We start from the raw sequence: 60,948 nt of genomic DNA, 5'->3' as shown, positions 1-60,948 counted from the left end.
GGTTCACTGCAGCCTGGACCTCCCGAGCTCAAACAATTCTCCCACCTGAGCCTCCTGAGTAGCTGGGACTACAGACGTGTGCCACCATGCCAGATAATTTAAAGTTTTGTGTGTGTGTGTGTGTGTTGGAATCACGCTCTGTCACCCAGGCTGGAGTGCAATAGCACAATCTCAGCTCACTGCAACCTCCCCCTCCCGGTTCAAGTGATTCTCCTGCTTCAGCCTCCCCAGTAGCTGGGACTACAGGTGTGCACCACCATGCCTGGCTACTTTCTGTATTTTTAGTAGCAATGGGGTTTTGCCATGTTGGCCAGGCTGGTCTTGAACTCCTGACTTCAGGTGATCCACCCATCTCGGCCTCCCAAAGTGCTGGGATTACAGGCGTGAGTCACTGTGCCTGGCCTAAAGAATTTTTTTATAGAGATGGGGAATCACTTTGTTGCCTAGCCTGGTCTCGAATTCCTGACCTCAAGTGATCCTCTGGCTTCAGGCACCAAAAGTGCTGGGATTACAGGCGTGAGCCACTGCACTCAGTCACGAAAGAGACTTAAAGTTGGAAATGTTATTGGAAGCCAAATGGTGAATGACCTAGAAGGTTAGAGTTAAATGCTTAGTTTTTTTTTTTTTTTTTTTCGTTTTCTCAATATGAAAAATGTATTGTCTCACAGTCCAAAAGCTAGAGGTAATGACAGGGTTCTTTTTTTTTTTTTTTTTTTTTTTTTGAGACAGGGTCTCACTCTGTCACCCAGGCTGGAGTGTAGTGGTCCAATCTCGGCTCACTGCAACCCCCACCTCCTGGGCTCAAGCAATCCTCCCACCTCAGCCTCCTGAGTAGCTGGGACTACAGTTGCACATCACCATGCACAGCTAAGTTTTGGATTTTTTTTTTATAGAGATGGGGTTTTGCCACGTTGCCCAAGCTGTTCTCAAACTCCTGAGCTCAGGTCTCCTACCTGCCTCGCCTCCCAAAGTGCTGGGATCACAGGTGGGGAGCCAGGTTTGTTCCTTCTGAGAGCTCTGTTCCAGACCCCTCTCCTTGGTTTGCAGTTGGCTGTCTTCTCATGTGTCTCTTCACATCATCTCTCTATGTGTGTGTCTGTGTCCAAATTTCCCCTTTTTATAAGGACAACAGTCATATTGGACTATGGCTCACCCAAATGACCTAATTTCAACTTGATTATCGCTGTAAAAAACCGTCTCCAAATAAGGTCACATCTGAGATACTAAGGGTGAGGTTTCCAACATAACTGTTTTGCTGATGGACAGGTGCAGTGGCTCATGCCTGTAATCCCAGCACTTTGGGGGGCCGAGGTGGGAGGATCACTTGAGGCCTGGAGTTCGAGACCAGCATGGCCAACATGGCAAAACCTGACTCTACTAAAAATACAAAAATTAGCCGGGCATGGTAGTGCACACCTGTAGTCTCAGCTATCGGGAGGCTGAGGCACAAGAGTTGTTTGAACCTGGGAGGTGGAGGTTGTGGTGAGCTGAGATCACACCACTACATTCCAGCCTGGGCAACAGAGTGACTCTGTCTCAAAACAAAACAAGATAAAACAGAGATATCTAAATTATCTTTGTATTTCACATGCCTTAAACCATTTTTATTTAATTTTTTTTTTTTTTTTTTTTTTTTTTTAATGAGACGAAGTCTTGCTTTTGTTGTCCAGGCTGGAGTGCAGTGGCAGTCTTGGCTCACTGCAAACTCCGCCTCCTGGGTTCAAGCAATTCTTGTGCCTCAGCTCCCAAGTAACTGGGATTGCAGGCGCCCGCCACCAGGCCTGGCTAAATTTTGTAATTTTAGTAGAGACAGGGTTTCGCCATGTTGGCCACGCTGGTCTTGAACTCCTGACTTCAGGTGATCCACCCACCTCGGTCTCCCAAAGTGCTAGGATTACAGGCATGAGCCATTGCGCCTGGCCTAATGGTTTTTCTGTTTTTTTTTTTTTAATTTTTGAGACAGGGTCTCTCTCTGTTGCCTACGCTGGAGTGCAGTGGTGCCAACACAGCTCACTGCAGTCTTGACTTCCTGGGCTCAAGCAGTTCTCCTGCCTCAGCCTCCTGAGTAGCTGAGACTACAGGCACATGCCAACATAACCAGCTATTATTTATTTATTTATTTATTTATTTATTTATTTATTTTGAGACAGAGTCTGCTCTGTCGCCCAGGCTGGAGTGCAGTGGTGCAATCTCTGCTCACTGTAAGCTTCGCCTCCCAGGTTCACACCATTCTCCTGCCTCAGCCTCCCGAGTAGCTGGGACTATAGGCGCCCGCCACCACGCCCGGCTAATTTTTTTGTGTTTTTAGTAGAGACGGGGTTTCACTGTGTTAGCCAGGATGGTCTCGATCTCCTGACCTCATGATCCGCCCGCCTCAGCCTCCCAAAGTGCTGGGATTACAGGTGTGAGCCATCGCGCCTGGCCTATTTTTTTTTATTTTTTATTTTTTAATTTTTGTAGAGATGAAGTCTGACCATGTTTCCCAGGCTGGTCTGGAACTTCTGGGTTCAAGTGATCCTTCCACCTTGGCCTCCCAAAGTGCTGGGATCATAGGCGTGAGCCACCACACCCTGCCTTAATGGTTTTTAAGTGTACAGTCCAGTGACATTAAATATATTTAAAATGTTGTAAACCATCACTACCATCCATCTCCGCAACTCTTTTCATCTCGTAAAACAAAAAACATACACCTATTAAACAATAACTTCCAATCCCCTCTTCACCCACTCCCTGGAGACCGCTATTTTACCTTCTGTCTCTATGATTTTGACTATGCTAAGTACCTTGTATAAGTGGAATCATACAGTATTTTTTGTGTGTAACTGGCTTATTTCATCTAGCATAATATCACTAAGGGTCATCCATATCGTAATGTCTGAAAATTGTTTTGTTTTTTAAGGCTGAATAATATTCATTGTATGTATATGCCACATTTGGCTTATCCATTTATTCATTAATGAATACTGATTGTTTCCATATCGTGTGTGTGTGTGGTTTTTTTTTTGGAGACAGAGTCTCACTCTGTTGCCCAGGCTGGAGAGCAGTGGTGTGATCTCCATTCACTGCAACCGCCACCTCCTGGGTTCAGGTGATTGTCCTGCCTCAGCTCCCCGAGTAGCTAGGATTACAGGCATGTGCCACCATGCTGGGCTAATTTTTGTTGTTGTTGTTGTTGTTTTGGTAGAGACAGGATTTCACCATGTTGGCCAGGCTGGTCTCGAAATCCTGATCTCAAGTGATCCACCGGCTTCGGCCTCCCAAAGTGCTGGGATGACTGGTGTGAGCCACTGCGCCCAGACTGTTTCCATTTTTTGCTACCATGAATAAGACTGCTGTGAACATGGGTGTACAAATATTTTTTCAAGACCTTGCTTTCAATTATTTTGTGTATACAGTCATCCCTGAGTATCCACAGGGGATTGGTTCTAGGATACATTGAGGATACCATAATCCACAGATGCTCAAGTCATTTATTTAAAATGAGGTGGTATTTGCATATAATCTATGCATATCCTCTTGTATACTTTATTTTATTTATTTATTTGTGAGATAGAGTCTCGCTCTGTCACCCAGGGTGGAGCGCAGTGGCGCGATATTGGCTCACTGCAAGCTCCGCCTCCTGGGTTCACGTCTTTCTCCTGCCTCAGCCTCCCGAATAGCTGGGACTACAGGCGCCCACCACCACACCTGGCTAATTTTTTGTGTTTTTCGTAGAGACGGGGTTTCACCATGTTAGCCAGGATGGTCTTGATCTCCTGACCTCGTGATCCGCCTGCCTCAGCCTCCCAAAGTGCTAGGATTACAGGTGTGAGCTACTGCGCCTGGCCCTCTTATATACGTTAAATCATCTCTAGATTACTTGTAATACCCAATACAATGTAAATGTTGTGTAAATAGTTGTTATACTGTATTGTTTAGGGAATAATGATAGAAGAAAAGGTATGTACATCTTCAGAACAGACACAATCATCATAGGCCTAACTACAATGTCTATGTGTAGTTGGTTGAATCAACATGCAGAACCCATGGATACAGGCCGGGCGTGGTGGTTCACACCTGTAATCCCAGCACTTTGGGAGGCCAAAGTGGGTGGATCACCTGAGCTCAGGAGTCGAGACAGCCTGTCCAACATGTGAAACCCTGTCTCTACTAAAAATACGAAAATCAGCTGGGCATGGTGGTGCACTTCTGTAATCCTAGCTACTTAGGAGGCTGAGGCACAAGAATTTCTTTCTTTTTTTTTTGAGAAGGAGTCTTGCTCTGTCCCCCACGCTGGAATGCAGTGGTGCAATCTCAGCTCACTGCAAGCTCCGCCTCCCAGGTTCTCGCCATTCTCCTGCCTCAGCCTCCCAAGTAGCTGGGACTACAGGTGCCCGCCACCACGCCTGGCTAATTTTTTGTATTTTTAGTAGAGACGGGGTTTCACCGTGTTAGCCAGGATGGTCTGGATCTCCTGACCTCATGATCCGCCCGCCTCAGCCTCCCAAAGTTCTGGGATTACGGGCGTGAGCCACCGTGCTTGGCCGAGGCACAAGAATTACTTGAACCTGGGAGGCAGAGGTTGCAGTGAGCTGAGATGGTGCAACTGCACTCCAGCCTGGACAACAGAGACTCCATCTCAACAAAACAAAACAAAACAAAACAAAACAAAACAAAAAAACATGGATACAGAGGGCCAGCTATGTACAAAGATATGGAATTGCTACATTGTATAATTCTATTTTTAATTTTTTGAGGAATTGCCACACTGTTTTCCATAGTAGCTGCATCATTTTAAATTGCCAGCAACAGTGCACAAGAGTTCCACTTTCTCCATATCCTTTCCAACACTTGTGATTTCTGGGATCTTAGTTACTTTATTTTTAATAGTAACTAAAGGACACTTTTACATGTATAGAATTCTCAGTTGACAGGTTTCCCCCCACCCACCCAGCATGCTACATCTATCACCACACCCCCTTCTGGACTCCACAGTTTCTGCTGAGAAATCAATGACAATCTTATTGAGAAATCCTTGTACATGACAAGCAACATTTTTTGCTTTTTTTTTTTTTTTTTTTTTGAGACAGAGTCTCACTCTGTTGCCCATGCTGGAGTGCAGTGGTGCAATCTCTGCTCACTGCAATCTCCATCTCCTGGGTTCAAGCGATTATCCTGCCTCAGCCTCCCAAGTAGCTAGGATTACAGGTGCTCGCCACCACACTTGGCTAATTTTTTGTATTTTTAGTAGAGACGGGGTTTTGCCATGTTGGCCAGGCTGGTCTAGAACTCCTGATCTCTGGTGATCCACATCCCTTGACCTCCGAAAGTGCTGGGATTACAGGTGTGAGCAACTGTACCCAGCTAACTTTTTTTTTTTTTTTTTTTTTTTGGCTGCTGCTTTCAAGATTTTTTGTCACTTGTCAGTTTGATGATAATGTGTCTTGGTGTGGATCTGTTTTTGGTTAATTCTATTGGAGTTCATTGAGGTGCTTTGATTTGTAGTTTCATGTCTTTCTCCAATTTGGGGTAGTTTTTGACCATTTTTGCAAATAATCTCTGTCCCTCCCTCTTTCTCTTCTCCTTTGCTGAACTGCATAATGTGTATCTTGGTCCTCTTGATGGTGTCTCCTAGTCCCTTTGGATGCAGTCACCTTTGTTTTCTCTTTTCTTTTTTCCCTTTGAGACAGAGTCTTGCTCTGTCGCCCAGGCTGGAGTACAGTGCCACGATCTCAGCTCACTGCAGCCTCTGCCTTCTGGGTTTGAGCGATTCTCTTGCCTCAGCCTCCAGAGTGGCTGGAATTACAGGCGCCTGCCACCACGCCCAGCTAATTTTTGTATTTTTAGTAGAGATGGGGTTTCACCATGTTGGCCAGGTCTCGAACTGCTGACCTCAGATGATCTTCCAGCCTCAGTCTCCCAAAGAGCTGGTGTTACAGGTGTGAGCCTGTAACATGCCCGGCCTGTTTGTTCTTTTCTGTTTGCTCCTCAGACGAAGTAATTTCAAATGTACTTTCTTCAAGTTTGTTAATTCTCTCTTCTGCCTGCTTGATCCTTCCATTGACTCTACTGAATTTTTCAGTTTATTGTATTTTTCATCTCTAGAATTTTTGTTTTGGTCCTTTTTATAATTTCTATCTCTTTATTGATATTCTCATTTTATACATATATAATTTTGCTGATTTCCTTTACTTCTTTGTCCATGTTTTTCTTTAACTATTCAAGCATATTTAAGATGGTTTTGTTTTAAGCTCTTTGTCTAGTAAGTCTGGTACCTGTGTCTCTTCAGGAATAATTTCTTTATTTTCTTTTTTTGAGATGGAGTCTCACTCTGTTACTCAGGCTGGATGGAGTGCAGTGGTGCGATCTCAACTCACTGCAACCTCCGCCTCCCGGGTTCAAGTGATTCTCCTGCCTCAGCTTCTTGAGTAGCTGGGATTACAGGTGCCCACCACGATGCCCAGCTCATTTTTGTATTTTTAGTAGAGATGGAGTTTCACCATGTTGGCCAGGCTGGTCTCAAAACTCCTGACCTCAAGTGATTTGCCCGCCTCGGCCTCCCAAAGTGTTGGGATTACAGGCATGAGCCAGTGCGCCCGGCCTCTTCAGATATAATTTCTGCCACTTCATTTTCTTCCTTGAAAGAGTCCATGTTACCTTTTTTTAAATATGCTTTGTGATTTTTGTTGTTGTTGGAAAGTAGGCGTTTGAAAAGGCAGCCACTTCTTTGCATATTGGGTCTGTGCCAAGGAAACTCCTTCACTAATTAGCAGGACATTTTTTGTGTCTTGGGATCCACCTGAGGAGAAAGCGAAATGTCTTGGTCCATTTTGTGCTGCTATTACAGAATATTACAGACTGGGTACTTTATAGAGAACAGAAATGTATTTCTCACAGTTCTGGAGACTTCAAAGTCCAAGAGGAAGGTGCCCGCATCTGGTGTGATAAGGGCTTTCTTGCTGTGTCCTCACATGGCAGAAGGCAGAGGGTACAAAGGGATGAAATGTCTGTCCTCACATGGCAGCAGGTCCTTTATACAGTGGTATTAACCCATTAAAGAGGGCAGAGCCCTCATGACCTCCCATTAGGCCCCACCTCCCAATCCTATGGCAATGGGGATTACATTTCAACATAAATTTTTGGAGGAGAGAAAAACATTCAAACCATAGCACTCTCCCCTTGCTCCCCGAAATCCGTATCCTTCTCACATCCAAAATACCTTCATTAAATTCCATCCCAATAATCCCAAGAAGTCTTAACTTTTTTCAGCATCACCCTTAAAAGTCTAAATTCAAAGTCTTATCTAAATCATGCCGGGTGAGGTGGCTCATGCCTGTAACTTTGGGAGCATTTTGGGAGGCTGAGGCGGGCAGATCATTTGAGGTCAGGAGTTTGAGAAAACCTTGCCAACATGGAGAAACCCTATCTCTACTAAAAATACAAAAATTAGCCGGATGTGGTGGTGCATGCTACTCCTAGCTACTTGGGAGGCTAAGGGAAGGGAATTGCTTGAACCCAGGAGGTGAAGGTTGCAGTAGTGAGCTGAGATCACACCAGTGCACTCCAGCCTGGGCAACAGAGCAAGACTTCACCTTAAAAAACAAAACAAGGCTGGGTGAGGTGGCTCACACCTGTAATCCCAGCACTTTGGGAGGCCGAGGCGGGTGGATCATGAGGTCCGGAAATCGAGACCATCCTGGCTAACATGGTAAAACCCCACCTCTACTTAAAAAAATACAAAAACTTAGCCAGGCGACGTGGCGGGCGCCTGTAGTCCCAGCTACTCGGGAGGCTGAGGCAGGAGAATGGCGTGAACCCAGGAGGCAGAGCTTGCAGTGAGCCCAGATCGTGCCACTGCACTCCAGCCTGGGAGACTGAGCAAGACTCTGTCTCAAACAAAACAAAACAAAACAAAACAAAAACCTTGTCTGGGAAATCTGCTGGTCCCCTTGTTAATTTTTTCTTTTTCTTTTTCTTTTTTTTTTTTTTAGATGGAGTCTCACTTTGTCACCCTGGCTGGAGTGCAATGGTGTGATCTCAGCTCACTGCAACCTCCATCTCCTATGTTCCAGTCATTCTCATGCCTCAGCCTCCTGAGTAGCTGGGACTACAGGCTATACCACTGCACCCGGCTAATTTTGGTATTTTTGAAGAGACAGGGTTTCACTATGCTAACCAGGCTGGTCTCGAACTCCTGACCTCAGGTGAGCCACCTGCCTCATCCTCCAAGTGCTGGAATTACAGGCATGAGCCACCACACCCGGCCCCAGACAAGGCTTTTATTTTGGGGCTAGCGCCCCAGTACAAGGATGCTCCAGCTGACTCTCTGAAAAAAGTCAGTATTTTTTTATTAGGCAAAGTGTGGGAATTGGCATCAGGGGTAAGGTTTGCAGGCTGAGCTGGTAGCACATGATGGGCGAGGCATGCAAGCCAAGCATGTCTGGTTGCAATCTTGGGTAAGGGCCATTTGGTGGCCTGGCCGGCGACAAAAGGGCTGTAAATCAATTACTCAGCATTTCTTTCTGAGGTGGAACTCTCCGCAGCCTTGGTTTGATATTTAGATCTTCTATGGCCAGTTCCTAGAATTTTTTTTTTTTTTTTTTTTTTTTTGAGACAGTCCCACTCTGTCCCCTAGGCTGGAGAGCAGTGGCACGATCTTGGCTCACTGCAACCTCCACTTCCCGAATTCAAGCAATTCTCGTGACTCAGCCTCCAGAGTAGCTGGGACTACAAACGCGTGCCACCACGCTCAGCTAATTTTTTGTATTTTTAGTAGAGACAGGATTTTGCCATGTTGCCCAGGCTGGTCTCGAACTCCTGAATTCAGGTGACAGGTGATCCACCCACCTTGGCCTCCCAAAGTGCTGGAATTACAGGCGTGAGCCACACACCTGGCCTATTTCCTGGAATTCTTTAAGTGAAAAGCATGGTTAAACATTATGGCATCAGTGAGGTAGTGGTGTGGGGTTTTTTGTTGTTTTTTAATTTTTGTGGGTACATAGGTGTATTATTTATGGGTTACATGAGATGCTTTGATAGTCATGCAATGTGTAATAATCACATCATAGAAAATGGGGTATCCATCCCTTCAAGCACTTATCCTTTGTGTTACAAGCAATGTAGGGTGGGTGCGGTGGCTCATACCTGTAATCCCAGCACTTTGGCAGGCCGAGGCAGGTGAATCACCTTAGGTCAGGAGTTCAAGACCAGCCTGGCCAACATGGTGAAACCCCATCTCTACTTAAAAAAAAAAAAAAAAAAAGCCGGGTATGATGGCGCATGTCTGTAATCCCAGCTACTCTGGAGCTGAGGCGGAAGAGTTGCTTAGAACCTGGGAGCAGAGGTTGCAGTGAGCTGAGATGGTACCACTACAGTCCAGCCTGGGTGACAGAGCGAGACTTGGTCTCAAAAACAAAAACAAATAAACAAAAAAATCTCATTATACTTTAAGTTATTCTTACTTTTAAATTTTTAAATTTTAATTATTTTGAGACACAGCCTCGCTTTGTCACCCAGGCTGGAGTGCAGTTGCGCTATTTCAATTCACTGCAACCTCTGCCACCCGGGTTCAAGTGATTCTCGTGCCTCAGCCTTCTGAGTAGCTGGGACTACAGGTGCCCACCACCACAACTGGATAATTTTTGTATTTTTAGCAGAGATGGGGTTTCACCATGTTCGCCTGGCTGGTCTCGAACTCCTGACCTCAGGTGATCCACCCAGCTCGTCCTCCCAAAGTTCTGGGATTACAGGCATCAGCAACCATGCCTGGCCATTTTTTTTTTTTAATTTTTGTGGGTAGATAGTAGGTGTATATATTTACGGGATACTTTGATACAGGCATGCAATGCATAGTAATCACAGAGTAAAGGGGGTATCCATCCCCTCAAGCATTTATTCTTTGTGTTACAAACAATGCAATTAGGCTCTTTATTTTTAAATTGAGGCTGGGCACAGTAGCTCACGCATGTAATCCCAGCACTTTGGGTGGCCAAGGCAAGCGTATTGCTTGTGCTCAGGAGTTTGAGACCAGCTTGGGCAATGAGATAAAACCCCGTCTCTACTAAAAATACAAAAAATTAGCCTGGTGTGGTGGCGCACACCTGTGGTCCCAGCTACTCAGGAGGCTGAGGTGGGAGGATTGTTTGAGCCCAGGTGGAGGCTGCCATGAGCTGAGACTTTGCCACTGCACTCCAACCTGGGTGACAGAATGAGATCGTCTCAAAAAACAAACAAAAACAAAGTACAATAAATCATTGTTGATTGTAGTCACCCTGTTGTGCTATCAAATACTAGATCTTATTCCTTCTAATTATATTGTTGTATCCATTAGCCATCCCTCCCAACCCCCACTACCCTTCCTAGCCTCTGATAACCATTCTTCAAATCTCTACCTCCATGAATTCAGTTGTTTTAATTTTTTTTTTTTTTTTTTTGAGACGGAGTCTCACTGTGCTACCCAGGCTGGAGTACAGTGGCACGATCTTGGCTCACTGAAACCTCCGCCTCCCTGATTCAAGCAATTCTCCTGCCTCAACCTCCCAAGTAGCTGGGATTACAGGCACCTGCCACCACGCCTGGCTAATTTTTGCATTTTTAGTAGAGATGGGGTTTCGCCATGTTGGCCACGCTGGTCTTGAATTCCTGACCTCGTGATCCACCCCCCTTGGCCTCCCAAAGTGCTGGGATTACAGGCGTGAGCCACTGAGCCTGGTCAATTTTTATTTCTGAAACATTTACTATTAATGTGGTAGGAAAATTACACGGACTATAAGTGCATTTCTTTTTTTTTTTTTTTTTTTTGAGACGGAGTCTCGCTCTGTCACCCAGGCTGGAGTGCAGTGGCCCCATCTCAGCTCACTGCAAGCTCCGCCTCCCGGGTTCGCGCAATTCTCCTGCCTCAGCCTCCCGAGCAGCTGGGACTACAGGCGCCCGCCACGTTGCCCGGCTTATTTTTTTGTATTTTTAGTAGAGACGGGGTTTCACCATGTTAGCCAGGATGGTCTCGATCTCCTGACCTCGTGATCCGCCCGTCTCGGCCTCCCAAAGTGCTGGGATTACAGGCTTGAGCCACCGCGCCCGGCCTATAAGTGCATTTTTTATAAAATTAAGTCTTCCAGAACCTGGTTTAACAAAAAACTGAGGCTAAATTCAGGTCTCAAATATAGAAACTTAAACTTTTCTTGAAATCCAATTAAAAATGTAGATCTAAATAAAGTCAGTTTTTTAAGAAAAAAATCACACATTTTAGCTTCAGTCAGATTTCACTTTATTTGTATCCATGACAATATTAACTCTTCAGATTTATAAGATGACAAAACTTGATAATTACCTGGAAACAATTTATTATTAACTAGGTTAACCCTAAATCCATCAAGAAAAACCACCTAGCATATTCAGTGTTAAAAAGAGACATTATGACCAGCCTGACCAATATGGCAAAACCCTATCTCTACTAAAAATACAGATATTAGCAGGGTATAGTGGCGCATGCCTGTAGTCCCAGCTACTCAGGAGGCTGAGGCACCAGAATCGCTTGAATCTGGGAGGGAGAGGTTGCAATGAGCTGAGATCGTGCCACTGCACTCCTGGGTGATACAGCGAGACTGTCTCCAAAAAAAAAAAAAAAAAGAGAGACAATAATGAGACAGATCGGCACACAGCACACATATGCCCTGAGAAATAAATCAACAGCTCCCAGTAAAATTCCCAATACCCTAGAGAGATTTACAAGTACAATCTGGTACTTCCGTTTTTTTGAGATGGAGTCTCGCCCTGTTGGCCAGGCTGGAGTGCAATGTGCGATCTTGGCTCACTGCAACCTCTGCCTCCCGGGTTCAAGCGATTCCCCTGCCTCAGCCTCCTGAGTAGCTGGGATCACAGGCATGCACCACCACACTCGGCTAATTTTTTTATATCCTTAGTGGCGAAGGGGTTTCACTATGTTGGCCAGGCTGGTCTTGAACTCCTGACCTCATGATCCACCCGCCTCCACCTCCCAAAGTGCTGGGGATTACAGGTGTGGGCCACCACACCTGACCCTAATCTGGTACTTTCAATGTTGCCTATAAACAGATTTCAGCTGAATCTCAGATGGTAAGGTTAAGATACACGGAACTGCAATCAATTGCCTGAGGAGTGGGATGGATGGATGGGCAGGAGGGTTGGCAGAGAAGTAATCCCATTAGCATTGAAAATGAAAGACTACCAATTTGGAAAATCGAATGTCTACGATCATTTTCTTCCCTAAAACAGGGAAGATAGTGAATGTGGAAAACCCAATTTTCGGCAATATTCGCAGGACCTAAGGCAACAACCACATGCCTGGGGCAACTACACTTTCCAAATCCTGAATTCCTGAATATTAAAAAGGTTTTCACATGGTAATAATCTTATTTTTTTTTTTTTTTGAGATGAAGTTTCCCTCTTGTTGCCAAGGCTGGAGTGCAATAGTGCAATCTCAGCTCACTGCAACCTCCGCCTCCCAGGTTCAAGTGATCCTCCTGCCTCTGCCTCCCGAATAGCTGCGATTACAGGCATGCACCATCACGCCCGGCTAATTTTGTATTTTTTTTTAGTAGAGATAGGGTTTCTCCATGTTGGTCAGGCTGGTCTCAAACTCCTGACCTCAGGTGATCCTCCTGCCTTGGCCTCCCAAAGTGCTGGGATTATAAGCAGAAGCCACCGGGCCAGGCTAATTGTGTCCTTTTTAAAGGAGCAAACAATTTGACTGTTGTGCAAATGAGGCTCACCTGGTCTCAATATGAATCACCTGCCCTGGGCTGCTGTCTCAGGGCAGGAAAGTGGGGTGGTCAGGAAGGCAGCCAACATTGTTTCTGCTGCCACTGTCACTAAGCCTGGAGTGCCTGTTTTCAACTGCAGTGATCTGGTCCCTAACATTTAGCCTAAACAGTGAGCTGGTAAACAAAGCCCCTGCCAGCAGAGAAAAGGGGCTCTAGAGCTGTTGAAGGATTGGCCAGGCCGGTTCTTTTCTTATCTCTGTTGTTCTCGAGGAAATTCCTCTAAGGTGAGCCAAGGTCAGTGACTCATTTTAACTTAGAGTAACTCTCTGGGGCTCTAACCAGATTCCCAACAGTGCTCTGAGCCCCTGTTTAGTAAGTTCCCAGGGAAGCAGATGAAACTAATTAGGACATGGCCCACCAAAGAAGACACAAGCATTTTCCCCGCTGTGTATAGAGACCTCCCCACAACTGGGGCAAAGGCCGTGGAGGAAATCTTTCAAGCACAGAGGGGTCCACGGTCACTGTCCCCACCTTCAGCTCTCTGCCCTGACAACCTCAGCCTGTCTTCACCATGTTTCTTCTCCCCAAGGCACAAATATTTCTTTTTAGCTTATTTTTGTGATTACCCAACTAACCACGAAGCCAGGCCTGCCGGGATAGAGGGTATAATCAAATAAACAATCCTCTCAACATCCAGGAAACAGCTGCTGGGCGTTCTGACTTCATGAAACGCCAGGGCCAGCTGTGCTCTTCTACGCTGGGTCCTCTTCGTCCATTGCCACGTCGCTGTTGGTCTTCTTCTTCTGCTCAGCCTCTGGCCCTGCAGGCAGAATGCTGGTGACGGTGTGGAGAAGAGCTTCAATCTGCTCCTCCGTGAGCCGCTCTTCACTCTCTTCCACCATCTGCAGAAGGAAAGAAAATCCTCCAGGGTTACAAATGAAACTCACAGTCCTGGGCAGCCCTGCCCACTGTGCTCACAGTCTCAGCCCGGCCTCCTGGCACCCAGATCTCACGGCCTGGGTCCTCGTGAGTCTTCTCTATCTTCCAGATGGAAGGGTGCAGCCAACTCACATCCTGGACTGAGCCAATGCGACTGATCAAAATGGGTCAGTAAAAACTGAGTTGTAGGATAGCATTTTTTTTTAAAGAAAAGGAAAACCCCCGGCCTGGGCAGCATAGAGGAACCCCATCTCTTAAAAAAAAAAAATATTAATAATAAGCCAGGCATGGTGGTGTGCGCCAGTAGTCCCAGCTACTCGGGGGTCTGAAGTGGGAGGATCACTTGAGCCCAGGTTGAGCCAAGCACTCCAACCTGGGTGACAAAGCAAGATCAACTCTCAAAAAAAAAAAAAAAAAAGGAAAACGCTAACAGTTATACAAGCACCGACACGCACAGAGAGAAGTCAACAGGTTGCATATGCATCTCTGAGAAGTTATATGGCACTTTATGTACTTTTATATTTCACAAGCACATCTGTAATTTGTTTTTTTTTTTTTTTTTTTGGGATGGAGTCTTGCTCTGTGCCAGGTTGGAGTGCAGTGGCACGATCTTGGCTCACTGCAACCTCCGCCTCTCAGGTTCCAGCAATTCTCCAGCCTCAGTCTCCCGAGTCGCTGGGACTACAGGCGCGAGCCACCACGCCCAGTTAACTGTTTGTATTTTTAGTAGAGACGGGGTTTCACCATGTTGGCCAGGATGGTCTCAATATCTTGACCTCGTGATCCACCCACCTTGGCCTCCCAAAACGCTGGGATTACAGTGTGAGCCACCGTGCCCGGCACACAGCTGTAATTTAATGAACATCAACATAGTTGATGATGCCCACTATGTGCCAAATGGTTTGGAGCCTTCTTTTTTTTTTTTTTTTTTTTTTTGAGACGGAGTCTCGCTTTATCGCCCAGGCTAGAGTGCAGTGGCCGGATCTCAGCTCACTGCTCCCGGGTTCACACCATTCTCCTGCCTCAGCCTCCGGAGTAGCTGGGACTACAGGCGTCCGCCGCCAAGCCCGGCTAGTTTTTTGTATTTTTTTAGTAGAGACGGGGTTTCACCATGTTAGCCAGGATGGTCTCGATCTCCTGACCTCGTGATCCGCCCGTCTCGGCCTCCCAAAGTGCTGGGATTACAGGCTTAAGCCACTGTGCCCGGCTGGAGCCTTCTTCTAATCCTCACTCCCACTAGCAACAGCCCTGTGGGGAGGCCTCTCGTGTGCCTGGAGGTGCATCTTGCACTTCCCGTCCAGCATTTCCTTTCATCCTCTCAGCAATGCTGCCAAGAGGTAGAACTGGAATCCCTAGCCAGGCCTGCCTAGTCTAAAACCCACAGTTCCCCACACTCCACACCACACTGCCCATCAAAGGTCCACGCAAAACCTGGTTTCTGATGTGGTCCCAGAAATCTGAATCTAGAGATGATACCCACAGCCTGAGCCCCTAATTCTAAGCAGAATTAGGTCGTCAGCTGCCTTTTTAAAAGCAGCATGCAGGCAGTCAAGTTACTTAACCCTGTTTGCTTGGTGGCATCAACCATCGATCACAAACACCTTTCTCAGCTCAAGGTGGCCAGGTCCTATTCCACAGCATTCCCCACAGCAATCTCTGAAATTCGGCAAATGGAACCACAGGGAGTTCCAGAAAGAAATCCTGGCAGACTGAAGTAAAACAAGGTAATAGGACAGGCCTGCAATCCTGGAGAGGATCCCAGTCTGACCACCTCACTTTACAGACAACAGCACAGTTCAGGAAGTCATGTGACATGCCCAAGGTCACACCACGAACTCCTGGCAAAACCCTGGTCTCTCCACTCACTTCAGCCCAAAAGTGTTTCTGCAACTAGATAATAATTCTGGTGTCCCAGGATGGGGCGGGGGGATCCTGAGCAAATCAATGGGAGCTACTTCCTATGACGCTGTGAAATAAAATGACCATTTTCTAAAGATTCCATGGCTCAGGAAAATGTAAATTCTCTTCGGAGAAAAAAACAATCTTCAACCCCCACCCCCCCTTTTTTTTTTGAGACAGAGTTTAACTCTTGTTGCCCAGGCTGGAGTGCAATGGGGTGATCTCGGCTCCCTAGTAGCTGGAATTACAGGCATGCACCACCACGCCCGGATAGTTTTGTATTTTTAGTAGAGACAGGGTTTCTCCATGTTGGTTAGTCTGGTCTTGAACTCCTGACCTCAGGCGATCCACTAGCCTCGGCCTCCCAAAGTGCTGGGATTATAGGAGTTAGACACCATGCCCAGCCAAAAACCCATGTTTAAAATTAGACATGCAAAGTTACAGTCTATAAAAAGCAGTAATCTAACATGTACTGCCCCCAAAGAATAAAGCAGAGAAAGGAGGAAAATAGCCAAGATTTGGTTATTTAATCCAGAGAAAAGATGATCTCCGTTTGAGGAAAGAATGTGCAGAAAAAAACTTTGCTAAATTCACTAACGGCCGAACCTTTTATCAACATCCAATCCTCAGGGTTAATTATAGTCAGGACCTTTTGTTTTTCAACCTAAGGTTCCCAGTCACAGGAAGAAACCCTACACTGCATTAAACTAAATGAAATATAAACAAAAAGAAACTTTCAGAAATAAAACACTTACTAGCACCTCTTGGATCACTGGCGTAAACGACAATGCCTACATTATCCCTCACCCCTGCCTTTTCTTTTCCCAAAGAGAGTGGGTCTTACTCTGTCACCCAGGTGGAGCATACTGGCGCAGTCCTCACTTACTGCAGCCTCAAACTCCTGGGCTCAAGCAATCCTCCTGCCTCAGCCTCCTGAGTAGCTGGGACAATAGCTATGTGGCACCATGTCCAGCTAATTATTTTTTATTATTTTTTGTAGAGATGGGCTTGCCCAGGCTGGTCTTGAACTCCTGGGCTCAAGCGATCCTCCCACATTAGCCTGCCAAAGTGCTGGGATTATAGGCATGAATCGCTGTGCCTGACCCTTCACCTTTTCTTTCCAACACAGGAGAAACATTCCAAGAGTAAAGTTCAAAGCACCATCTCAAGGTTCTCAGATACCAACCATTTCAGGTAGTTCAGAACATAAGGACAAATAAATGTAAAAGTCCGAAGTATCGACAGCTGGGTTAACACAAATGACAAATTTTCATTATCTCAGTCCCAGGAGCATCAAACTGGGTTGCTGATCTCCAAAAATGGCAACTCGAAGTTGCCAAACCTAATGTCCTACTTTCCTCAAAATGAGTCAAAGATCTCAAAGAGCAACAACGTACACTATTAAATATTTGATCCAGAACAGTTTACTAAACCTGGCTTTTTAAATTTCAATTTTCTCTCATGTAAAATGAAAGTAACACCTACAGCAAGGACAAAAGGAGAACATATGTAACAGTGTTTTACAAGCAGTAACACTCTATATGAGTCAAGACTTCATAATCACGAAATTAGTAACAGGCCTAGATGGTAGTGCTGTTCAGGACAGTGGCCTGTGAGGTCACAGGATTCACTGACCTCAGCCCGGAAGGCTCACAAATCATTCCAAATCAATACACAACTGGGCACGACAAGTCCTAAGCCGGGTGGCCAGCTCATTTCCTCACTGAGCCTCTGAGTCAGCAGGCAGTCATCAGAGGGCCACGGCAAATCACGGCTCAGGCGTAACTGAAGAGGTGAGGTTTCAGCCTCCAAAAGACACCTGGCTCCCAAGTGAATGGTAATAAATGTTGGACACTGGGACTGTTTTCTGGACCCAGGGAGAAAAAATGGCTCTAGTGTTGATATAGGGAACTTCTCACTCAAGTCCTTTGCGCTTTCCACTGTAAGTGAAACCTTTATTTCTTTTTGTTTTCTTGAGATGGAGTTTCGCTCGTCACCCAGGCTGGAGTGCAGTAGCGCAATCTCAGCTCACTACAACTGCCACCTCCCAGGTTCAAGCGATTCTCCTGCCTCAGCCTCCCGAGTAGCTGGGATTACAGGCTCATGCCACCACACCCAGTTAATTTTTGTATATTTAGTAGAGACGGGGCCATGTTGGCCAAGCTGGTCACAAACTCCTGACCTCAGGTGATCCACCCACCTCGGCCTCCCAAAGTACTGGGATTACAGGTGTGAGCCACTGTGCCTGGCCCTACAATTTTTTTTTTTTTTTTTTTAAGACAGGGTCTTGCTCAGTCACCCAGGCTGGAGTACAGTGGCACTATCATACCTAATTGCAGCCTTGAAATTCTGGGTTCAAGCAATCCTCTCACCTTAGTCTCCTGAATAGCTGGGACCACAGGTGTGCGCCACCACACCTGGCTAATTTTTTTTAACTTTTCGTAGAGATGGGGCCTTACTATGTTGCCCAGGCTGGTTTTGAATTCCTGGTCTCAAGCAATCCTCCCATCTTGGCCTCCCAAAGTGCTGGGATTCTGTAATCCCACCATGAGCCACCATGAACGTGAGCCACCATGTTCAGTCAAAGCTTTCATTTCTTATTCACTCTCTGGTGAGAAGAGATACTGCTACAAACCTTGGTAAACAATTTGCTACCTTTTGTAGCCAAATTCCAGAGTGGGAAGAATCTGGGGGTAAAATGGTTCAACTGCTGAGAAACAGCAGTTTCTACCAAGGCCTACATACTTTGTAGAAAGGAGAAGGAAACCATCTTAGGAGATGTCACACACATCTTTCGTCTTATCAAGCACGAGTACCTAGCTTGGAGGAGCAAAGTAAAGCTTCTGAATCAGAAGGTCTCAATCAGCCACTCACCAGCCCTTTGGGCTAAAATAGAGAGGACACTTGCCCCCTTCCAAGACTGTGGGGAGGGCATTCAAAGTGACAGACAATCACAGGCGCCAGGACCAAGGTCTGGCACACCCCACGCACTCTCTTTTTTTTGAGATGGAGTCTCACTCTGTCACCCAGGCTGGAGTACAGTGGTGCGATCTCAGCTCACTGCAACCTTGGCCTCCTGGGTTCAAGTGATTCTGCCTCAGTCTCCCGAGTAGCTGGGATTACAGGTGTGTGCCACCATGCCCAGCTAATTTTTGTACTTTTAGTAGAGATGGGGTTTCACCACTTGAGCCAGGCTGGTTTTGAACTCCTGACCTCAGGTGACCCGCCCACCTTGGCCTCCCAAAGTGCTGGCATTACAGGCATGAGCCACTGCACCCAGCCCACCCCAGGCATTCTCAATAGCAGCGAATTTTCCCCCAAGTAATGATAGCACTTTCCACAGGCTCTGGCTGAGGTCACGCTAATCCTCATCTCTTCTCTCTGCCTGTCATTAAGCCATGGGTAACATATGTTGCTGATTAAAGCTGGAGGAGACATGACATGTGATCTTTAACCCAGAGGGACAGGGATTCGTTTCTTGCTGTTCTGTTTGTTTTTTCTCTCCTCTAAGTTCTAAGTTGAAACTCCAACACAGCGTAAAGCATGAAAATAATCAGGACACATGAGAAAGGGGTTTCTATTTAGGCTACAGGCAGGTTCCCAGAGAAAGGCACCCTTCATGGAAGGAACTGTTCTAATTTAATTTTGGGTACATTCTGAAGGACAAAAACAACCCTAGAAAGACAATGAACAGCTTCTTTTTTTTTTTTTTTTAACTGGCAGTTAGATGGCCTGCTTGACACTTGTCACGTACCGATGCTCTCTGCCCTGTAGTAAGAAGGCAGTGGCCACAACGTGCCCAGTGGTGGCCTGGGTATCTCCCTGGATCATTTCCCAGACCTAATACCCCATCGCAGGCCCTCTACTCTGGCTGCCTCCTCCTGTTCCAAAGCCTATGCTCTCAGTGCAAAGCAGACTCCACAAGTGATGAGGCTGCACTAAATAAATGGTTTCATGCAGGGAAACGGGATCACATTCATCGTTTTAGATGTGATCTCTGACGGTGATGTAGGAGATGGACTTGGGGAGCCAGGGAGAATGGGGAGAGGACAACCGCAAGAGCCGTGTAGAGAAATAATGCGGAAATCAACGCAGTACAGGAGGGAGAGAAGCAAGAACAGAAGACAAAAGCAACAGAACTTGGGGACTCCGTGACTATGAGATGAAAGGAAGAGAATGGCTTGCAGGTTTCCAGCATGGGAGGCTAGGCCAGGAGATGAGCAAGGAAGGGAGCCGGTGGGACAGCGCACACATGCTTCCCTCACCCAGAAGGAGAGGAAGCAAGAGTGGGGTGAAGGGTGGGCGAGGGGGCAGAGAATGTTCACCAGAGACATGCTGAGTTTCATGTTTTTATGCAACATCTGGTTGGCAACAACCCCTACAGGGAAGCAATGGCCAGAATGGCCTGGACATCAGGGGAGACAGAGAGCCGCCAAGTCATCAGCCGAAATCCTAGGGGAGGAATGAAATCTCCTCCAGTGTTTTACGGTCCCTAAGTCCACATTAACTAGGATCAAACTGGCAAGGTCTCCTTTTCCTTAAAAAATGGGGTGGTTGGGCAGCCTCTTCAAAAAAAAACAACAGTTCCTAGCTTGTCCACCACAGCCTTTCTACATCTCAGACCCACGGCAGCCTCCCCGGCGCAGGCGCCCTTCGCTCACCAGCTGGATCTCCACGGCGGTCACAGGCCGGTGGTTCAGCAGCTGGAGCTTCTCAGCTCTGTGGAGGGAAAGTACAGCGTTGAGAACTCGCATAGCCCTAAGTCCTGAGTCCTGACTGAGCTGCTCAGAGAATACTCTGTCAGATAAAAAATGGGAGAACCACTGGAGTGTGGCTCTCAGTTCCTTCAACTGTAAACCGAGAGAATGGGAACAGGAGCGTGTGTGTGAGTGACTCCCAGCTCAGGGTACGAATGGGTATCAGAGGTGTGATTGTAGGAAACAAAGCAGCAGTGCATGTACCATTTTAAAAACAGGAGGGTCATTTTCTTTTTCCTTTTTTTTTTTTGAGACGGAGTTTCGCTCTTATTGCCCAGGCTGGTTTGCAGTGGCACCATCTTGGATCACTGTAGCCTCCACCTCCAGGGTTCAGGCGATTCTCCTGCCTTAGCCTCCCAAGTAACTGGGATCACAGGTGCCCACAACCATGCCCAGTTAATTTTTTGTATGTTTTTAGTAGAGACGCGGTTTCATCATGTTGGCCAGGCTGGTCTCGAACTCCCGATCTCAAGTGATCCACTCACCTTGACCTCCCAAAGTGGTAGGATTACAGGCATGAGCCACTGCGCCCGGCCCAGGATGGTAATTTCTATCTGGAAAATGTGAAGAAAATAATGCTTTCTTCATCCAAATTACAGAAAGTACCAACTAACAAAATCACCTTGGGCCAGGTGTGGTGGCTCATGCCTATAATCCCAGCACTTTGGGAGGCCAAGTGGGAGGATCCCTTGAGGCCAGGCATTCCCGATCAGCCTGGGCAACATTAAAAGACCTTACCAAAAAATTAAAATGAATTAGCTGGGCATGGTGGGTTGTGCCTGTCGTCCCAGCTACCTGCAGTCCCAGCTACGGAAGGCAGAGGACAAGGGGGTGAGGCAGGAGGATCGCTTTAGCCTGTACTCCAGCCTGGGTCCCAGAGCCACACCCTATCTCTAAAACTAAAAAATTAAAACACACAAAATCATCTTGTGTGGTCATCTCTTAGAAATGGGTGAATTCCTTTTCGAGATTAATACTTCCCAGATTTGACCTATTATCTTAGTAAACAGGGACTAAAAGAGGTGGGAGTTGGCCGGGTGCGGTGGCTCAAGCCTATAATCCCAGCACTTTGGGAGGCCGAGATGGGTGGATCACGAGTTCAGGAGATGGAGACCATCCTGGCTAACACGGTGAAACCCTGTCTCTACCAAAAAATACAAAAAACTAGCCGGGTGAGGTGGCGGGCGCCTGTAGTCCCAGCTACTCAGGAGGCTGAAGCAGGAGAATGGCGTGAACCCGGAAAGCGGAGCTTGCAGTGAGCTGAGATCGCGCCACCGCACTCCAGCCTGGGTGACAGAGCGAGACTCCGTCTCAAAAAAAAAAAAAAAGAGGTGGGAGTTAATACACAGAAATACAAGGTACAATCCCTCTGCCCTGAAAGCACTTAACCCAGCTGGAGAAAGAAGGCAAATACATGCAAATTTTCACAACAAAAGATCTGAGTGACAGTTAGATATAGTGATCATCTGCCTCAAAGAAAGACACAGCTCATTGCTGAAAGCGGGGCTGAATCGTGTGGACGCTGAAAGACTACAGAACTTCGAGGAGATCAAACAACTGCAGTGACCACCCCCGTGCAGGTGACAACTTCTACATTTCTCTCTCAATTTGACTCTGGGGCTGCAGATCCATCTTTCCAATCAGCTCAGTAAGTATTTATTGCGTTAAAGACCTTCTGGAGTGAAAACATGAAGAAGCCACGACTTCTGCAGCCATGTGTTGGGGGAAGCAGAACAATTACCCACTCTCCCTGAGCCTCAGTTTCCTCATCTGTGAAATAGGAACTATAACAGTACTTACTATCTTATGAGAGGATGAAGAGGGATAAAAATCTTCCCAGAGGCTGCCGCTACCATTTATTGCTTGTTTTCCATGTGGAAGTACATTGAATCCTCAGATTTCACTGACACTGAAATAGTAATTAACTTGTCCACAGTTGCAAAGCTAGTAAATGGCAGAAAAGCTCCTGTTCTTGGCCATCTGCTTCTAGTGTACATGTGATAATGGATGGAAAGTGTCATAATGCAATCTGTCCCACAATAATTTCTCCATAAATGGCAGTCATTGTTAGGGCAGCTCTAGTCAAGTTCTACTTCTTGTAATCCCCCAAACATTTACTCTAGACTCAAGAAGGGAGACTCCACAGAGATGACACTTGCACTAGACCCTGATGGCTTTTCAACACAAAAGGGATGGGAGGGACAGACAGCCAGGGCAGGAACAACACAAGGACATGCCCACAGGAAAGAAAGCTCCCGGAGTTTTAGGAAACAGCTAAAGAGGGGTGGGACATGGGGTGAAAGAGTCATTTGGGATAAGATCAAAAAGGGCTCTATCAACAGGCTGGGTGTGACTTGGTCAGTACAGGAGAGCAACCAAGGAAGAGGGGCATGCTCTGGCTGGTGCTGGCAGCGATTCTGGAAGACCCACAAAAAATGGAGGTAGACAGTGAGGTTATAAAGTTGGCCAGCAGCAACAGGCATGCCATTAAGCACACGTGAAATGCTTCCCGTCACCCTTAGGTAAAGTCAACAGTACTTTACAACTGCCTAGATTGGGTGGGGTGGGGGAGGAGGAGTGAGGGAACAGAGTCAAGGTTAGGTTGTTTAGAAAAAAATACATTATTTAAAATGAAATTTGAGTTTATAGTACCTTTATAACTCTGAAGAGGCTTCTGTCAAAAACTGTGTCTAGTTTGGTCTAGAAATAAAAGAAAAAAACCAGCACTAGCTTTATTTGCAAGGAGTTACATGAAACCATGGAGTGGATATTATGCTCCAGAGACCAACTGTGGAGCGAGTGAACCAGGACAGAACACCATAAAGCGCCTCCATTTAAGGGGCCAGAAGCCAGACGCGGTGGCTCATATCTGTAATCCCAACACTTTGGGAGGCTAAAGTAGGAGGATCACTTGAGGCTACGAGTTCAAAAACAGCCTGGGCAACAAACTGAGACTCTGTCTCTACAAAAAATAAAAATAATTAGCCAAGCATGGTGGCACACACCTGTAGTCCTCCCAGCCACTGGGGAGGCTGAGGCAGGATTGCTTGAGCCCAGGAGTCTGAGGCTGCAGTGAGCTGTGATCACACCACTGCACTCCAGCCTGGGCGACAGAGAGAGAAAGATAGGTAGACTGTGTCAGTGTAGAAGTCACTGGATTTGCCAACCAAGAGGTCATCGGTGGCCTGTGCAGTTCAGTGGAATGACAGCTCTGCTGACAACTGGACTCTCGAGACTGAGGAATGACTGTGGAGGAAACAGCCTCTTGATAACACAGAAGTAAAAAAGCAACTCCAGCCGAAGTAGGGAGGGTCTGGAAGGAAAGTAGAGAATGGCCACCAGCTGGGGAGACAAACATGTGGAGAGGCTGAAATTCCAGGAGGGAAGAGTAAAGACCCTCAGAAACTGCTGCCCAAATCTCCAGCAAAGGGTCTCATGTTCCACCGGGACCATGGTGAGGGGAAAGCAGCAGCCAACCGTAAAGGAGATGAGTTCCCATCTGAGAGGTCTCCACGTGAAGAGGGAGAAGAGGGATTGCAAGGACTAAAAGCTGCAGGGGATCTGGTAATGAGATGACCAGAATTAAGATCAGCAACGACATTCACAACCGCTCCCTGAAAAACCCCAGCTCGAGGTCGAACCACCAAGCAAGTTCCCTGTCCTACATCCAAGGAGCTGAGCACTGCTGTGGTCACAGCAGGCCCCCACACACTGCACACTCCAGTCTGGGGTATTGGGAGAGTTAAGGGGGTTGGGACACAAACATTCCCCGCTGGCTTCAGAACCAAGCCTCTTTCATTGTGTCTACTTTCTCCCCTTGCTTCTCAACTCCCCACACCCTAGCTCTTGCCCCAGTGATCACCAAAACTGTTCTTGCTTCAAGGGCCTGGTGTCCTCCACACATAGTGGCTGCTGCTCGGTCCTACTCCATCCTGTTGGTGACATGTGACACTGCTGATCATTCCCTCCTTGAAACTGCCTGCCCTCGGGGCTTCCATGACACCTTCTTTCTCAATTCTTTTCTGATCCTTCCAACTCTCCCTTCTTCATCTCCTGGATTTTCTCTTCTTCAGCAAGGCTCAGGCACTCTCATGGTACTGACTTTCATCCTCTGACCCTCCTACTGACGTCTTCACCCAGGCCTCACAATCTCAGTACCACTACAGGCTGTAACCAAGAAGTCCGTGCTTTCTGGAGACAGAGAGAGGAGAAGGACCAGAGAGTAGCAGACCAGAGGCGGGGGACGGGCAGTGGGGTGCGCGAGGTAGGGGGAAGTGCACGTGGTTAATGACTATGAAAAAATAGAATCAATAAGATCCAGTATTTGATAGTCCAACAGGGTGACTACAGTCAACAATAATTTAACTGTACATTTAAAAATAACTACAAGAGTATAACTGGATGTGTTATGCTCACAAATATAACAAGAGCTGCAAGTTCCCAGAGGAGGAGCCAGGCCCCGCCGCAGTGAAGAAGCCTGCCGCTCCCTCTACTGGCTGTTGGACAACAACACCGCCTGTAGCGTTTGCTCTTGGCAGAGTCATGGAACCAAGCAATTAATCAAAGGGTTAAAAGGTTTAGAAAGTCTTTTAAAAAGGTTTTTTAAAATCCTCGATTTTAGGATCACTAATGGAAAAAAGGGAATTAAAATTAATCCTTCTTGAATTCTACAGTCTGCTTTAAATTTATATAGATCACGGCCAATCATGAATCGGCTTGCAAGACAATGCCTATATATTTGTAGGTTTTTTGAACAGTATTTGTCCATACTTATAGTAGAAAAGATGTTGGGCTTAGGAAGCAATACATCAGCCCAGACAACGAGCTGAAAAGAGGCCTTAAAAATCAACTGTTAGCACTGCTGCTATAGGAGAAGATGAAGGAAGCCCACGAAAGCTTTTCTCTCTCCACAGATTACAATGAAAAACTTCCAGACAGCTGGGCACGGCGAGTCATGCCTGTAATCGCAGCACTTTGGTAGGCTGAGGTGGCAGATCACCTGAGGTCAGGAGTTGGAGACCAGCCTGGCCAACATGGAGAAACCTTGTCTCTACTAAAAATACAAAAATTAGCCGGGCAGGCGTCCCAGCTACTCAGGAGGCCGAGACAGGAGAATCGCTTGAACCCGGGAGGCGGCAGCTGCAGTGAGCCGAGACTGTGCCACTGCACTCCATCCAGCCTGGGTGACAAGAGTGAGACTCCGTCTCAAAAAAAAAAAAAAAAAAATCCCCAGACAAAAAACACAAAAATACCTGAGGACTCTGAAAAGCAAACAAAAGCAGGTGGTCTGGGAGGGAAACAAAACCTGAGAACCATTTTGGGGTGGAGAATGGATGTGAGTTTCTTGGGGCTTTTTCCCCTCTTTTGCCTCAGGGCCTTAATCCTGGTGCAGCTGTGGTGGCCCCACAGGCAGCTCCAACTCCAGGAGAAATCCAATCTTTCCGGCCAGGAGATTGAGAAAGGCTGGAGACCCAGGAGGAGCTCACAACTCAAGGGCAGCCCCCCAGGCGGGGACCAGCAGCAGGCGTAGCCTGGAAGCCCTCGCTGTCCACAGTGCCCAAGAGTCCTTTTTCCTTTTCCCTTTTCTACTTTCCCTGCTGTGCTCCAAGGACAGCTCTAGTAACAACCATACACAAGCCGGCAGGCAAACCTTTGAGAGACAATCGGAACTTGTGGCTAGAGGACCCAAAGAGGGGTATCATGTGGGCCAGAGAGTAGGGAAGTTCCAGAGAGGAGAGCTAGAGAAGGGGACTCCTCCAAATTTGAATATCAATCAACACAAATTCTAGATTCACCTGAGCTATTTATGTGCAGAACAGCACCAAAACAGCAAGCATGGAACAGACCCAGAACAGCAAAGACCCCAATGAGAAGGGAGCGAATTACGCCACCAGTCTGGCCCCATATGCAAACACCCAGAGTGGCAGGGCAACGGTTTCAAAACCAAATAACACTGAAATCCTTGCCCCGGAAGGCAAGACTGACTTGAAGTCTGAACCTAATTGGATTGACAGCCTCCTAAAACACAAACCAGAGTTTAACAGGACCCAGAGTCTAAACAATATAATACTCAAATGCCCAGGATACAATCTACAATTACCCAGATCAGGAAAATATGACTCATTCTCCAGGGAAAAGATAATCAACAGGTGCCAAGCCCATGATACCCTAGATGTTAAAATTATCAAGATTCTAACTATTATAACAACTGGGGGAAAAGGTAAACATTTCTGAAATGAATGGAATAATACAAGTTCTCAGAAAAGAGCAGAGTTATAACAAATAACCAAATGGAAACTTTAGAACTGAAAAATACCCGAAATGAAAAATTCACTGGTAGGCTTGATAATGGAAGATGCCAGAACAATCTGTGCGTATACAGACAGATCAACAGAAATTATCCCATTAGACTTTGAGGCTGCAGTGAGTCTGATGGCGCCACCGCACTTCAGCTTGGGCAACAGAGTGAAACCCTGTCTCTATTAAAAAAAGAGACAGGAAAGAAAAAGAGAAATTACTCCATTTAAACTACAATTTTTTAAAAAAAGGAACAGAGCCTCAAAGATCTGTACAGCAGTATCAGAGGTTTACCAGTTGTATTTTTGGGAGTTGAAGAAAAGGAGGAGAAAGAGATTGGGATAGAAAAAATATTTCAAAAATAGGTGAAAACTTCACAAATGTAGTAAGAAACATAAATCTACATAATCAAGAAACTCAGCAAAGACAAACTGGGGAAAAAAGCTGAAACATATCATTATCAAATTACTGAAGACCAAAGACTTAAAGAATCTTTTTTAAATTTAATTTTAATTTTTTTTTTTTTTTTTGAGATGGAGTCTCACTCTGTCATCCAGGCTGGAGTGCAGTGGCGCGATCTCAGCTCACTGCAAGCTCCGCCTCCCAGGTTCACGCCATTCTCCTGCTTCAGCCTCCTGAGTAGCTGGGACTACAGGCACCCAGCACCACGCCCGGCTGATTTCTTTTTTTGTATTTTTTTAGTAGAGACGGGGTTTCACTGTGCTAGTCAGGATGGTCTTGATCTCCTGACCTTGTGATCCGCCTGTCTTGGCCTCCCAAAGTGCTGGGATTACAGGCGTGAGACACCGCACCCGGCCTAAAAAATTTTTTTAGGCTAGTGAAGTGAAGCAGTGAGAGTACAGAGGGGATCAAAAAAAAAAATCTTAAAAGCAGCCAGAGGAAAATGACACATTAGGGTTAGGGTGATAGCAGATTAAAAAAATTTTTTTAATTAATTATTTTTCAAAATATAGAGATGGAGTCTCACAATGATGCCCAGGCTGGTCTCAAACTCCTGGCCTCCAGTGATCTTCCTGTCTGAGCCTCCCAAAGTGCTGAGATTACAGGCGTGATCCACTGCATCTAGCCTGATCACAGATTTCTAACCAAAAACTGTGACAGCCAGAAGTCACTGAAATGACATCTTTAAAGTTCTGAAGGAAAAGATCAATCAATCCAGGGAAATTATCCTTCAGGAATGAAAGAAAATAATGACATTCTCAGCTAAATGAAAATAAGAGAATTTGTAGCCAGCAGACCTGTTCTCAGAAAAGTGCCAAAGGAAGTTCTTCCTGGTGAAGTAAATGATAAAAAGGACACAGGGCACTTCAGAAATAGAGAGCAAAAGAAATGATGACATTTTGGGTAGACATAAAAGACATTTTTGTTCTCTTAAGTTCTTTAAAGTATGTAAGAATATAGAAAGTAAATGTACCCTAGAACTTAAAGTATACTAATAATAATAATAAAAAGTAAAAAAAAGAAATGTTAAAACACCACTAATAGTATGTAGATTATATGTTTCAATGTATGCAGTTTATATGTTATAAATATAACCATAACACAAAAAGAAGGTAAAGAGACCTATATACACTAATTGGTAAAACATTAACTCTGGACTATAAATGGTCAGGCATGCATATTATTAACCCTACTAGTAACCCAGTAGGGATCCCTACAGTAACTACTAAAAAATAAACAAAAAGATACAGCCAAAAGGCTACAAATCTTTTTAGCTTTATAGATACAGAAAAAGCAAGTGACAACATTCAACATCCAATCTCAGCAATTTGAACTTCCTAAACCTGGTAAAAGACATCCATCGAAAACCTAAACTAGCATCATACTTAATGGTGAAGGCCGGACTGTATTCCCTTAATATCAGGGACAAGCTGAGGATGTCTGCTCTCACCATTCCTACTCAACATCGTCCTGGAGGCCCGAGCTGGGGCAATGAAATAAGAAAAAGAAGGAAAAGGCATACAGATAAGAAAGAAGTAAAACTCTGTTTGCAAACACCATGACTGTCTGCATAGAAAATCCTAAAGAATACACTAAAAAAGTTCCTGGAACTAATAAGTGGATTTTTCAAGCCTTGAGGGCATAAGATCAATATAAAGTCAGCTGTATTTCTATATCGGCAATCAACGACTGGAAATGAACACCATTTACAATAGCATGCAAAATTATGAAATAGGTATAAATCTAAAAAAATTTGTGCAGAACCTGTATGCTACACTGTTTTCATGGACTAGGTTCAGTATTGGTGGGTTGTTTTTTTTAACCTTTGACTGATCTTAAATTATTATTATGAGGTTTTTTTTTTGTTTTTTTGTTTTTTTTGAGACAGAGTCTCGCTGTGTTACCAGGCTGGAGTGCAGTGGTGCGATCTCAGCTCACTGCAACCTCCATCTCTCGGGTTCAAGTGATTCTCCCGCCTCAGACACCCGAGTAGCTGGGACTACAGGTGCCCCCACCACCACTCCTGGCTAAGTTTTTGTATTTTTAGTAGAGACAGGGTTTCACCATGTTGGCCAGGATGGTCTTGATCTCTTGACCTTGTGATCCACCTGCCCTGGCTTCCCAAAGTGCTGGGATTACAGGCGTGAGACACTGTGCCTGGCCGATCTTAAATTATTAATATTGTCAAAATGTCAATTCTCCCCCAAAACTGACCTATAGATGTAACACAATCCCAATCAGAATCTCAGCAGGATTTGTTCCAGGTATCAACAAGTCAATTCAAAAATGTATACATAGGCCAGGCACGGTAGCTTACGCCTGAAATGCTAGCACTTTGGGTGGCTGAAGCAGGAGGATCACCTGAGGTCAGGAGTTCAAGACCAGCCTGGCCAATACAGTGAAACCCCATCTCTACTAAAAATACAAAATTGGGCCCAGGGGCAGTGGCTCACGTCTGTAACCCCAGCACTTTGGGAGGCCAAGGCGGGCAGATCACAAGGTCAGGAGATCGAGACCATCCTGGCTAACATGGTGAAACCCCGTCTCCACTAAAAATACAAAAAATTAGCCAGGCTTGGTGGTGGGCACCTGTGGTCCCAGCTACTCGGGAGGCTGAGGCAGGAGAATGGCGTGAACCCACGAGGCAGAGCTTGCAGTGAGCCGAGATCCCGCCACAGCACTCCAGCCTGGGCGACAGCGAGACTCCATCTCAAAAAAAAAATAAAAATAAAAATAAAATAAATAAAAACACAAAATTGGCCAGGCACGGTGGCTCATGCCTGTAATCCCAGCACTTTGAGAGGTCGAGGTGGACGGATCATCTGAGGCTGGGAGTTTGAGAAAAGTCTGACCAACATGGAGAAACCACGTCTCCACTAAAAATACAAAATTAGCCAAGCGTGGTAGTGCATGCCTGTAATCCCAGCTACTGTGGAGGCTGAGGCAGGAGGAATCACTTGAACCTGAAGGTGGAGGTTGTGGTGAGCTGAGATCGCGCCATTGCACTCCAGCATGAACTCACAAGAGCGAAACTCCATCTCAAAAAAACAGACAAACCAAAACAAAAAAAACTGGGCTAGTTTTCTTCTCATGTAAACCCTTGGTCTATGACGTTTTCGATTTTAATAGATTGAACTCATTCCAGACCAAGAAAAAGAACTGGACACTACAAGAACTCACAGAATACGATCAAGCCACTTTTGCCTCAAGCAAACACAAACATCAAAGGACTTCATTGATCAACTTTATAAAAAATACTTTAACTTGTAAACCCTACTTTTTATTCAATTTGGTCTGAATTCTGGGAGTAGGGGTAATGCGATAGGTCATACAAACTGGGACTCCAAGAAAAGATTATTTATTTATTTATTTTTTGAGACGGAATTTTGCTCTTGTTGCCCAAGCTAGAGTGCAATGGCGTGATCTTGGCTCACTGCCAGCTCACTGGCTCACCACAACCTCCACCTCCCAGGTTCAAGCAATTCTCCTGCTTCAGCCTCCCTAGTAGCTTGGATTATAGGCATGTGCCACCATGCCCAGCTAATTTTGTATTTTTAGTAGAGACGGGGTTTCTCCATGCTGGTCAGGCTGGTCTCGAACTCCTGACTTCAGGTGATCTGCCCGCCTCGGCCTCCCAAAGTGCTGGGATTACAGGCATGAGCCACCGCACTCGGCCAAGAAAAGATTTTTACACCCCATTAAGATTTGTTCCTCATGGCACATGTCCACATATGTAACAAACCTGCACGCTGTGCACATGTACCCTAGAACTTAAAGTTAATAAAAATAAATAAATAAATAAATAAATAAATAAGGAAGGAAAGAAGGAAGGTCTTCTCCTGCATTTACTCAGTCAAACCAGAGTTACTACTTGATTAATATAATACTTCAATTCTGTCTTGTTTTTTCCCCATTTCTACCACATTATCACATTTCTTTCCTTTCAAAACAATTTAACTTATTTTACTAACATTTTGAGATCAGCTCGTGACATTTAATGTTCTCAATAATTAGAGAAGAATTAATTTCGTTAGCCTAGAATACACTCACTTGTGTTTCTAAATTAGTAAGCTCATTTTCATCCAGATAATGGAAGGCTAGAGGGGTCCTGCTTTAAGAGTAGAACTATTGGTTCTACCAATTTTGGCTTGGAGGCACTGTGTAGGTAAGAACCAAGTGGCCCTGATCCTCAGCTCTTGGAGTGAAGTGCTCTGTAAAGTTTATCTGAATTGAATCGTTAGGGTAGAGGCAGTGTTAATAATATAGAAATGTTTGGCCCTGTTCACAGTAATGATTAATAAATAAGGTTGCATCATTTATGGCTTCTGGAGTCCAAAAAGGACATCTACACATATTGTTTCCATGAAGACACCACCCTTCACCCTTGCCCCAGCCTTGTGAGTTTAGCAGATGATCCTCATCTCAGTGGTGAGGATAATGAAACTCAGAGAGGTCAAATACCTTTTCCAAGGTCATGGTGCTAGTAAGGGGCAGAAACTGGACTAGAGCCCAGGTTCCCCGATTCCAATCTTGTCATGCTGTGGTCAGATGCTAGCAGTTGGGAGTTAGCAGATTTTGGCCCATTTGATTGAGATCTGTACCCATGACCTAAATTTGCCTTCTTTTCCATGAGGCATTTCCATTTCCCCTCACCCGTCTTTTTTGAGAATGTAAATTAATCTCTGCTAATTTTGCCGAATAAGCAGGCACACTAATACAGTATCACTAGGAGAAATGAACTTTCTTCATTGATAAAAAAAAAAAAAGATTTGTTCCTTACTCTAGTCCCTATGTCTAACTTTCAGTTGTTTCATCTACAATACTCTAATCCTCCTTTAAATTCAAACCCAGCTGAGTATGAATACACCGTAGCTTCGAATGGCTTTCCTCAGCCCTCATTTCACCATGTGTCACTCTCTTCCTACTTAAGAGATTTACTTACTTGGTCAACTTGTGGCTTTTCATTGCTGTGAGAAATTCTCTGACAATCTCAGGACTCTGGTGCCTGCATGGTGTTTTTGATATGTATTTTAACGTCTGGAAATAAAGAAAAAAGCCAAGCATAAGACAGCCCTGAATGAGAAAAAATGAAGGAAATGGCTGTAATTAAAATGCTAAAATTTTGTTTTTAAAAATCCTATAGAGGCTGGGCACGGTGGCTCACACCTGTAATCCCAGCACTTTGGGAGGCCGAGGTGGCCAAATCACCTGAAGTCAGAAGTTCGAGACCAGCCTGGCCACCATGGTGAAACCCCATCTCTACCAAAAATACAAAAAATTAGCTGGGTGTGGTGGTGCATGCCTGTAATCCCAGCTACTAGGGAGGCTGAGGCAGGAGAAACACTTGAACCCGGAAGGCAGAGGTTGTGGTGAGCCGAGATTGCACCATAGCACTCCAGCCTGGGCGACAGAGTCTGAGACTCTGTCTCAAAAAAAAAAGGAAAGAAAAGAAAAGAAAATCCTATATAAAACAAAGAGGCATTCAGAACCAATCTTCATGTAATTGGAATTCCTGAAAGAGAAAATCAGTAGCTAGAACAGGAAGAATAATTAATGAAATTTAGGAGAAAATTTTTCTGATTTCAAAAAAAAAACCTCAATCTGACCATTGTGCTATCATATTTTGAACAATTTTTTTAAAGAGGGGGAACCCAAAGAATAAAATAAATTGCCATGAGTCCACATGGATATATATGAGTGAATAAAATAATGCGTAGGAAGAGACAACTTTTATTCTTTTTTTTTTGAGACAGAGTCTCAGAGTCTTGCTCTGTTGCCCAGGCTGGAGTACAGTGGTGTGATCTCCGCTCACTGCAAGCTCCACCTCCCGGGTTCACGCCATTCTCCTACCTCAGCCTCCCCAGTAGCTGGGACTACAGGCACCTGCCACCACGCCTGGCTAATTGTTTTGTATTTTTAGTAGAGACGGGGTTTCACCCTGTTAACCAGGATGGTCTCAATCTCCTGACCTCGTGATCTGCCCGCCTAGGCCTCCCAAAGTGCTGGGATTACAGGCATGAGCCACCGTGCTCAGCCAGAAGAGACAACTTTTTCCTATGGAAGAATTCTAACTCATATGAGATGGGTACAGTGGTGCACACCTGTAATCCCAGCACTATGGGAGGCCAAGGTGGGAAGATCACTTGAGCCCAGGAGTTTGAGACCAGCCTGAACAACACAGTAAAATCTTGCCTCTTAAAATAAAAAAAAAAATTGTATCTAATAAGCATAGAAAGAATGAGAAAAATTATAAATCACTCTCAGGCATTGTACCATAGTCATAACTACTGCAGGAAAGATCCACCAATGAATGCTAAAATTGATGGTTAAAAGCTTAAGGAAGGGTAGGCTGTTTTCCTAGCCTCAAAGCATCTCCCACAAAATATTTTTTAATTACTGTGGTGGTTTTAACATACATCCACAAATTCTTTGACATCCCTCCCTTCAAGAGGTGGAGCTTAATCTCCCCCTTCCCCTTGAATATGGGCTGAACTTGGTGAATCCTTTCTAACATAATATGGAAATGAAGAAACAGTAGCTTTACAGTGGAGAAACCGGGCAGATACCATCTTAACCAAATGACCAAAGTTAACAACATTAGCCATAAGAAACATCGACATCATGTACCCTGAGAAATCATGACACAAGAAGGGGAGATCACCTCTGTGGTACTCTTCCTCAAAAGCCATAGGTTCTGTGTAATCATAAGAAAACATCAGACAATCACAAATCAAGGGACATTCTACAAAATACTTGACAAGCCCTTTAGAAGTGTCAAGGTCATGGAAGACAAAGGAAGAGTAAGGATACAGATCGAATGACATTATGGAGACATGTTAACTAAATACAAAATGGTATCCTGAATTGAATCCTGGAACCCAGAAGACAGCAATGGGAAAACAAGGTATTCAAATAAAATTTTAGCTTAGTTTAGCAGTATGTACCACTGTTAATTTCTTGGTTTTGATCACTGTACCATGGTTATGTAAGATGTTAACATCAGAGAAAACTATGGGAAGGGTACATGAAAACTCCCAGCACTGTCTCTACAACTTTTATGTAAGAGAAAAATGGCTGGGTGCGGTGGCTCACGCCTGTAATCCCAGCATTCTGGGAGCCCGAGGTGGGCGGATCACCTGAGGTCAGGAGTTCGATACCAGCCTGACCAACATGGAGAAACCCTGTCTCTACTAAAAATACAAAATTAGCTGGGCAAGGTGCTGCATGCCTGTAATCCCAGCTACTCGGGAGGCTGAGGCAGGAGAATGGTGTGAACCCGGGAAGTGGAGCTTACAGTGAGCGGAGATCGTGCCACTGCACTCCAGCCTGGGCAACACAGGGAGACTTCGTCTCAAAAAACAAACAAACAAACAAACAAAATCAGGTTAGAGTAAAACTATTCAGATCATATAAAAAGCGATCTTGATTTCGGCAGCCAGTCACTGGGAGAATAAATCCCCCTCCCTCAATGGTACTTTAGGTAGGTCTGCCAGAAGCCCAGGCTTACTTCATAGGTGATGGTGTTCAAGTTCTGTTGTCCAGAGCTGTGTTTATTCTTCCCACTTTCTTTACGCTGCTCCTTCAGATCAGTTAGTAACTGAAACACCTAGAAGGAGATACAAAAAGATGTCTATGAATAAATTTGAGAAATATATCTATCCAAGGTCAGTGGTTTGGAAGGATAAACAGGAAAGTGTAGTACTTCCTTTCACCTACCTATCACCCAGCTTCCAACTCTTGGATTTGAGCAAATATAAGTCCCAGAGGCAGATGACATAAAAAAAAAATGCTCTTTTATATAAGCCAAATAATCCAAATTCATTAATTTATTTAAAATATTTCAAATATTTCCTATCAATATATATATCACTAATCTCCTCTGATCTCAAAAATATACTATTTGAAAGCAGATTTTCTTAAAACAAATATTTTGTTAAAAAAGAATTATGTGGCCGGGCACGGTGGCTCATGCCTGTAATCCCAGCACTTTGGGAGGCCAAGACGGGCAGTTCACGAGGTCAGGAGATCAAGACCATCCTGGCTAACACGGTGAAACCCTGTCTCTACTAAAAATACAAAAAATTAGCTGGATGTGGTGGCACGTGCTTGTAATCCCAGCTACTCGGGAGGCTGAGGCAGGAGAATCACTTGAACCCGGGAGGCAGAGGTTGCAGTGAGCCTGGATGGTGCCACTGCACTCCAGCCTAGGTGACAGAGCGAGACTCCATCTGGGAAAAAAAAAAAAAAAAAAGAATTCTGCTTCTCTAGTATAAAAATCTAATATAATGATTTCTTTCTGGAAAATAAAAATTTTGAGGCAAGTGATAAGACAGAGTTTACCCCTCTAAAAAAAAAGAAAGGAAAAAATGCTATGGATCTTTAGAAGCAAACTTTCCCCACAAGGATAAAACATACAGGCATTAGTGCTGGGGACAGGAGGGAATCTCAATCTCATTCCTGTTTTAGAGATTCTATCAGAGAAGTGAAGAAAATGCAGGCTGACACACCATTACTAGATACAATGGAACCCCTCTCGTCTGCTGTTCCTTTCAGAAATAGCGACATGAGATCAATGAATGCAATGTTTCCCCAACGGATAAAACACCCAAACACCTAGCAAAGTCCAAACTGGACAAGGAGGCTCCTAAAAGCCAAAGGCTTGGCCAATGACCATTCAACCATTTCCTTCCTGTTCTAAGCTGCAACTATTTACGATTGAGCCTTCAGGGAGGAAAGAATACGGCCAACTGTGTTTATTCTACTACCTTCTAATTTGTGGGGCGGGGTGGGGGGCACAAGGGGGCGGTTTCTTTCTTTCTTTTTGCTGTCTTCAACTCTGGGAGCTTTTTTTGGGGACAGGGTCTCAAAGGCTGTCTCCCAGGCTAGAGTACAGTGGTGATCACTGTAACCTCAAACTCCAGGGCTCAAGGGAACCTCCCCTCTGTCTTCCAAGTAGCTAGGACCATAGTAGATGTTTGCTACCACGCCCAGCTAATTTTTTTTTTTTTTTTAAGAGATGGGGGTCTTGGCCGGGCGCAGTGGCTCAAGCCTGTAATCCCAGCACTTTGGGAGGCCGAGACGGGCGGATCACGAGGTCAGGAGATTGAGACCATCCTGGCTAACATGGTGAAATCCCGTCTCTACTAAAAAAATACAAAAAACTAGCTGAGCGAGGTGGCAGGCGCCTGTAGTCCCAGCTACTTGGGAGGCTAAGGCAGGAGAATGGCATGAACCCGGGAGGCGGAGCTTGCAGTGAGCTGAGATCCGGCCACTACACCCAGCCTGGGCGACAGAGCAAGATTCCGTCTCAAAAAAAAAGAAAAAAAAAAAAGATGGGGGTCTTGCTATGTTTCCCAGGCTGATCTCTAACTCATAGCCTCAAGTAATCCTCTCTCCTTGGCCTTCCAAAGTGCTGAGATTACAGGCGTGAGCCACCGCACTTAACCTACTACCTTCTAGACCTCCTCTGAGTCTTCCTGAGTTTAGACTCTGGCACATGGAAAATTCACAATCAAGGTAGAAATGGTTCTTTCTACACCTAGAGTGAGCCTATCAGATGGTTTTGCTAGTGCAAAATAGGAGACAAAAATGCTGGAATATCTCCTCTCTTACCAATCTTTTTCCTTCTTTTCCTTTCTCCAGCAATCCCACCCTAAGCCCCAAAAATTCTACATTTCTTAATTTCTACTATTCAGAAAGGTGAGTCAACTAAACTCACTTTTATTTATTTATTTTTTTTAAGTAGGGACGGGGTTTCACCATGTTGGCCAGGATGGTCTTGATTTTCTGACCTCCTGATCCTCCTGCCTTGGCCTCCCAAAGTGCTGGGATTATGGGCATGAACCACCACGCTCAGCCTAAACTCACTTTCAAAATAAGGATATTAATACTCATAAGACTATTTGCAATGTATAAAAGCATTATAAATATATAAATATATCAAGGGTGATAATTAGGAAAAAGCATAAAAAATGTAATGTGAAATTTTGCAGACAGAAACAGCCTTAAAATACTTTTAGATATTAGACATAGCTTCTATACTATGACTACATCCCAAATGATGATCTAGAATCTTTGAGATTTAAAGAAGGTTGCCACCTCTAAATTAGAGTCTTCCCAGCTTCCCTGAAGTACTATGTATAATGTATCAAGCTTACACTATTCCAAGGTCCACCAGATGGTGCCATATGTCTTGTTTTAAAGTGGAAAATCCAAATAAATTCAGCCATTACTTTTTTCTTTTTCTTTAGATGGAGCCTTGCTCTATTGCCCAGGCTGGAGTGCAGTGGCACATCTTGGCTCATTGCAACCCCTGCCTCCTGGGTTCAAGTGATCCTCCTGCCTCAGCTGGGATACCAAGTAGCTGGGACTACAGGCACGTGCCACCACACCTGGCTAATTTCTGTATTTTTAGTAGAGACTAGGTTTCACCATGTTGGCCAGCCTGGTGTTGAACTCTTGACTTCAAGTGATACACTCGCCTCAGCCTCCCAAAGTACTGGGATTACAGGCATGAGCCAATGCGCCCAGCCTGAATTCAGTCATTTCTAACCAAAATGAATTTAACAATCTTAGTTACAAAGGGCAAACTATCAGAGAGGAATATGTAACAGTCCAATTTACCTCGTAGTTACTGAGAAGCGCAGAATTGGCATCCTTCCTGAAAAAGAAAAGTAAGCTGTCATCAGTCTGCGCTCACACCCCTTTCTGGGTATCAAATATCTGTAAAAGAATTCCTGTCAAGATGTAGTAGTCCACTTTTTGAATTTAGGGCCTACAACCTAAAATTGAAATTGAGAAATGTCTTAAGTCCAACATGGTTTAGCTAGCTGTGGGCAATTTCAGAGCAGACTTGGGATCAAAGTGTTGTCCCATCACACAGCCATGTCCTCTCCCCATTACTATCTGCCTCCCATCAGCTACTGACATCCTGGGCAGCCACGTCCTCCTGCTGAATCAACAGAAATGGGCCACTTAACACTAATGTCACCACTGGGAATTCCAGCCATGGTCAAGTATCCTGCCAAATATCCACCGTGCTCCAAGGGTGTTCACCACCTACATCAACTCAACAGGCAGAGTCAGGGTGGCAAGCAGCAGCCAAAAGCCTGGTTCCCTGTGTAACAGTTAATCCAGGCAATATGCCATCTTTCCTGAGTAAAGAAACACAATGATGTTACATATATTAAATCACAATCGATCCAACCTACAATAGCACAACAGAAAGCATTGTTTCAGCAGTCTGGAGGCAGTGGAGTATGACAAAGAGCATAGTTTTGAAATCAAGACTTGGGTTCATATTCTAGCTCGGCCATTTATGTGCTGTGAGAATTTTAGTTAAGTTAATTACTCCCTAAGTTTTCCTTCTACAATAAAAATGGGATGAAATTAGTATCTAAAAGTATAGCCTGGATTCTAAATCCAGCTCCTGAATTCTTTGGCTATGTGAATCTGGGCAAGTTACTTAATCTCATTATGTTTAAATTTCCTATCTATGAAATGGCAATTATAGCATCGGCCTTGTAAGACTGTTCACAGAGTTCACTGGAAACATGTAAAGTACCTGGAACATAGTAAGTGCTCAATAAGCACCAACATTATCATTACCACTACCTGTGCAACTACCACTACCACCAGCTCCTCCTACCTCATCAAACTGTTATGATGAAGTGAGACAACAAATTTTAAAAGTTTAGAATAGTTCTTGGTACTTGTATTAACATTTCTATAATGGAAGAATATTATTTTTAAAAGATACTATCTCAGCTAATTCTCATTAAAACCCCTCTGATGTAGGAGCTAGTCATATGATCCCTACTGTATAGAGAGGAAGCCAAGGTTCAGAAAGTAAATAACTTGCTCAAGGTCACACAGTAAGAAGTCTAAACAAAGTGGAAGGTAACTATGGAATTGTGGGAAATGAGACTGGACAGGATGAATGGAAATTCATAATGCAGAATCCTGAAAAATCAGGTAGAGGGGTCTGCACTTGACATAATGTGCAACAGAGACACCTGTATTTTCTTAAACCAGGAGTGCAGTGAGATGATGCAAATGATGACCCAAGATTTCAAAAGCATGAACCAAACAGAGAGGTGATTTCCCAGCCAATAAATAAAGCAAAACCAACAAGGCTCGACCTAGGCCTTAGGTCATCAGCACAGTGATGTCAGCACTGTAATCAAATCAGCTCTGTGCTACCAGTGATCCAAATGCTACCAGTGATTCAAGCTACAATTTCACAAAAGTGCTGCTTTGCCCAAATGACCACAAACACACTCAGGTCACAGAGCATCATATTTGAAAGGAACCTAATAGAGGAAGGACAATGCATAATTAGTGCATGTGATGCAGTTCATTTAAAATTGAAAATGACAAATGAAACCACATGTCATCTTTGCCTACTTAATCAGGAAATCAGCCCACTGGCTTCCTCCTATCTTTGCTTGAAATTGAGTTATAACTCCTTGTGCTCTACACAATATGAGGCACTAAGACATCTCTTCCTGGAATACTCGACTGGAGAAAAAATTACGAATGTTGTTTCTCTTTGGGGCCAATGGATCCATCCCAGGTGCACTGTTACAACTTCATTTCCAAATCATGGCCCCTTCTCTGTCACTCAGAACATTCCATGCTCTGGGAAATTTGTCCTTAGCCATTCCAAGTTACTACCCCACTAAACAAGTCAATATTGTAATGCAAGAATCCAAAGAACAGCCTTTGCCTCTTCTAGAACAAATATAAAGGAGGAAAACTCTCTTTCACATAAGTTTTAATGAATCTGTGTTTTGGGATCAAGAGAACAATTGATGTTTACACAGGTACTGCATTTTGCAGACTCTGGCTGACAGAAGCTGATTTATCCATTGATTTTTATCAGGAAGATAATTTTTTTTTAAACCCAGCCAAATACTCACAGTATAAATGCCCATGTATGCCAGGCCTTTCATTATTTAATAAAATGTCAAGAGGTACCTTATCTACCTTTTATGAAGTCCTAAACGAGCTGTATGTATGGGAAATTTTTTTAAAGGCAGTTTTTATTCTTGAGAAGTGACTGTAACCACCACTAAATGACAGATTGTTGGCAACAGGATACGGTGAAACCAGACAGACAATCAAGTTATCCAATTTCACAGCACCAATGATGTGACGCATGAGAAAGACACATCCCTCAGAGTAATCCAGCCCCAAGATGTTTCATTCAAATCTATCTATGAGGATACAGTCAGAGAATTCCAAACTGAGGAACAGTCTTCAAAACAACTGGGTTAGATTCAGACTCTTCAAATATCAATGTCATCTGTCAGAATGCCAATGTCACAAAAAGAAGCTAAGGAAATTTCCAGAGGAAAGAAAATTAAAGAAACATGACAACTAAATGCAATGTGCAGTTCTTCACTGGATCCTGAATTGGGAGGATAAAGAACACTATTAGGACAACTGAAGAAATATGAGTTTACATTGTTTGTCTTAGTAATAGTAGATAAATTAGCGCTAAGTTTCCTGAGTGTGATAAGGCAATTAGAGCTACACAGAATGCCCTGTTTTTTCAAGAAGGGGTGAAATGATCTGATGTCTACAACTCTCTAACGGTTCAGTTAAGTAAGTGTGTGTACCTGTGTATGGAGAGAAAGCTTATGCCTGTGCAAAAGAAATAAGGGAATGCCAGGCATGGGGGCTCACACCTGTTATCCCAGCTATTCCGGAAGCTGAGACAGGAGGAAGCTTCAGCTTGGAGTTTAGGTCCAGCCTGGCTCAAGTGTCTCTAATCAAAAAAAAAGAAAGGAAGAAAGAAAGGAAGGAAGGGAGGGAAGGAGGTAGGGAGGGAAAGAGAGAGGGAGGGAAAAGAAAAAAGAAAGGAGAAAAAGAAAAAGGCAGCAAATATCCGAATCAAAATGTTAACAAGTGGTGACTCTAGGTAATGAGTATACAAGTATTTGTGGCACTCTTTTTGCAGCTGTTTCATAGGTTTAAAATTTTATGTGAAACTATGGCGAGGTGCAGTGGCTCACACCTGTATTCCCAGCACTTTGGGAGGACAAGGTGGGCGGATCACGAGGTCAGGAGATCGAGACCATCCTGGCTAACACGGTGAAACCCCGTCTCTACTAAAAATACAAAAAATTAGCCAGGTGTGGTGGCGGGCACCTGTAGTCCCAGCTACTCAGGAGGCTGAGGCAGGAGAATGGCGTGAACCCGGGAGGAGGAGCTTGCAGTGAGCTGAGGCTGCGCCACTGCACTCTAGCCTGGGCAACAGAGCAAGACTCCGTCTCAATAAAAATAAAAAATAAAAAATAAATAAAATGTAAAGCTAAAATAAAGAATGCCATAAGGTTTAAAAAAAAAAAACAACTGTAACTTATAATTGAGGATGTAAAATACATTTTCCCCAAAAGTTTTTTTTTTTTTTTTTGAGAGACAGAGTTTTGCTCTTGTTGCCCAGGCTGGAGTGCAATGGCATGATCTCAGCTCACCGCAACCTCCACTTCCCGGGTTCAAGCGATTCTCCTGCCTCAGCCTCCCAAGTAGCTGGTATTACAGGCATGAGCCACCATACCCGGCTAATTTTGTATTTTTAATAGAGACAGGGTTTCTCCATGTTAGTCAGGCTGGTCTCGAACTCCCGACCTCAGATAATCTGACCGCCTTGGCCTCCCAAAGAACCGGGATTACAGGTGTGAGCCACCACACCGGGCCTCTAAAAGTTTTTTAGAGGTACTAGAACTTAATAGACACATCTAGCAATTATAAATGTACAAGCTGTTGATCTCTACAAAGCAGAACTGTCTGCTCTACAGCTAAAAACTTCAGTATTATGTAATATATTCACATGCAATCAGACTTCCAGAAACTGCTTACCTATACAAAAACTTCATATTCTCCTGTAGGACTTAAAATAGTACTCATTTTATTTACATGTGTTTAAAGCAAATACTCCAAATGCATTTTAAAGACTGTCTAGAAAAAAGTTCAGGGACTTGTGCTCACAGAGGAGAGACCATGTGAGAACACAGCAAGAAGTATGCAATCTGCAAGCTAAGGCAAGAGGCCTCAAAAGAAACCAAACCTGCTACACCTTGATCTTCGACTTCCAGTCTCCAGAACTGTCAGAAAATAAGCTTTTGCAGTCAAAGCCACGCACTGTGTGGTGCTTTCTAAAATCAGCCCTGGCAAATTAACATGGCAATGCTTGAGTAAAAAAACAAAACAAAAACAACTGTCTAAATCAATACCACAGGCAGGCAGTTACTTAATTTCCTCAAGTAATGAATTAGATGACTGAAGCTGATGTTCTATTTGACACTTAACTTGTAAAATTTGCTTAAAATGGTGAGTCAATTAAATGGATGTAAACAACTAGTTGGGGAAACTGAATTCCAAATAAACAGAACAAAATGATCTCTCAGTGAACTTTCCTTAGAAGCAAACACATACACAAATGGCCCATGCAAACAGTGCCTATTATTTATTTATTTATTTAATTTTTTTTTTGAAACGGAGTCTCACTCTGTTGCCCAGGCTGGAGTGCAGTGGCATGATCTTGGCTCACTGCAAGCTCCGCCTCACCGGTTCACGCCATTCTCCTGTCTCAGCCTCCAGAGTAGCTGGGACTACAGGCGCCCGCCAGCACGCCTGGCTAATTTTTTATATTTTTAGTAGAGACGGGGTTTCACTGTGTTAGCCAAGATGGTCTCAGTCTCCTGACCTCGTGATCTGCCTGCGTGGGCCTCCCAAAGTGTTGGGATTACAGGCGTGAGCCACCGAGCCCAGCCAAACAGTTCCTATTAACTGCCACACAGTTAACTCTTATGTAGGCAATGATTAAAAGAATTGCTCAAATTCTCCTATGCCCAACCTATGCTATCAAGTCATGCTCTGAAAAACTAAACTCTGGTACAAGCAAACTGGGCAGCTTCTGAAATCAATGAACAAATTACCCTGTAGCATTCTCTTGGGATCTAGCACATGGGTATCCTCTTTCCAGTCCTGTTACTGGGTTGTTATAGTACCTATCACCTACCTTTTATAAACATCAGTATTTTCAGCTGTAAAAGGAAAGAAATCCTGACACTACCTCAAAAAAATGGTACAGAGGATAGTGTCCACTTTGCTAATTATACATATTATGTTCAAGAATAAAAGAGTAGACACAAACCTTTCCAGCATATCAATGATCATTTATAGACAAAGCCAAACAGCAAATACCTTATATATAGAAATACCTAACTTTGCTATATAAATATTTTGCATGGTGGCGCATGCCTGTAGTCCCAGCTAGTGAGGAGGCTGAGGCAGGAGAATCGCTTGAACCCAGGAGGTGGAGGTTGCAGTGAACTGACATCGCACCATGCACTCCAGTCTAGGTGATGGAGCGAGACTCCATATTAAAAAAAAAAAAAAAAAGAAAAGAAAAAATTGTAACCTTTTACTTGAGGAAAATACATTTCCAAGTAATGGTCAACAAGTTTTTATTTTTAAATTGTTAATCAAATAAAGCATAAATATTCCTCCCCTTTAATAAATTTCTGGGCCGGGCGCGGTGGCTCATACCTGTAATCCCAGCACTTTGGAAGGCAGAGGCGGGTGGATTACCTGAGGTCAGGCGTTCAAGACCAGCCTGGTCAACATGATGAAACCCCATCTCTACTAAAAATACAAAAATTACCCAGGCAGTTACTCAGGAGGCTGAGGCAGGAGAATTGCTTGAACCCGGGAGGTGGAGGTTGCAGTCTGCCAAGATTGTGCCATTGCACTCCAGCCTGGGTGACAAGAGCGAAACTCTTTCAAAAAAAAAGAAGAAATTTCAGGTATTATTATTATTATTGGTATTATTATCATTATTATATACTATTTACTTAGTAGGTATTTACTCAATAAGAATTTTTAAGGTAGCAAAAACTTAGGGAAGTTGTTCACTGTACCTCCTCACTTCAGGTTCTGGGAGTGTCTGATGAGGTACAATGTACAGTCATCCCCTGGTATTCACTGGAGATTGGTCCCAGGACCCCCACATACACCACAATCTGAACATGCTTGTCTCCCAGAGAGCCTTGCAGAACCAGCAGCTAGGAAGTCAGCTCTCCACATACGCGGTATATTCTCAACCCTCAAATATTGTATTTTCATTCTCTGCATTGGGTTGCAGATGTGGAACCTGCAGATACAGAGGGCCAACTGCACTTATTTTTTAACATCTGCGTATAAGGAGATCCATGAAGTTCAAGCTCGTGTTGTTCAACGGTCAACTGTATCTGCAACTCAAGGTTCTGCTAAAGATCCCACAGAGCAGACTTCCAAACGCCACACCTCCTGTTGAAGACCAGGTAAGGACCAGAAGTTAGGCTTCTAGACCTTTCCACTCCAGGGCCCTTCCACTCTCAAACCACATGTCTATATCAGGAAATCTCATTTTCCCATGAATTACTGGCCGCAAAATTCTGGATTGGTCACTGGAAGTCACTGACTACTTGGCAGAAGTGGACAGGCTGTAACAAGAACAAAAACCCCTTGATTCAAACCATTTCACTTAGGAAAGTCAGAAAATATACACGCCTAGCAACTAGGATGCTAGCTAATGAATTCCTATACAGTCGGTCCTCCTTAGCCTCAGGTTCCACATCCTTAGATTCAACCAACTCCAAATGAAAAACATGCAAAAAAAAATTTTTAAGAAAATGCTACATTGTTGCTGACATGTACTATGTAGTTAGGCCTAGGATGGCTGCCTCTGTACTAAACATGGACAGACTGCTTTTTGTCATTATTCCCTAGACAACACAGTACAATAACTATTTACACAGCCTTTACATTGCATCAGGTATGACAAGTTGGTTGAGAATCAGTTTTTCCTCTGCTCTCACCTGACAACAATCTATACAGAAGACTTCTGTGACCAGATGCGTGGGGATTTCTCTCTACCAAGAAGCAGGCAATCAACTCTGCAGCCAACACCAGCTGGGTATCTTCCCCTCCAATTCAATCCGGACACTAACTACCTGGAAACAGTGTCAGATTCCACGGGCTGAGGGCTCAGTCCCAGAAGACTACCCCTACTTCAGACACCAGTCACACAAGTCAGGGCCTCCAGAACTTCTCAATGACAGGCTTCAAGCTGCAGTTCCCAAGACCTCCTTTTCAGGTTTCATTAATTTGCTAGAATGGCTCACAAAACACTTACTTAGGTTTACTGGTTTATTATAAAGGATATTACCAAGGATACAGATGAAGTGGAGCACAGGGTGAGATGCAGAGGGGACGCAGAGCTCTATGCCTTTCCCAGGCGTACCACCCTCCAGAAACATCTACCTATTAGGCTATCTAGAAGTTCTCTTGGGCGTTTTGTAAAGATTTCATTGGAGAGAGATGATTGAAGCATGGCCAACCTCACAGAACTTGATTGGATAAAGAGTGTGATCTAATACTAGCAGACTGAGTGCAGAAACCCAGCAAGGCCCATCCGGATTCTCCTTGGCCTCTCTGTGCGGTTCCTTCCTCCTGGGTAAGGGGCAGGACCCCCTCTGAAACAATCAGACAAGACAGGTCAGAGATTTTCTTTATCGCCAGCTCTAAGACACAAAGGCAGCGGATGATTAGAGAACAAGAGACAGACAGAGCTTCTGTTTTCTGAGGCCTGCTTCTGAGGCTTACAGCGCCCCAACATTCTCTTTTTTTTTTTTTTTTTGAGACAGTCTCACTCTGTCACCCAGGCTGGAGTGCAGTGGCACGATCTTGACTCACTGCAAGCTCCCCTCCCGGTTCACGCCATTCTCCTGCCTCAGCCACCCGAGTAGCTGGGACTACAGGCGCCTGCTACCACGCCCGGCTAATTTTTTGTAGTTTTAGTAGAGACGGGGTTTCACTGTGTTAGTCAGGATGGTCTTGATCTCCTGACTTCATGATCCGCCTGCCTCGGCCTTCCAAAGTGCTGGGATTACAGGCGTGAACCACCGTGCCTGGTCAGAGCATCCCAACATTCTAACAAAAGACTGTCTTTTACCTTTACTGCTCTGAAGCTGTTCCAAGGCTGCTTCAGGAACCATGGACAAAGGACAAATACTTTAACAAAAGTTATGCTTACTATTTCAGTCACTCAGGAAGTAACAAGGACTATGGCAGTTGTGAGCCAGGAACCATGGACAAAAACTGGTATTATGTGTCATGAAATCACAATAAGTAATCTAGAGACAATTTAAAGTATATGGGAGAATGTGCATACGTTATATGCAAATACCACACCATTTTACATAAGGGACTTGAGCATCTGTGAATTTTGGTATACGCTGGGGGTCCCAGAACCAGTCCCTCAAAGACACTGAGCGATGACTATATTTATGAAGCTAATAAAGTATTATTATATTACTTTATTGAACAAGTATTTGCTGAATGCCTACTGTGTGCCAGATGCAATGCTAAGCATTAGGTGAACACACACTGGTCCCACCCTCCAAACAAGTAAACATACATTTATTATTGCAATTTGTAATTATTTAAGGGAAAGTAAATCAAGACGATATGAGAGACAAAAAGAACTTATGTTAGACTTACTGAAGAGGAAAGGCAACTTTGAAAAGGGACACAACCTTCAAGATGAGAACAGGTGGCCAGGTGTGGTGGCTCACGTCTGTAATCCCAACACTCTGGGAGGCTAAGGCAGGCACATCACCTGAGGTCAGGAATTCAATACCAGTCTGGACCAGTCTGGCCAACATGGAAACCCTGTCTCTACTAAAAATACATAAATTAGCTGGGCATGGTGGCACACACCTGTAATCCCAGCTACTTGGTAGGCTGAGGCACGAGAATCTTGAACCCTGGTGGCACAGGTTGCAGTGAGCCGAGACTGCGCCATTGTACTCCAGCCTGGGTGACAGAGCGAGACTCCATCTCAAAAACAAACTTAAAAAATACAATAAAAAGAAGAGAACAGGGTGAGGGCGAGGAGGAAAGTATACCAGACAGAGGGTATCGCAATGCAATTGTCCTCAGGAAGTGCTTAGAAGGTTAGAGGAGAAGGAAATACCTGTCAGTGGAAAGTGTGTGTCTGGGAGGTTGGGAGAGTGGCAAGTGGTCAGGCTGGGGAGTAGGTGAGGTATTACAGGGTCTTGCAGGTCCTGGTAAGAGATGGAGATTTCCTCTACGTGCAATGGAAAGTCAATGAAGGGTTTTACCCAGGAGTGACATGTTCCAGTCATTACTTAAGATCACTCCAGTTGCCATGTGGAGAATAGAATGGAGGCTGGGGAAGAGTGAACCCTCAAAGGCTATTGCTTAATCCAGCCCAGAGGTGATGGACTACAAAGCTGACAGTGGAAATGGTGAAAAGTAGCTGCATTCAAAATACATTCTAGGATAGAGACAACAGGACCACTGACGGACTGGATTTATGGAGTGAGGAGAGAGGGCTAGATTTTTGGTCTATGCAATTGGATAGATGATGAGAAGAGGCTAGAACACACCTTTGGGAACCATCAGCACACAGACGGGTTAAATGACAGAGCGTGGAGAGAAAGGGTCCCAGGACTGAGCCCTAAGATACCTCAACACTTAGACATCAAGCAAGGGAGGAATGGGACCCAGGGAAGGACACTGTGAAGTAGTCCTTGATGTAGGAGGAAATATCACAAAGGAACATATAACATGAAGAAAGGAAAGTTTCTAGAGTTTCTGTATTAATCACTGCTGAGAGATCAAAAAAGTTGAGGCCAGAAAATCAACCTCTGGATTTGACAAGACGGAGGGATGGAGGGATCAGGTTTTTTTTTGTTGTTGTTGTTGTTGTTTTGGAGATGCAGTCTTGCTCTGTCGCCCAGGCTGGAGCGCAGTGGCACAATCTGGTTCACTTTAACCTCTGCCTCCTGAATTCAAGTGATTCTCCTGCCTCAGCCTCCTGAGTAGCTGGGATTACAGGCACCCAAAACCACACCTGGCTAATTTTTTTATTTTTAGTAAAGACAAGGTTTTGCCATGTTGGCCAGGTTGGTCTCAAACTCCTGACCTCAGGCGATTCGCCCACCTTGGCCTCCTAAAGTGCTGGGATTACAGGCGTGAGCCACCGCGCCCTGCTGGATCAGGTAATCTTAACAGTCATTTCTATAGACCAGTGAGGATGAAAGCCCAACAGAATGGTTGAGAGAATGAGGGGCTAATCAGCACTTTCAAGAAGTTTTGTTGGGATGGGAAGCAGAAATGGAGTAAGAGGTGGACATGTATGTGGGGACAGGGGATTTTCTAAGATGAATACATTAAAGCAGGGTTGTATGCTCACAGGAAATGCTCCAGGAAAGAGGGAAAAATTAGTAATGATGGCTTGGACTAGAGTAAATTATATGAATAGTTTTTCAGGTTGCAGATGAAATCCGATCAGTGGGTTGCAAAATTAATTCAGTGGGTCAACCTTTTTTGTTCTGTTTTGTTTTGTTTTAGACAGAGCCTTGCTCTGTCACTCTGGCAGGAGTGCAGTGGCTCCATCTCAGCTCACTGCAGCCTCCTGGTCTCAAGCGGTCCTCCCATCTCTACCTTGTAAGTAGCTGAGACTACAGGCATGCACTACCACACCCAACTAGCTTTTTAATTTTTTGTAGAGACAGGGTCTCCCTATGTTGCCCAGGCTGGTCTCCACCTCCCAGGCTCAAGTGATCCTCCTGCCTAAGCTTCCCAAAGTGCTGGGATTACTGATATGAGCCACCACGCTTGGCCCCATTCATCTTAATAAAAAATAGACAATATGAGAGTGTACTCCATACATTATTGTTTCATGATCCTTTCATTTCAGTTACACAGACATATTGTGTAAAGTTAAAAAAAAAAAAAAAAAAAAAAAAAAAAAAAAAAAAAAAGGGAAGGGACCAGGTGAGGTGGCTCACGCCTGCAATCCCAGCATTTTGGGAGTACAAGGCAGGAGGATCACTTGAGCTTAGGAGCTGGAGACCAGCCTGGGCTGTAGTGAGATCCTGTATCTACAAAACGTTTTTAAAAAATTAGCCGTGACCGGGCGCGGTGGCTCAAGCCTGTAATCCTAGCACTTTGGGAGGCCGAGACGGGCGGATCACGAGGTCAGGAGATCGAGACCATCCTGGCTAACATGGTGAAACCCCGTCTCTACTAAAAAATACAAAAAAAAAAAACTAGCCGGGCGCGGTGGCGGGCGCCTGTAGTCCCAGCTACTCGGGAGGCTGAGGCAGGAGAATGGCGTGAACCCGGGAGGCGGAGCTTGCAGTGAGCTGAGATCGGCCACTGCACTCCAGCCTGGGCGACAGAGCGAGACTCCGTCTCAAAAAAAAAAAATAAAATAAAATAAAAAAATAAAAAATTAGCCGTGAGTGATGGTGTGGGCCTGCAGTCCCAGCTACTGGAGGGGCTGAAGCAGGATTGCTTGAGTCCGGAAGGTGAGGCTGCAGTGAACCATGATTACACCATTGCACTCCTGCCTGGGGGACAGAGCAAGACCCTGTTTCTTAAGAAAAAACAATTAAGAATGTAAAAATCTGAAATGCCATCGTACATATAACCATTAAACACGAGGCAAAAGAACACAAAGGAAACTGAATCAAATAATCAGTGCACAGAGAACACAAGATAGGTAAATACCTACAAGTTAATATCAACCATGTAAAGCCCACATTCGGAGTAGATGCAAAAACTTCCATTTGCACGACGTGCAACGAGCAAGCATGGAAAAGATCACGTGGAGTGATCTTTAAATTGCCAGAAAATCTTTTACCCTCGTTTTGTACACACCCACACACCCCGTGCTGTTTCTCCGGTGCCAGTCCTGGCTCACATCCTTCCCTTCTCCCCACAAAAACCAGCCCCTTCCCTCACAGTGTTGACTGCTCCCATCAAACTCTGAGAGCAGCTCTTCCGAGTGAGAGCTCCCCAAGGGCCCAGTGCTGCAAGCAGAGCTCTACCCGGCCCTGATTCATCTTTCCTCCAGGTACTTTCAGGGCGGACAGACTCAGGCCTTTATAGCCTTCTAAGTCCTGGCTCGGATACCAGGCTGGGCTCCACCCCCGCACTGTGACCCAAAAACGCTGGTAAATGAATGAGAGAAGGAGGGGGCACACTGAAAGGCAACCAGACCCTTTGGTTGTTCGGCCGCGCACCCCAGACACAGGGTGGGGAGGGGAAGCGAAGGGTCGGAGGGGCAACGCGAGAGTCCCCTTCGTTCCTGTCCCCACCCCGCGGCCCTCCCGGACAGGGCCGGCCCCCTGCCCTCACTGCCGTACGAGGGTCACCAAGTTCCCACGGATCTCGGCTCTCAGCGGTCAAACCGTTGGGCTCCTCGGCCGAAAAGGGACGCGCCCGGGGAGACTTACACTTCCATGACGTCCCGCCTCGTCGCCCCTAGCTGCCAGCAGACCAAGAACCTCACACTTCACAGCCGTCCCCGCCGCGACCGCCGGCCGCGCCAAGGTGCCAGCTCCGCGCGCCAAGGTGCTCGCCGGGATTGCAGCGCTGCATGCCGGGAGCCTGGCGGACCCGGAACCTCGCGCTGCGCGTTCGCCTTTCTCGGGGGCGCGGGTGGGGGAGTGTTCCTGCATCCTTTCACCAGGCCGACGTAAGACTGCTAAGCGTTTGCGGACAGGATTATCTCGTGTTTTCTTTTATTTTTTTATTTTTATTATTTTTTTGGAGACAGAGTCTCGCTCTGTCGCCCAGGCTGGAGTGCAGTGGCGCAATCTCGACTCATTGGAACCTTCGCCTCCTGGGTTCAAGCGATTCTCCTCCTGCCTCAGCCTCCCAAGTAGCTGGGACTAGAGACGCTTGCCACCAAGCCCGGCTAATTTTTTGTATTTTTAGTACAGACGGTGTTTCACCGTGTTAACCAGGATGGTCTCGATTTCCTGACCTCGTGATCCGCCCGCCTTGGCCTCCCAAAGTGCTGGGATTACAGGTGTGAGCCACCGCGCCCAGCCTCTTTTTTTCTTTTTTGAAACAGAGTCTCGCTCTGTCGTTTCTTTTTTGAAACAGAGTCTCGCTCTGTCGCTCAGGCTGGAGTGCAGTGGCGCGATCTCGGCTCACTGCAAGCCCTGCCTCAGGTGTTCAAGCAATTCCCTGCCTCAGCCTCCCGAGTAGCTGGGATTACTGGCGGCCGCCATAATACCCAGCTAATTTTTATATTTTTTAGTAGAGACGGGGTTTCACCATCTTGGCCAGACTAGTCTTGAACTCCTGACCTCGTGATCCACCCGCCTCGGCCTCCCAAAGTGTTGGGATTACAGCGTGAGCCACCTCGACGGCCTATCTCTGTTTTCGTGGTCCAGGTTTTAACAAAGTATTAATCAGCTCAAGTTGCGAGATGTGATCGGGTTAGTGGGCCTTTGCATGTTAAAATCCCACCCCTCAGAGAGTAGTGAGGCTGGTGGCATCTGGGCTGCCAGAAACATTGTAGTTTTTTTTTTTTTTTTAAGAGACAGGGTCTTCCTCTGTCGCCCAGGCTGGAATGCACTGGTGCAGTCAGAGCTCACTGCAGCCTTGAACTCCTGGGCCCAAGCAATCCTCCCATCTCAGCCTACCAGAGTAGCTGGGGCTACACCTGGGTAATTTTTTTTTTCTTTTTTTTTTTTTTTTTTTGAGACGGAGTCTCGCTCTGTCACCCAGGCTGGAGTGCAGTGGCCGGATCTCAGCTCACTGCAAGCTCCGCCTCCCAGGTTTACGCCATTCTCCTGCCTCAGCCTCCCGAGTAGCTGGGACTACAGGCGCCCGCCACCTCGCCCGGCTAGTTTTTTGTATTTTTAGTAGAGACGGGGTTTCACCGTGTTAGCCAGGATGGTCTCGATCTCCTGACCTTGTGATCCGCCCGTCTTGGCCTCCCAAAGTGCTGGGATTACAGGCTTGAGCCACCGCGTCTGGCCTAATTTTCTTTTTCTTTTTTTTTTTTTTTGAGATGAGTCTCACTCTGTTGCCCAGGCTGGAGTGCAGTGTTGCCATCTTGGCTCATTGCAACCTCTGCCTCCCGGGTTCAAGCAATTCCCTGCCTCAGCCTCCTGAGTAGCTGGGATTACAGGCACCCGCCATAATGCCCAGCTAATTTTTGTATTTTTTAGTAGAGATGGGGTTTCACCATCTTGGCCAGGCTGGTCTTGAACTCCTGACCTTGTGATCCACCCACATCAGCCTCCCAAAGTGTTGGGATTACAGGCGTGAGCCACTGCATCCAGCCACCTGGCTAATTTTCTAAAATAAAATTCTTTATTGTCCAAAGGGTCAGCTAGAAAATTTTAAAATTTTTTTTGTAGAGATGGGAGTCTCACTATGTTGTCCAGGCTGGTCTTGAACTCCTGGCCTCAAGTGATCCTCCCATCTCCACCTCCCAAAGTACTGGAATTACAGGTGTGAGCCACTGCAATAGCCTCTGTTGCCTACTTTGTAAATAATAAATGTGTTACACAATCCTTATAAAGTGCCTGGCACTTTATTAATTACTGTGGCAATACAACCATGACTCTCTATGAAGTAGATTCCATTATTATTGACATTTTATAATTGAAGTAACTGAGGCAGACTTGGGGAGATTATGATTTACCAAAAGTCACTCATCTAGGAACTTGTCCAGTGGGTATTGAACCCATCAATCTGAACAAATACTAGGGATGCATTAACTAGAGACTGATGAGTGGATGAATAAAATGTGCTACATTTGTACAATGGAAAACTACCTAAAAAGGAGGCCCGCCGGGCGCAGTGGCTCACGCCTGTAATCCCAGCACTTTGGGAGGCCGAGGCAGGCGGATCACAAGGTCAGGAGATTGAGACCATCCTGGCTAACACGGTGAAACCGCATCTCTACTAACAATACAAAACAAAATTGGCTGGGTGTGGTGGGGGGCGCCTGTAGTCCCAGCTACTCGGGAGGCTGAGGCAGGAGAATGATGTGAACCCAGGAGGCCGAACTTGCAGTCAGCGAGATTGTGCCACTGCACTCCAGCCTGGGCGACAGGGCAAGACTCTCTCAAAAAATAAATAAAAATAAAAAGGAGGCCAGGCTTGGTCCCAACACTTTGGGAAGCGGAGGCAGGAGGATTTATTGAGACCAGGAGTTCCAGACCAGCCTGGACAGCATAACCAGACCCCCGTCTACGAAAAGTTAGCCAGGTGTGTGGTGGGGAGCACCAGCTACTGGGGAGGCTGAGGTGGGAGAATCGCTTGAGCCGGCAGGTTGGGGCTGCAGGGAGCTTTGATCACACCACTGCACTCCAGCCTACAGAGTGAGAGACCTTGTTGCAAAAAAATAGATAGATAGATAGATAAATGCTGTGAGATGGATAACCTCCCAAAACATGGTGCTATTAATAAGTGAAAGAAGCCAGACACAAAATAATACATATCACCTGCCCGGGTGGCTCATGCCTGTAATCTCAGCACTTTGGGAGGCCGAGGTGGGCGGATCATCTGAGGTCAGGAGTTCAAGACCAATCTGGCCAACATGGTGAAACCCTGTCTCTACTAAAAATACAAAAATCACCAGGCGTGGTGGTGGGCACCTCTAATCCCAGCTACTCGGGAAGCTGAGGCAGGAAAATTGCTTGAACCCAGGAGGTGGAGGTTGCGGTGAGCCAAGATCACGCCACTGCACTCCAGCCTGGGTAACAGAGTGAGACTGCTTCTCAAAACAAAAGGCCGGGTGCAGTGGCTCACGCCTGTAATCCCAGCACTTTGGGAGGCCCAGGCAGGCGGATCATGAGGTCAGGAGATCAAGACCATCCTAGCTAACACGGTGAAACCCTGTCTCTACTAAAAATACAAAAAAAAAAAAAAAAAAAAAAAATTAGACATGGTGGTGGGCGTCTGTGGTCCCAGCTACTTGGCAGGCTAACGCAGGAGAATGGCGTGAACCCAGGAGGTGGAGCCTGCAGTGAGCGAAGATTGCGCCACTGCACTCCAGCCTGGGTGACAGAGCGAGACTCTGTCTCCCACCCCACAAAAAAAGAATACATATAGTATGATTCACTTTATATGGAATGTGCAAGAAGAGGCCAATCTATGGATACAGACAAAAGGCTAGGTTGGGGGCAGGGGTGGGAAGTGACTGGTAATAAGTAGGGAGTTTCTCTTTGGGAAACAAAAATCATCTAAAAGTATTATAGATGGGCCAGGCGCGGTGGCTCAAGCCTGTAATCCCAGCACTTTGGGAGGCCGAGGCCGGTGGATCACGAGGTCAGGAGATCGAGACCATCCTGGCTAACACGGTGAAACCCCGTGTCTACTAAAAATACAAAAAACTAGCCGGGCGTGGTGGCGGGCGCCTGTAGTCCCAGCTACTCGGAGGCTGAGGCAGGAGAATGGCGTGAACCCAGGAGGCGGAGCTTGCAGTGAGCCGAGATCGCGCCACTGCACCCCAGCCTGGGCAACACAGCGAGACTCCGTCTCAAAAAAAAAAAAAAAAAAAGTATTATAGATGGTGATGGTGGTTGCACAACCCTGTGAATATACTGAAAACACTGAGTTGTACACTTTAAATGGCAAATTGTACAGCATATGAGTCTTATATTAATAAAGCTGTTAAACATTTTTTACTTGGCTAAGTGTGGTGGCCACACCTATAATCCCAGCACTTTGGAAGATGAAGGCAGGTGGATCCCTTAAGCCCAGTCTGAGACCAGCCTGGGTGACATGACAAAATATCATCTTTACCAAAAAAATAGAAATTAACCAGCGTGATGGCTCGCGCCTGTAGTCGTAGCTACTCAGGAAGCTGAGGCAGGAGAATCGCCTGAAACCGGGAGGAGGAGGTTGCAGATCACGCCACTGCACTCCAGCCTGGGCGAAAGAGCGAGACTCTATCACAGAATAACAACAAAAAGTACGTATAATGCTACCCGGACCCAGCTGACCTGGTTAGTGCGGAAAATTCCCTGTACCTTCATTGAGGAGACTAGATTCCACAAAGAAACGCTAAAGATGCTCCTTGTGTTACTCACTCAACCAATAATGTAGCCATGGCCCATCGGGGGCTGATGATACAAATGTGACTAATACACACCCTCTGCACTGGCTAGCTGACAGCCTAGTTGGGGAACCAGCTCTGGACATAAATAACTACAATGCATTGTGTTTCGACGGGATGGGGCAGGGGAGGGAATGACTAATTGAGGTGGAGAGGCGTCCCAAAGCCACGGGCCTTTGAACTGGGTGAGGGGAAAAGTACACAAGATCTAGGAATTGGGTACAGGCTTCAGTGGAAAAGAGCAGTGCCTCTGACAGCCCCCATGATAAAATGGCTCAGGTGTGACTTAGTGTACGGAGTTAGCTGGGTGTTCAAATGGTACCCACTAGGCCGGGCATGGTGGCTCATGCCTGTCATCCCAGCTTTTTGGGAGGCCAAGGCAGGTGGATCACTTGAGTCCAAGAGTTCAAGACCAGCCTGGCCAACATGGTGAAACCTCATCTCTACTGAAAATACAAAAATTAGCCAGGCATGGTGGCGGGCGCCTGTAATCCCAGCTACTCAGGAGACTGAGGTTGGAGAACCACTTGAGCCTGGGAAGCGAAGGTTGCAGTGAGCTGAGTAAAAATTCTTTTTACTGTCTGCACCTCTGGTCCTGGACAGTCGCTGATCACCATGACAATTAAGGGTATGGACCTTGGGATGAAAAGAAAAGATTATCCTGGATTTTGTATATGCTATCAGTGTAATCACATGGGTCATTAAAAGCATAGAATCATTCTCCCCTGATGTCAGAGCCCGAGAGAGGTGTGACTAGGGAAGAATGGTCTGAGAGATGCAATGTTCTTGCCTTTGAAAATGGAGGAAGGAGCCATGAGCCAAGGAATGTAGGGAACCTCTAGAGGCTGGAAAAGGCAAGAAAACAGATTTTCCTTTGAAGCTTTCAGAAAGGACTGCAGCCTGGCTGGGCGTGGTGGCTCACACCTGTAATCCCATCACTGGGAGGCCAAGGCAGGTGGATCCCTTGAGGTCAGGAGGTCAAGACTAGCCTAGCCAACATGGTGAAACCCTGTCTCTACTAAAAATAATAAAAAATTAGCTGGGTGTGGTGGCGGGCACCTGTAATCCCAGCAACTTGGGAGGCTGAGGTAGGAGAATCGCTTGAACCTGGGAGGGGTAGGTTGCGGTGAGCCAACATCGTGCCACTGCACTCCGGGCTGGGTGACAGAGCGAGACTTGTACTCAAAAAAAAAAAAACAAAAACAAAGGACTGCAGCCCTACCAACACCTTGATTTTAACCCAGTGAGATCCATGTAGGATTTCTGTATTACTCCGTTTTCACACTTCTATAAAGAAATACCCGAAGGCGGCCAGGTGCGGTGGCTCACGCCTATAATCCCAGCGCTTTGGAAGGCTGAGGCGGGTGGATCGCTTGAGGTCAGGAGTTTGAGACCAACCTGGCCAACATGGCGAAACCCCATCTCTACTAAAAGTATAAAAATTAGCCAGGTGCCTGTAATCCCAGCTACTCGGGAGGCTGAGGCAGGAGAATCACTTGAACCCAGAAGGTGGAGGTTGCAGTGAGCTGAGATGGTGCCACTACACTCCAGCCTGGGCCACAGAGCGAGACTCCATCTCAAAAAAAAAGAAATACCTGGCCGGGCGCGGTGGCTCAAGCCTGTAATCCTAGCACTTTGGGAGGCCGAGACGGGCGGATCACGAGGTCAGGAGATCAGGACCATCCTGGCTAACATAGTGAAACCCCGTCTCTACTAAAAAATACAAAAAACTAGCCAGGCGAGGTGACAGGCACCTGTAGTCCCAGCCACTCGGGAGGCTGAGGCAGGAGAATGGCATAAACCCGGGAGGCGGAGCTTGCAGTGAACTGAGATCCGGCCATTGCACTTCAGCCTGGGCGACAGAGCCAGACTCCGTCTCAAAAAAAAAAAAAAAAAAAAAAAAGAAATACCTGAAGGCCGGGCACGGTGGCTCACGTCTGTAATCCCAGCACTTTGGGAGGCTGAGGCGGGCAGATCATGAGGTCAGGAGTTTAAGACCAGCCTTGCCAATGTGGTGAAACCCCATCTCTACTAAAAAAATACAAAAAATATTAGCTGGGTGTGGTGGCGCACATGTGTAATCCCAGCTACTGGGGAGCCTGAGGCAGGAGAATCGCTTCACCCAGGAGACAGAGTTTGCAGTGAGCTGAGATTGCGCCACTGCACTCCAGCCTGGGTAACATAGCAAGACTCCATCTCAAAAAAAAAGAAAAGAAAGAAAAGAAAAAAATAAAAATAAATAAATACCTGAGACAAAAAAAAAAAAAAAGAAAAGAAAAAGAATACCTGAGACTAGATAATTTATAAAGAAAAGTGGTTTAATCAGTTTACAGCTCCACAGGCTCTAGAGGAAGTAAGGCAGCATCTTCTGGGGAGGCCTCAGGGGTCTTCTACTCATGACAGAAGGTGAAGGGGAGCACGACCAAGAGGAGGGGAGGAGCTACACACTTTTATTATTACTACTTTCTTTCTTTTTTTCCTTTTTTTTCTCTAGACGGAGTCTTGCTCTCTCACCCAGGCTGGAGTGCAGTGGCGCAATCTCGGCTCCCTGCAAGCTCTGCCTCCCAGGTTCACACCATTCTCCTGCCTCAGCCTCCCGAGTAGCTGGGACCTCAGGTGCCCGCCACCACACCTGGCTAATTTTTTATATTTTTTAGTAGAGATGGGTTTTCACCATGTTAGCCAGGATGGTCTTCATCTCCTGAACTCGTGATCCGCTCGCCTCGGCCTCCAAAAGTGCTAGGATTATAGGCGTGAGGCACCGCTCCCGGCCAATTTATTTACTTATTTTTGAGACAGAGTATTACTCTGTCGCCCAGGCTGGAGTGTGGTGGCACAATCTTGGCTCACTGCAACCTCCACCTCCAGGGTTCAAGCAATCCTCCTGCCTCAGCCTCCTGAGTAGCTGGGATTACAGGCATGCATCACCACACTCAGCTAATTTTTAGTAGAGATGGTGTTTCACCATATTGGCCTCGCTGGTCTCGAAGTCCTGACTTTGTGATCTCTCTGCCTCGGCCTCCCAAAGTGCTGGGATTACAGGCATGAGCCACCGCGCCCGGCCAATTTATTTATTTTTTTATTTTTTTGAGACAGATTCTCACTCAGTTGCCCAGGCTGGAGTGCGGTAGCACAATCTTGGCTCACTGGAACCTCCACCTCAGGGGTTCAAGCAATCCTCCTGCCTCAGCCTCCTGACTAGCTAGGACTATAGGCACACACAACCACACTTAGCTAATTTTTGTATTTTTAGTAGAGACAGGGTTTTTCCATGTTGATCAGGCTGGTCTCCAACTCCTCACCTCAGGTGATCTGCCCACCTCGGCCTCCCAAAGTGCTGGGATTACAGGCATGAGCTGCCACACTGGGCTGGATCTACACACTTTTAAACAACTAGATCTTGTGAAAACTCTCTGACTATTAAGAACAGCACCAAAGGGATGGTGCTATACCATTCATGAGAACTTCACCCCCATGATCCAATGACCTCCCACCAGGTCCCATCTCCAACACTGGAGATTACAATCTTCATGAGATTTGTGTGGGGACACAGATCCAAACCATATCAGCTCCTAATCCAGTGGTCCCCAACCTTTTTGGCACCAGGAACCTGTTTTGTAGAAGACGGTTTTTCCACTATCTTCTAGACTGGGAGACAGGGAGGTTTCGGGATGGTTTAAGCATGTTACATTAAATGTGTACTTTATTTCTATTATTATTGCCTTGTAATAGATAATGAAATATTTATACAACTCACCATCATGTAGAATCAGTGGGAGCCCCGAACTTGTTTTCCTGCAACTAGACAGTCCCATCTGGCGGTGATGAAAGACAGTGACAGATCATCAGGCATTAGATTCTCATAAGGAGTGCGCAACCTAGATCCCACGCATGTGCATTTATGCTCCTATGATAATCTAATGGAATCTAATGCTGCCACTGATCTGACAGAAGGCAGACCTTAGGTGGGAATACGACCAATGGGGAGCTGCTAGAAATACAGAAGAAGCTCCTCTCACTCGCCTACCACTCACCTCTTGCTGTGGGATGTGGTTCCTAGCAGGCCACAGATTGGTACTGGTCTGTGGTCCAAGGTTTGGGGACCCTTGTTCTAACCTATAGAATTTTAAAACAATAAATTTGTGGAGTTTTGTGCAGTAGTATGTTACTTTAGTAAGAGAAAATCAATATATTCCCGTACACATCTGTTGTTCTGTGCAGACTGTCTCCTGCTTACTCAGGGTCCAAAGTTACAAAATGCTACTTCTCTAGGTTTGTCCCTATGTTTTCTGAAGGAAGCCAAGTACCCCTCAGATACCTCCTAGATAGATCCAGCTGTCTCAAAATGTCATATGCGCGCCCGCGCACACACACATACACACACACACACGCATGCACGAGCACCCCCAGAGTCTGTGCCCCTGACGGTGGCTGCCACTGGCCTCTGCAGTAGGGGCTGCTACCTTGCAGCAGCAGGCCAGGCTGCTGTTATTCCTGTGCCCTGAGGCATGGCCTCCTGCCTGACACTGTGTCTGCAGATGCCTTGAGCTGCTTTAATTTATTAGTATTTTCATTCTCTGCCTGCTGGAGTCCGTGGGGCCTTGTAGGGAGACAATCAGAGTGACAGTCACAGTGTTCCACTCAGGATTGCCCCTTGGACCTTCCAACAAAGCAGGAGCCTTAGTTCTGCACCCTTGGGAGGAGGGACTCTTTCCTGGAGGCTCCCTGGTCCTGATGGGGCCTGCTCTTCACTCCCAACCCAGCCCTCTAGGCAGGCCTGTCTCCTGGGGCCTCTGCCATGCGCTTTTTCCCATAAACATATGCAGTCCCCAGAAAAGTGCTTGAGATAGTGCTTGGCACTTAGTAAACGCTGCGTAAGAATGCTTATTGGCCAGAGGCCATGCCTATATCTGTCATCCCAGCACTTTGGGAGGCCAAGGTGGGAGGATTGCCTGAGCTCAGGAATACAAGACCAGCTGGAAAAACACAGTGAGACATGTCTCTACAAAAAATTAGCCAGGCAGGGTGGCATGTGCTTGCAGTCCCAGCTACTCAGTAGGCTGAGATGGAAGAATCACTTAAGCCTTAAGGTTTGAGGTTACAGTGAGCAACACTGCACTCGTCTGGGCGACAGTGTGAGATGCTGTCTCTCTTAGTTTTTTTCAGATGGGGTCTTGTTCTGTCACCCAGGCTGGAGTGCAGTGGCCCGAATCTCTGCTCACTGCAAACTCCGCCTCCCGGGTTCATGCCATTCTCCAGGTTCAGCCTTCCGAGTAGCTGGGACTACAGGTACCCGCCACCACGCCTGGCTAATTTTTTGTATCTTTTTAGTAGAGACAGGGTTTCACCATGTTAGCCAGGATGGTCTCGATCTCCTGACCTCGTGATCCGCCCGCCTCGGCCTCCCAAAGTGCTGGGATTACAGGCGTGAGCCACCAAGCTCGGCTGAGATGCTGTCTCTTTAAAAAAAAAAAAAAAAAAAAAGAGGCTGGTGCCTCACACCTGTAATCCCAGCACTTTGAAAGGCTGAGGTGGGTTGATCACCTGAAGTCAGGAGTTCGAGACCAGCCTGACCAACATAGTGAAACCCCCATCTCTATTAAAAACACAAAAATCAGTCGGTTGTGGTGGCACGTGCCTGTAATCCTAGCCACTCAGGAGGCTGAGGCAGGAGAACCTCTTGAACCTGGCAGGTGGAGACTGCAGTGAGCCGAGATCACACGACTGCACTCCAGCCTGGACAACAGACCAAGACACATCTCAAAAAAAAAAAAAAAAAAAAAAGAGAAGGCCAAGCACGGTGATTCATGCCTGTAGTCCCAGCACTTTGGGAGGCTGAGTCTGGCGGATCACCTGAGGTCAGGAGTTCAAGACCAGCCTGGCTAACATGATGAAACCTCATTTCTACTAAAAATACAGAAAA

General features: G+C 45.7%; 1 protein-coding gene across 4 annotated transcripts; it reads right to left on the bottom strand.

Moving 5' to 3' along the window:
- Positions 1 to 11,228: 11,228 nt before the first annotated feature.
- On the bottom strand, positions 11,229 to 50,634 carry CRCP (CGRP receptor component). 4 transcript variants are annotated; one of them, XM_008018259.3, is made up of 6 exons: positions 50,395 to 50,544; positions 37,697 to 37,733; positions 34,581 to 34,679; positions 32,016 to 32,110; positions 20,219 to 20,276; positions 11,229 to 13,621 (listed from the first exon to the last, which is right to left on the bottom strand). In XM_008018259.3, the coding sequence occupies exons 1-6, from the start codon at positions 50,400 to 50,402 to the stop codon at positions 13,472 to 13,474; spliced, it is 447 nt and encodes a 148-aa protein (XP_008016450.1). In that variant the 5' UTR covers positions 50,403 to 50,544; the 3' UTR covers positions 11,229 to 13,471. The 4 variants fall into 4 exon arrangements, with proteins under 4 accessions (XP_008016450.1, XP_008016448.2, XP_008016452.2 ...); XM_008018257.3 differs by lacking the exon at positions 37,697 to 37,733 and having other exon boundaries at positions 50,395 to 50,634; XM_008018261.3 differs by lacking the exon at positions 34,581 to 34,679 and having other exon boundaries at positions 50,451 to 50,554.
- Positions 50,635 to 60,948: the final 10,314 nt, after the last annotated feature.

This window comes from Chlorocebus sabaeus, chromosome 28 (assembly GCF_047675955.1).
Source record: "Chlorocebus sabaeus isolate Y175 chromosome 28, mChlSab1.0.hap1, whole genome shotgun sequence".
NCBI lineage: Eukaryota > Metazoa > Chordata > Mammalia > Primates > Cercopithecidae > Chlorocebus > Chlorocebus sabaeus.
The sequence above is the reverse complement of the archived record's forward strand: the minus strand, read 5'-3'. Positions and strand labels throughout refer to the sequence as shown.

Bases quoted from the DNA above. Each gene is read 5' to 3' on its own strand.
- CRCP (XM_008018257.3), bottom strand. From the start codon at position 50,619: ATGCAGGAACACTCCCCCACCCGCGCCCCCGAGAAAGGCGAACGCGCA. The intron at 34,680-50,394 runs GTAAGTCTCCCC...ATCTCCTTCTAG, and splicing joins AGGCGGGACGTCATGGAAGT to GTGTTTCAGTTACTAACTGA. The intron at 13,622-20,218 runs GTGAGCGAAGGG...TTCCTTCTGCAG, and splicing joins CCGCCGTGGAGATCCAGCTG to ATGGTGGAAGAGAGTGAAGA.